We start from the raw sequence: 70359 nt of genomic DNA on the forward strand, positions 1-70359 counted from the left end.
AAAGTTGTGACAGCTCAGTATTTCCCCCAGACCCTGTGTTTAGAGTTGTGACAGTTCAGTATTTCCCCCAGGACCTGTGTTTACAGTTGTGACAGCTCAGTATTTCCCCCAGGACCTGTGTTTAACATTGTGACAGTTCAGTATTTCCCCCAGGACCTGTGGTTACAGTTGTGACAGCTCAGTATTTCCACCAGACCCTGTGTTTACAGTTGTGACAGCTCAGTATTTCCACCAGGAACTGTGTTTAAAGTTGTGACAGCTCAGTATTTCCCCCAGGACCTGTCTTTAAAGTTGTGACAGCTCACTATTTCCCCCAGGACCTGTCTTTAAAGTTGTGACAGTTCAGGATTTCCCCCAGGCCCTGACTTTAAAGTTGTGACAGCTCAGTATTTCCCCCCGGACCTGCGTTTAAAGTAGTGACAGCTCAGTATTTCCCCCAGGCCCTGTCTTTAAAGTTGTGACAGCTCAGTATTTCCCCCAGGATCTGTCGTTAAACTTGTGACAGTTCAGTATTTCCCCCAGGACCTGTCTTTAAAGTTGTGATAGTTCAGGATTTCCCCCAGGCCCTGTCTTTAAAGTTGTGACAGCTCAGTATTTCCCCCAGGACCTGTGTTTAAAGTTGTGACAGCTCAGTATTTCCCCCAGGACCTGTCTTTAAAGTTGTGACAGTTCAGGATTTCCCCCAGGCCCTGTCTTTAAAGTTGTGACAGTTCAGGATTTCCCCGAGGCCCTGTGTTTAAAGTTGTGACAGCTCAGTATTTCCCCCAGGACCTGTGTTTAAAGTTGTGACAGCTCAGTATTTCCCCCAGGCCCTGTCTTTGATGTTGTGACAGCTCAGTATGTCCCCAGGACCTGTCGTTAAACTTGTGACAGTTCAGTATTTCACCCAGGCCCTGTGTTTAAAGTTGTGGCAGCTCAGTATTTCCCCCAGGAACTGTGTTTAAAGTTGTGACAGCACAGCATTTCCCCCAGGACCTGTGTTTAAAGTTGTGACAGCTCAGTATTTCTCCCAGGACCTGTGTTTAAAGTTGTGACAGCTCAGTATTTCCCCCAGGACCTGTGTTTAAAGTTGTGACAGCTCAGTATTTCCCCCAGGACCTGTGTTTACAGTTGTGACAGCTCAGTATTTCCCCCAGGACCAGTCTTTAAAGTTGTGACAGCTCAGTATTTCCCCCAGGACCTGTGTTTAAAGTTGTGACAGCTCAGTATTTCCCCCAAGACCTGTCTTTAAAGTTGTGACAGTTCAGGATTTCCCCCAGGCCCTGTCTTTAAAGTTGTGACAGCTCAGTATTTCCCCCAGGACCTGTGTTTAAAGTTGTGACAGCTCAGTATTTCCCCCAGGCCCTGTCTTTAAAGTTGTGACAGCTCTGTATTTCCCACAGGACCTGTCTTTAAAGTTGTGACAGTTCAGGATTTCCCCGAGGCCCTGTGTTTAAAGTTGTGACAGCTCAGTATTTCCCACAGGACCTGTGTTTAAAGTTGTGACAGCTCAGTATTTCCCCCAGGCCCTGTCTTTGATGTTGTGACAGCTCAGTATTTCCCCCAGGACCTGTCGTTAAACTTGTGACAGTTCAGTATTTCACCCAGGCCCTGTGTTTAAAGTTGTGGCAGCTCAGTTTTTCAGCCAGGAACTGTGTTTAAAGTTGTGACAGCTCAGCATTTCCCCCAGGACCTGTGTTTAAAGTTGTGACAGCTCAGTATTTCTCCCAGGACCTGTGTTTAAAGTTGTGACAGCTCAGTATTTCCCCCAGGACCTGTGTTTACAGTTGTGACAGCTCAGTATTTCCCCCAGGACCTGTCTTTAAAGTTGTGACAGCTCAGTATTTTACCCAGGACCTGTGTTTAAAGTTGTGACAGCTCAGTCTTTCCCCCAGGACCTGTGTTTAAAGTTGTGACAGCTCAGTATTTTACCCGGGACCTGTGTTTAAAGTTGTGACAGCTCAGTATTTCCCACCGGAACTCTCTTTAAAGTTGTGACAGCTCAGTATTTCCCCCAGGACCTGTGTTTAAAGTTGTGACAGCTCAGTATTTCCTTCCAGGAATTGTGTTTAAAGTTGTGACAGCTCAGTATTTCCTTCCAGGACCTGTCTTTAAAGTTGTAACAGCTCAGTATTTCTCCCAGGAACTCTCTTTAAAGTTGTGACAGCTCAGTATATCCTTCCAGGACCTGTGTTTAAAGTTCAGACAGCTCAGTATTTCCCCCAGGAACTCTATTTAAAGTTGTGACAGCTCAGTATTTCCTTCCAGGACCTGTGTTTAAAGTTGTGATAACTCAGTATTTCCTTCCAGGACCTGTGTTTAAAGTTGTGACAGCTCTGTATTTCCCCCAGGACCTGTCTTTAAAGTTGTGACAGCTCAGTATTTTCTTCCAGGACCTGTGTTTAAAGTTGTGACAGCTCAGTATTTTCTTCCAGGACCTGTGTTTAAAGTTGTGACAGCTCAGTATTTCCTTCCAGGACCTGTGTTTAATGTTGTGACAGCTCAGTATATCCTTCCAGGACCTGTCTTTAAAGTTGTGACAGCTCAGTATTTCCCCCAGGACCTGTCTTTAAATTTGTGACAGTTCAGGATTTCCCCCTGGCCCTGACTTTAAAGTTGTGACAGCTCAGTATTTCCCCCCGGACCTGTGTTTAAAGTAGTGACAGCTCAGTATTTCCCCCAGGCCCAGTCTTTAAAGTTGTGACAGCTCAGTATTTCCCCCAGGACCTGTCTTTAAATTTGTGACAGTTCAGGATTTCCCCCAGGCCCTGACTTTAAAGTTGTGACAGCTCAGTATTTCCCCCCGGACCTGTGTTTAAAGTAGTGACAGCTCAGTATTTCCCCCAGGCCCAGTCTTTAAAGTTGTGACAGCTCAGAATTTCCCCCAGGATCTGTCGTTAAACTTGTGACAGTTCAGTATTTCCCCCAGGACCTGTCTTTAAAGTTGTGATAGTTCAGGATTTCCCCCAGGCCCTGTCTTTAAAGTTGTGACAGCTCAGTATTTCCCCCAGGACCTGTGTATAAAGTTGTGACAGCTCAGTAATACCCCCAGGCCCTGTCTTTAAAGTTGTGACTGCTCAGTATTTCCCCCAGGACCTGTCTTCAAAGTTGTGACAGTTCAGGATTTCCCCCAGGCCCTGTCTTTAAAGTTGTGACAGCTCAGTATTTCCCCCAGGACCTGTGTTTAAAGATGTGACTGCTCAGTATTTCCCCCAGGACCTGTCTTTAAAGTTGTGGCAGCTCAGTATTTCCCATAGGACCTGTCTTTAAAGTTGTGACAGTTCAGGATTTCCCCGAGGCCCTGTGTTTAAAGTTGTGACAGCTCAGTATTTCCCCCAGGACCTGTGTTTAAAGTTGTGGCAGCTCAGTATTTCCCCCAGGAACTGTGTTTAAAGTTGTGACAGCTCAGCATTTCCCCCAGGACCTGTGTTTAAAGTTGTGGCAGCTCAGTATTTCCCCCAGGAACTGTGTTTAAAGTTGTGACAGCTCAGCATTTCCCCCAGGACCTGTCGTTAAACTTGTGACAGCTCAGTATTTCACCCAGGCCCTGTGTTTAAAGTTGTGACAGCTCAGCATTTCCCCCAGGACCTGTGTTTAAAGTTGTGGCAGCTCAGTATTTCCCCCAGGAACTGTGTTTAAAGTTGTGACAGCTCAGCATTTCCCCCAGGACCTGTGTTTAAAGTTGTGACAGCTCAGTATTTCTCCCAGGACCTGTGTTTAAACTTGTGACAGCTCAGTATTTCCCCCAGGACCTGTGTTTACAGTTGGGACAGCTCAGTATTTCCCACAGGACCTGTCTTTAAAGTTGTGACAGCTCAGTATTTTACCCAGGACCTGTGTTTAAAGTTGTGACAGCTCAGTCTTTCCCCCAGGACCTGTGTTTAAAGTTGTGACAGCTCAGTATTTTACCCAGGACCTGTGTTTAAAGTTGTGACAGCTCAGTATTTCCCATGGGAACTCTCTTTAAAGTTGTGACAGCTCAGTTTTTCCCCCAGGACCTGTGTTTAAAGTTGTGACAGCTCAGTATTTCCTTCCAGGATCTATGTTTAAAGTTGTGACAGCTCAGTATTTCCTTCCAGGACCTGTCTTTAAAGTTGTAACAGCTCAGTATTTCTCCCAGGAAATCTCTTTAAAGCTGTGACAGCTCAGTATATCCTTCCAGGACCTGTGTTTAAAGTTCAGACAGCTCAGTATTTCCCCCAGGAACTCTATTTAAAGTTGTGACAGTTCAGTATTTCCTTCCAGGACCTGTGTTTAAAGTTGTGATAACTCAGTATATCCTTCCAGGACCTGTCTTTAAAGTTGTGACAGCTCAGTATTTCCCCCAGGACCTGTCTTTAAAGTTGTGACAGCTCAGTATTTCCCCCAGGACCTGTCTTTAAAGTTGTGACAGTTCAGGATTTCCCCCAGGCCCTGACTTTAAAGTTGTGACAGCTCAGTATTTCCCCCGGACCTGTGTTTAAAGTAGTGACAGCTCAGTATTTCCCCCAGGCCCTGTCTTTAAAGTTGTGACAGCTCAGTATTTCCCCCAGGATCTGTCGTTAAATTTGTGACAGTTCAGTATTTCCCCCAAGACCTGTCTTTAAAGTTGTGATAGTTCAGGATTTCCCCCAGGCCCTGTCTTTAAAGTTGTGACAGCTAAGTATTTCCCCCAGGACCTGTGTTTAAAGTTGTGACAGCTCAGTAATTCCCCCAGGCCCTGTCTTTAAAGTTGTGACAGCTCAGTATTTCCCCCAGGACCTGTCTTCAAAGTTGTGACAGTTCAGGATTTCCCCCAGGCCCTGTCTTTAAAGTTGTGACAGCTCAGTATTTCCCCCAGGACCTGTGTTTAAAGTTGTGACAGCTCAGTATTTCCCCCAGGCCCTGTCTTTAAAGTTGTGACAGCTCAGTATTTCCCATAGGACCTGTCTTTAAAGTTGTGACAGTTCAGGATTTCCCCGAGGCCCTGTGTTTAAAGTTGTGACAGCTCAGTATTTCCCCCAGGACCTGTGTTTAAAGTTGTGACAGCTCAGTATTTCACCCAGGCCCTGTCTTTGATGTTGTGACAGCTCAGTATTTCCCCCAGGACCTGTCGTTAAACTTGTGACAGCTCAGTATTTCACCCAGGCCCTGTGTTTAAAGTTGTGGCAGCTCAGTATTTCCCCCAGGAACTGTGTTTAAAGTTGTGACAGCTCAGCATTTCCCCCAGGACCTGTGTTTAAAGTTGTGACAGCTCAGTTTTTCTCCCAGGACCTGTGTTTAAAGTTGTGACAGCTCAGTATTTCCCCCAGGACCTGTGTTTACAGTTGTGACAGCTCAGTATTTCCCCCAGGACCTGTCTTTAAAGTTGTGACAGCTCAGTATTTTACCCAGGACCTGTGTTTAAAGTTGTGACAGCTCAGTCTTTCCCCCAGGACCTGTGTTTAAAGTTGTGACAGCTCAGTATTTTACCCAGGACCTGTGTTTAAAGTTGTGACAGCTCAGTATTTCCCACCGGAACTCTCTTTAAAGTTGTGACAGCTCAGTATTTCCCCCAGGACCTGTGTTTAAAGTTGTGACAGCTCAGTATTTCCTTCCAGGACCTGTGTTTAAAGTTGTGACAGCTCAGTATTTCCTTCCAGGACCTGTCTTTAAAGTTGTGACAGCTCGGTATTTCCTTCCAGGACCTGTGTTTAAAGTTGTGATAACTCAGTATTTCCTTCCAGGACCTGTGTTTAAAGTTGTGACAGCTCAGTATTTTACCCAGGACCTGTCTTTAAAGTTGTGACAGCTCAGTATTTTCTTCCAGGACCTGTGTTTAAAGTTGTGACAGCTCAGTATTTCCTTCCAGGACCTGTGTTTAATGTTGTGACAGCTCAGTATTTCCTTCCAGGACCTGTCTTTAAAGTTGTGACAGCTCAGTACTTCCGCCAGGAACTCTCTTTAACGTTGTGACTGTTCAGTATTTCCTCCCAGGACCTGTGTTTAAAGTTGTGACAGCTCAGTATTTCCCCCAGGAACTCTCTATAAAGTGGTGACAGTTCAGTATTTCCTTCCAGGACCGGTGTTTAAAATGTGACAACTCAGTATTTCCTTCCAGGACCTGTGTTTAAAGTTGTGACAGCTCAGTATTTTACCCTGGACCTGTCTTTAAAGTTGTGACAGCTCAGTATTTCCCCCAGGATCCGTCTTCAAAGTTGTGACAGATCAGTATTTCCTTCCAGGACCTGTGTTTAAAGATGTGACAGCTCAGTATTTCCTTCCTGGACCTGTGTTTAAAGTTGTGACAGCTCAGTATTTCCTTCCAGGACCTGTGTTTAAAGTTGTGACAGCTCAGTATTTCCCCCAGGATCCGTCTTTAACGTTGTGACAGATCAGTATTTCCTTCCAGGACCTGTGTTTAAAGTTGTGACAGCTCAGTATTTCCCCCAGGACCTGTATTTAAAGTAGTGACAGCTCAGTATTTCCTTCCAGGACCTGTGTTTAAAGTTGTAACAGCTCAGTATTTCCTTCCAGGACCTGTGTTTAAAGTTGTGACAGCTCAGTATTTCCTTCCAGGACCTGTGTTTAAAGTTGTGACAGCTCAGTATTTCCTTCCAGGACCTGTGTTTAAAGTTGTGACAGCTCAGTATTTCCACCAGGAGCTGTGTTTAAAGTTGTGACAGCTCAGTATTTTACCCAGGACCTGTCATAAAAGTTGTGACAGCTCAGTATTTCCTTCCAGGACCTGTGTATATCGTTGTGACAGCTCAGTATTTCCTTCCAGGACCTGTGTTTAAAGTAGTGACAGCTCAGTATTTTACCCAGGATCTGTCTTTAAAGTTGTGACAGCTCAGTATTTCCTTCCAGGACCTGTGTTTAAAGTTGTGACAGCTCAGTATTTTACCCAGGATCTGTCTTTAAAGTTGTGACAGCTCAGTATTTCCTTCCAGGACCTGTGTTTAAAGTTGTGACAGCTCAGTATTTCCTTCCAGGACCTGTGTTTAAAGTAGTGACAGCTCAGTATTTTACCCAGGATCTGTCTTTAAAGTTGTGACAGCTCAGTATTTCCTTCCAGGACCTGTGTTTAAAGTTGTGACAGCTCAGTATTTCCCCCAGGCCCTGTCTTTAAAGTTGTGACAGCTCAGTATTTCCCATAGGACCTGTCTTTGATGTTGTGACAGCTCAGTATTTCCCCCAGGACCTGTCGTGAAACTTGTGACAGTTCAATATTTCACCCAGGCCCTGTGTTTCAAGTTGTGGCAGGTCTGTATTTCCCCCAGGAACTGTGTTTAAAGTTGTGACAGCTCAGCATTTCCCCCAGGACCTGTGTTTAAAGTTGTGACAGCTCGGTATTTCTCCCAGGACCTGTGTTTAAAGTTGTGACAGCTCAGTATTTCCCCCAGGACCTGTGTTTAATGTTGTGACAGCTCAGTATTTCCCCCAGGACCTGTGTTTACAGTTGTGACAGCTCAGTATTTCCCCCAGGACCTGTCTTTAAAGTTGTGACAGCTCAGTATTTTACCCAGGACCTGTGTTTAAAGTTGTGACAGCTCAGTCTTTCCCCCAGGACCTGTGTTTAAAGTTGTGACAGCTCAGTATTTTACCCGGGACCTGTGTTTAAAGTTGTGACAGCTCAGTATTTCCCACCGGAACTCTCTTTAAAGTTGTGACAGCTCAGTATTTCCCTCAGGACCTGTGTTTAAAGTTGTGACAGCTCAGTATTTCCTTCCAGGATCTGTGTTTAAAGTTGTGACAGCTCAGTATTTCCTTCCAGGACCTGTCTTTAAAGTTGTGACAGCTCAGTATATCCTTCCAGGACCTGTGTTTAAAGTTCAGACAGCTCAGTATTTCCCCCAGGAACTCTATTTAAAGTTGTGACAGTTCGGTATTTCCTTCCAGGACCTGTGTTTAAAGTTGTGATAACTCAGTATTTCCTTCCAGGACCTGTGTTTAAAGTTGTGACAGCTCAGTATTTTACCCAGGACCTGTCTTTAAAGTTGTGACAGCTCAGTATTTTCTTCCAGGACCTGTGTTTAAAGTTGTGACAGCTCAGTATTTCCTTCCAGGACCTGTGTTTAATGTTGTGACAGCTCAGTATATCCTTCCAGGACCTGTCTTTAAAGTTGTGACAGCTCAGTATTTCCCCCCGGACCTGTGTTTAAAGTAGTGACAGCTCAGTATTTCCCCCAGGCCCTGTCTTTAAAGTTGTGACAGCTCAGTATTTCCCCCAGGATCTGTCGTTAAACTTGTGACAGTTCAGTATTTCCCCCAGGACCTGTCTTTAAAGTTGTGATAGTTCAGGATTTCCCCCAGGACCTGTGTTTAAAGTTGTGACAGCTCAGTATTTCCCCCAGGCCCTGTCTTTAAAGTTGTGACAGCTCAGTATTTCCCCCAGGACCTGTCTTCAAAGTTGTGACAGTTCAGGATTTCCCCCAGGCCCTGTCTTTAAAGTTGTGACAGCTCAGTATTTCCCCCAGGACCTGTGTTTAAAGTTGTGACAGCTCAGTAATTCCCCCAGGCCCTGTCTTTAAAGTTGTGACAGCTCAGTATTTCCCCCAGGACCTGTCTTCAAAGTTGTGACAGTTCAGGATTTCCCCCAGGCCCTGTCTTTAAAGTTGTGACAGCTCAGTATTTCCCCCAGGACCTGTGTTTAAAGTTGTGACAGCTCAGTATTTCCCCCAGGCCCTGTCTTTAAAGTTGTGACAGCTCAGTATTTCCCATAGGACCAGTCTTTAAAGTTGTGACAGCTCAGTATTTCCCCCAGGACCTGTGTTTAAAGTTGTGACAGCTCAGTAATTCCCCCAGGCCCTGTCTTAAAAGTTGTGACAGCTCAGTATTTCCCCCAGGACCTGTCTTCAAAGTTGTGACAGTTCAGGATTTCCCCCAGGCCCTGTCTTTAAAGTTGTGACAGCTCAGTATTTCCCCCAGGACCTGTGTTTAAAGTTGTGACAGCTCAGTATTTCCCCCAGGCCCTGTCTTTAAAGTTGTGACAGCTCAGTATTTCCCATAGGACCTGTCTTTAAAGTTGTGACAGTTCAGGATTTCCCCGAGGCCCTGTGTTTAAAGTTGTGACAGCTCAGTATTTCCCCCAGGACCTGTGTTTAAAGTTGTGACAGCTCAGTATTTCACCCAGGCCCTGTCTTTGATGTTGTGACAGCTCAGTATTTCCCCCAGGACCTGTCGTTAAACTTGTGACAGCTCAGTATTTCACCCAGGCCCTGTGTTTAAAGTTGTGGCAGCTCAGTATTTCCCCCAGGAACTGTGTTTAAAGTTGTGACAGCTCAGCATTTCCCCCAGGACCTGTGTTTAAAGTTGTGACAGCTCAGTATTTCTCCCAGGACCTGTGTTTAAAGTTGTGACAGCTCAGTATTTCCCCCAGGACCTGTGTTTACAGTTGTGACAGCTCAGTATTTCCCCCAGGACCTGTCTTTAAAGTTGTGACAGCTCAGTATTTTACCCAGGACCTGTGTTTAAAGTTGTGACAGCTCAGTCTTTCCCCCAGGACCTGTGTTTAATGTTGTGACAGCTCAGTATTTTACCCAGGACCTGTGTTTAAAGTTGTGACAGCTCAGTATTTCCCACCGGAACTCTCTTTAAAGTTGTGACAACTCAGTATTTCCCCCAGGACCTGTGTTTAAAGTTGTGACAGCTCAGTATTTCCTTCCAGGATCTGTGTTTAAAGTTCAGACAGCTCAGTATATCCCCCAGGAACTCTATTTAAAGTTGTGACAGTTCGGTATTTCCTTGCAGGACCTGTGTTTAAAGTTGTGATAACTCAGTATTTCCTTCCAGGACCTGTGTTTAAAGTTGTGACAGCTCAGTATTTTACCCAGGACCTGTCTTTAAAGTTGTGACAGCTCAGTATTTTCTTCCAGGACCTGTGTTTAAAGTTGTGACAGCTCAGTATTTCCTTCCAGGACCTGTGTTTAATGTTGTGACAGCTCAGTATATCCTTCCAGGACCTGTCTTTAAAGTTGTGACAGCTCAGTATTACCCCCAGGACCTGTCTTTAAAGTTGTGACAGCTCAGTATTTCCCCCAGGACCTGTCTTTAAAGTTGTGACAGTTCAGGATTTGCCCCAGGCCCTGACTTTAAAGTTGTGACAGCTCGGTATTTCCTTCCAGGACCTGTGTTTAAAGTTGTGATAACTCAGTATTTCCTTCCAGGACCTGTGTTTAAAGTTGTGACAGCTCAGTATTTTACCCAGGACCTGTCTTTAAAGTTGTGACAGCTCAGTATTTTCTTCCAGGACCTGTGTTTAAAGTTGTGACAGCTCAGTATTTCCTTCCAGGACCTGTGTTTAATGTTGTGACAGCTCAGTATTTCCTTCCAGGACCTGTCTTTAAAGTTGTGACAGCTCAGTACTTCCGCCAGGAACTCTCTTTAACGTTGTGACTGTTCAGTATTTCCTTCCAGGACCTGTGTTTAAAGTTGTGACAGCTCAGTATTTCCCCCAGGAACTCTCTATAAAGTTGTGACAGTTCAGTATTTCCTTTCAGGACCGGTGTTTAAAATGTGACAACTCAGTATTTCCTTCCAGGACCTGTGTTTAAAGTTGTGACAGCTCAGTATTTTACCCTGGACCTGTCTTTAAAGTTGTGACAGCTCAGTATTTCCCCCAGGATCCGTCTTCAAAGTTGTGACAGATCAGTATTTCCTTCCAGGACCTGTGTTTAAAGATGTGACAGCTCAGTATTTCCTTCCTGGACCTGTGTTTAAAGTTGTGACAGCTCAGTATTTCCTTCCAGGACCTGTGTTTAAAGTTGTGACAGCTCAGTATTTCCCCCAGGATCCGTCTTTAACGTTGTGACAGATCAGTATTTCCTTCCAGGACCTGTGTTTAAAGTTGTGACAGCTCAGTATTTCCCCCAGGACCTGTATTTAAAGTAGTGACAGCTCAGTATTTCCTTCCAGGACCTGTGTTTAAAGTTGTAACAGCTCAGTATTTCCTTCCAGGACCTGTGTTTAAAGTTGTGACAGCTCAGTATTTCCTTCCAGGACCTGTGTTTAAAGTTGTGACAGCTCAGTATTTCCTTCCAGGACCTGTGTTTAAAGTTGTGACAGCTCAGTATTTCCACCAGGAGCTGTGTTTAAAGTTGTGACAGCTCAGTATTTTACCCAGGACCTGTCATAAAAGTTGTGACAGCTCAGTATTTCCTTCCAGGACCTGTGTATATCGTTGTGACAGCTCAGTATTTCCTTCCAGGACCTGTGTTTAAAGTAGTGACAGCTCAGTATTTTACCCAGGATCTGTCTTTAAAGTTGTGACAGCTCAGTATTTCCTTCCAGGACCTGTGTTTAAAGTTGTGACAGCTCAGTATTTTACCCAGGATCTGTCTTTAAAGTTGTGACAGCTCAGTATTTCCTTCCAGGACCTGTGTTTAAAGTTGTGACAGCTCAGTATTTCCTTCCAGGACCTGTGTTTAAAGTAGTGACAGCTCAGTATTTTACCCAGGATCTGTCTTTAAAGTTGTGACAGCTCAGTATTTCCTTCCAGGACCTGTGTTTAAAGTTGTGACAGCTCAGTATTTCCCCCAGGCCCTGTCTTTAAAGTTGTGACAGCTCAGTATTTCCCATAGGACCTGTCTTTGATGTTGTGACAGCTCAGTATTTCCCCCAGGACCTGTCGTGAAACTTGTGACAGTTCAATATTTCACCCAGGCCCTGTGTTTCAAGTTGTGGCAGGTCTGTATTTCCCCCAGGAACTGTGTTTAAAGTTGTGACAGCTCAGCATTTCCCCCAGGACCTGTGTTTAAAGTTGTGACAGCTCGGTATTTCTCCCAGGACCTGTGTTTAAAGTTGTGACAGCTCAGTATTTCCCCCAGGACCTGTGTTTAATGTTGTGACAGCTCAGTATTTCCCCCAGGACCTGTGTTTACAGTTGTGACAGCTCAGTATTTCCCCCAGGACCTGTCTTTAAAGTTGTGACAGCTCAGTATTTTACCCAGGACCTGTGTTTAAAGTTGTGACAGCTCAGTCTTTCCCCCAGGACCTGTGTTTAAAGTTGTGACAGCTCAGTATTTTACCCGGGACCTGTGTTTAAAGTTGTGACAGCTCAGTATTTCCCACCGGAACTCTCTTTAAAGTTGTGACAGCTCAGTATTTCCCTCAGGACCTGTGTTTAAAGTTGTGACAGCTCAGTATTTCCTTCCAGGATCTGTGTTTAAAGTTGTGACAGCTCAGTATTTCCTTCCAGGACCTGTCTTTAAAGTTGTGACAGCTCAGTATATCCTTCCAGGACCTGTGTTTAAAGTTCAGACAGCTCAGTATTTCCCCCAGGAACTCTATTTAAAGTTGTGACAGTTCGGTATTTCCTTCCAGGACCTGTGTTTAAAGTTGTGATAACTCAGTATTTCCTTCCAGGACCTGTGTTTAAAGTTGTGACAGCTCAGTATTTTACCCAGGACCTGTCTTTAAAGTTGTGACAGCTCAGTATTTTCTTCCAGGACCTGTGTTTAAAGTTGTGACAGCTCAGTATTTCCTTCCAGGACCTGTGTTTAATGTTGTGACAGCTCAGTATATCCTTCCAGGACCTGTCTTTAAAGTTGTGACAGCTCAGTATTTCCCCCCGGACCTGTGTTTAAAGTAGTGACAGCTCAGTATTTCCCCCAGGCCCTGTCTTTAAAGTTGTGACAGCTCAGTATTTCCCCCAGGATCTGTCGTTAAACTTGTGACAGTTCAGTATTTCCCCCAGGACCTGTCTTTAAAGTTGTGATAGTTCAGGATTTCCCCCAGGACCTGTGTTTAAAGTTGTGACAGCTCAGTATTTCCCCCAGGCCCTGTCTTTAAAGTTGTGACAGCTCAGTATTTCCCCCAGGACCTGTCTTCAAAGTTGTGACAGTTCAGGATTTCCCCCAGGCCCTGTCTTTAAAGTTGTGACAGCTCAGTATTTCCCCCAGGACCTGTGTTTAAAGTTGTGACAGCTCAGTAATTCCCCCAGGCCCTGTCTTTAATGTTGTGACAGCTCAGTATTTCCCCCAGGAGCTGTCTTCAAAGTTGTGACAGTTCAGGATTTCCCCCAGGCCCTGTCTTTAAAGTTGTGACAGCTCAGTATTTCCCCCAGGACCTGTGTTTAAAGTTGTGACAGCTCAGTATTTCCCCCAGGCCCTGTCTTTAAAGTTGTGACAGCTCAGTATTTCCCATAGGACCAGTCTTTAAAGTTGTGACAGCTCAGTATTTCCCCCAGGACCTGTGTTTAAAGTTGTGACAGCTCAGTAATTCCCCCAGGCCCTGTCTTAAAAGTTGTGACAGCTCAGTATTTCCCCCAGGACCTGTCTTCAAAGTTGTGACAGTTCAGGATTTCCCCCAGGCCCTGTCTTTAAAGTTGTGACAGCTCAGTATTTCCCCCAGGACCTGTGTTTAAAGTTGTGACAGCTCAGTATTTCCCCCAGGCCCTGTCTTTAAAGTTGTGACAGCTCAGTATTTCCCATAGGACCTGTCTTTAAAGTTGTGACAGTTCAGGATTTCCCCGAGGCCCTGTGTTTAAAGTTGTGACAGCTCAGTATTTCCCCCAGGACCTGTGTTTAAAGTTGTGACAGCTCAGTATTTCACCCAGGCCCTGTCTTTGATGTTGTGACAGCTCAGTATTTCCCCCAGGACCTGTCGTTAAACTTGTGACAGCTCAGTATTTCACCCAGGCCCTGTGTTTAAAGTTGTGGCAGCTCAGTATTTCCCCCAGGAACTGTGTTTAAAGTTGTGACAGCTCAGCATTTCCCCCAGGACCTGTGTTTAAAGTTGTGACAGCTCAGTATTTCTCCCAGGACCTGTGTTTAAAGTTGTGACAGCTCAGTATTTCCCCCAGGACCTGTGTTTACAGTTGTGACAGCTCAGTATTTCCCCCAGGACCTGTCTTTAAAGTTGTGACAGCTCAGTATTTTACCCAGGACCTGTGTTTAAAGTTGTGACAGCTCAGTCTTTCCCCCAGGACCTGTGTTTAATGTTGTGACAGCTCAGTATTTTACCCAGGACCTGTGTTTAAAGTTGTGACAGCTCAGTATTTCCCACCGGAACTCTCTTTAAAGTTGTGACAACTCAGTATTTCCCCCAGGACCTGTGTTTAAAGTTGTGACAGCTCAGTATTTCCTTCCAGGATCTGTGTTTAAAGTTCAGACAGCTCAGTATATCCCCCAGGAACTCTATTTAAAGTTGTGACAGTTCGGTATTTCCTTGCAGGACCTGTGTTTAAAGTTGTGATAACTCAGTATTTCCTTCCAGGACCTGTGTTTAAAGTTGTGACAGCTCAGTATTTTACCCAGGACCTGTCTTTAAAGTTGTGACAGCTCAGTATTTTCTTCCAGGACCTGTGTTTAAAGTTGTGACAGCTCAGTATTTCCTTCCAGGACCTGTGTTTAATGTTGTGACAGCTCAGTATATCCTTCCAGGACCTGTCTTTAAAGTTGTGACAGCTCAGTATTACCCCCAGGACCTGTCTTTAAAGTTGTGACAGCTCAGTATTTCCCCCAGGACCTGTCTTTAAAGTTGTGACAGTTCAGGATTTGCCCCAGGCCCTGACTTTAAAGTTGTGACAGCGCAGTATTTCCCCCCGGACCTGTGTTTAAAGTTGTGACAGCTCAGTATTTCCCCCAGGATCTGTCGTTAAACTTGTGACAGTTCAGTATTTCCCCCAGGACCTGTCTTTAAAGTTGTGATAGTTTAGGATTTCCCCCAGGCCCTGTCTTTAAAGTTGTGACAGCTCAGTATTTCCCCCAGGACCTGTGTTTAAAGTTGTGACAGCTTAGTAATTCCCCCAGGCCCTGTCTTTAAAGTTGTGACAGCTCAGTATTTCCCCCAGGACCTGTCTTCAAAGTTGTGACAGTTCAGGATTTCCCCCAGGCCCTGTCTTTAAAGTTGTGACAGCTCAGTATTTCCCCCAGGACCTGTGTTTAAAGTTGTGACAGCTCAGTATTTCCCCCAGGCCCTGTCTTTAAAGTTGTGACAGCTCAGTATTTCCCATAGGACCTGTCTTTAAAGTTGTGACAGTTCAGGATTTCCCCGAGGCCCTGTGTTTAAAGTTGTGACAGCTCAGTGTTTCCCCCAGGACCTGTGTTTAAAGTTGTGACAGCTCAGTATTTCACCCAGGCCCTGTCTTTGATGTTGTGACAGCTCAGTATTTCCCCCAGGACCTGTCGTTAAACTTGTGACAGCTCAGTATTTCACCCAGGCCCTGTGTTTAAAGTTGTGGCAGCTCAGTATTTCCCCCAGGAACTGTGTTTAAAGTTGTGACAGCTCAGCATTTCCCCCAGGACCTGTGTTTAAAGTTGTGACAGCTCAGTATTTCTCCCAGGACCTGTGTTTAAAGTTGTGACAGCTCAGTATTTCCCCCAGGACCTGTGTTTACAGATGTGACAGCTCAGTATTTCCCCCAGGACCTGTCTTTAAAGTTGTGACAGCTCAGTATTTTACCCAGGACCTGTGTTTAAAGTTGTGACAGCTCAGTCTTTCCCCCAGGACCTGTGTTTAAAGTTGTGACAGCTCAGTATTTTACCCAGGACCTGTGTTTAAAGTTGTGACAGCTCAGTATTTCCCACCGGAACTCTCTTTAAAGTTGTGACAGCTCAGTATTTCCCCCAGGACCTGTGTTTAAAGTTGTGACAGCTCAGTATTTCCTTCCAGGATCTGTGTTTAAAGTTGTGACAGCTCAGTATTTCCTTCCAGGACCTGTCTTTAAAGTTGTAACAGCTCAGTATTTCTCCCAGGAACTCTCTTTAAAGTTGTGACAGCTCAGTATTTCCCCCAGGACCTGTGTTTAAAGTTGTGACAGCTCAGTATTTCCCCCAGGAACTCTATTTAAAGTTGTGACAGTTCAGTATTTCCTTCCAGGACCTGTGTTTAAAGTTGTGATAACTCAGTATTTCCTTCCAGGACCTGTGTTTAAAGTTGTGACAGCACTGTATTTTACCCAGGACCTGTCTTTAAGGTTGTGACAGCTCAGTATTTCCCCCAGGACCTGTCTTTAAAGTTGTGACAGTTCAGGATTTCCCCCAGGCCCTGACTTTAAAGTTGTGACAGTTCAGGATTTCCCCCAGGCCCTGACTTTAAAGTTGTGACAGCTCAGTATTTCCCCCAGGACCTGTCGTTAAACTTGTGACAGCTCAGTATTTCACCCAGGCCCTGTGTTTAAAGTTGTGGCAGCTCAGTATTTCCCCCAGGAACTGTGTTTAAAGTTGTGACAGCTCAGCATTTCCCCCAGGACCTGTGTTTAAAGTTGTGACAGCTCAGTATTTCTCCCAGGACCTGTGTTTAAAGTTGTGACAGCTCAGTATTTCCCCCAGGACCTGTCTTTAAAGTTGTAACAGCTCAGTATTTCTCCCAGGAACTCTCTTTAAAGTTGTGACAGCTCAGTATATCCTTCCAGGACCTGTGTTTAAAGTTTAGACAGCTCAGTATTTTACCCAGGACCTGTGTTTAAAGTTGTGACAGCTCAGTCTTTCCCCCAGGACCTGTGTTTAAAGTTGTGACAGCTCAGTATTTCCCCCAGGACCTGTGTTTAAAGTTGTGACAGCTCAGTATTTCCTTCCAGGACCTGTGTTTAAAGTTGTGACAGCTCAGTATTTCCTTCCAGGACCTGTCTTTAAAGTTGTAACAGCTCAGTATTTCTCCCAGGAACTCTCTTTAAAGTTGTGACAGCTCAGTATATCCTTCCAGGACCTGTGTTTAAAGTTGAGACAGCTCAGTATTTCCACCAGGAACTCTATTTAAAGTTGTGACAGCTCAGTATTTCCTTCCAGGACCTGTGTTTAAAGTTGTGATAACTCAGTATTTCCTTCCAGGACCTGTGTTTAAAGTTGTGACAGCTCAGTATTTCCTTCCAGGACCTGTGTTTAATGTTGTGACAGCTCAGTATTTCCTTCCAGGACCTGTCTTTAAAGTTGTGACAGCTCAGTACTTCCGCCAGGAACTCTCTTTAACGTTGTGACTGTTCAGTATTTCCTTCCAGGACCTGTGTTTAAAGTTGTGACAGCTCAGTATTTCCCCCAGGAACTCTCTATAAATTTGTGACAGTTCAGTATTTCCTTCCAGGACCTGTGTTTAAAGTTGTGACAACTCAGTATTTCCTTCCAGGACCTGTGTTTAAAGTTGTGACAGCTCAGTATTTTACCCAGGAGCTGTCTTTAAAGTTGTGACAGCTCAGTATTTCCCCCAGGATCCGTCTTCAAAGTTGTGACAGATCAGTATTTCCTTCCAGGACCAGTGTTTAAAGATGTGACAGCTCAGTATTTCCTTCCTGGACCTGTGTTTAAAGTTGTGACAGCTCAGTATTTCCTTCCAGGACCTGTGTTTAAAGTTGTGACAGCTCAGTATTTCCCCCAGGACCTGTATTTAAAGTAGTGACAGCTCAGTATTTCCTTCCAGGACCTGTGTTTCAAGTTGTGACAGCTCAGTATTTCCTTCCAGGACCTGTGTTTAAAGTTGTGACAGCTCAGTATTTCCTTCCAGGACCTGTGTTTAAAGTTGTGACAGCTCAGTATTTCCTTCCAGGACCTGTGTTTAAAGTTGTGACAGCTCAGTATTTCCACCAAGAGCTGTGTTTAAAGTTGTGACAGCTCAGGATTTTTCCCAGGACCTGTCATAAAAGTTGTGACAGCTCAGTATTTCCTTCCAGGATCTGTGTTTATCGTTGTGACAGCACAGTATTTCCTTCCAGGACCTGTGTTTAAAGAAGTGACAGCGCAGTATTTTACCAGGGACCTGTCTTTAAATTTGTGACAGCTCAGTATTTCTTTCCAGGACCTGTGTTTAAAGTTGTGGCAGCTCAGTATTTTACCCAGGATCTGTCTTTAAAGTTGTGACAGCTCAGTATTTCCTTCCAGGACCTGTGTTTAAAGTTGTGACAGTTCAGTATTTTACCCAGGACCTGTCTTTAATGTTGTGACAGCTCAGTATTTCCTTCCAGGACCTGTGTTTATCGTTGTGACAGCTCAGTATTTCCTTCCAGGACCTGTGTTTAAAGTTGTGACAGCGCAGTATTTTACAAGGGACCTGTCTTTAAAGTTGTGACAGCTCAGTATTTCTTTCCAGGACCTGTGTTTAAAGTTGTGACAGCTCAGTATTTTACCCAGGATCTGTCTTTAATGTTGTGACAGCTCAGTATTTGCTTCGAGGACCTGTGTTTAAAGTTGTGACAGCTCAGTATTTCCTTCCAGGACCTGTCTTTAAAGTTGTGACAGCTCAGTATTTCCTTCCCGGACCTGTGTTTAAAGTTGTGACAGTTCAGTATTTTACCCAGGACCTGTCTTTAATGTTGTGACAGCTCAGTATTTGCTTCGAGGACCTGTGTTTAAAGTTGTGACAGCTCAGTATTTCCTTCCAGGACCTGTCTTTAAAGTTGTGACAGCTCAGTATTTCTCCCAGGACCTGTCGTTAAACTTGTGACAGTTCAGTATTTCACCCAGGACCTGTCGTTAAACTTGTGACAGTTCAGTATTTCACCCAGACCCTTTGTTTAAAGTTGTGGCAGCTCAGTATTTCCCCCAGGAACTGTGTTTAAGGTTGTGACAGCTCAGTAATTCCCCCAGGACCTGTGTTTAAAGTTGTGGCAGCTCTGTATTTCCCCCAGGAACTGTGTTTAAAGTTGTGACAGCTCAGTATTTCCCCCAGGACCTGTCTTTGAAGTTGTGACAGCTCAGTATTTCACCCAGGACCTGTCGTTAAACTTGTGACAGTTCAGTATTTCACCCAGACCCTGTGTTTAAAGTTGTGGCAGCTCAGTATTTCCCCCAGGAACTGTGTTTAAAGTTGTGACAGCTCAGCATTTCCCCCAGGACCTGTGTTTAAAGTTGTGACAGCTCAGTATTTCTCCCAGGACCTGTGTTTAAAGTTGTGACAGCTCAGTATTTCCCCCAGGACCTGTGTTTAAAGTTGTGACAGCTCAGTATTTCCCCCAGGACCTGTGTTTACAGTTGTGACAGCTCAGTATTTCCCCCAGGACCTGTGTTTAAAGTTGTGACAGCTCAGTATTTACCCCAGGACCTGTCTTTAAAGTTGTGACAGCTCAGTATTTACCCCAGGACCTGTCTTTAAAGTTGTGACAGCTCAGTATTTCCCCCAGGACCTGTGTTTACAGTTGTGAAAGCTCAGTATTTCCCCCAGGACCTGTGTTTAAAGTTGTGACAGATCAGTATTTACCCCAGGACCTGTCTTTAAAGTTGTGACTGCTCAGTATTTTACCCAGGACCTGTGTTTAAAGTTGTCACAGCTCAGTCTTTCCCCCAGGACCTGTGTTTAAAGTTGTGACAGCTCAGTATTTCCCACCGGAACTCTCTTTAAAGTTGTGACAGCTCAGTATTTCCACCAGGACCTGTGTTTAAAGTTGTGACAGCTCAGTAATTCCTTCCAGGACCTGTCTTTAAAGTTGTAACAGCTCAGTATTTCTCCCAGGAACTCTCTTTAAAGTTGTGACAGCTCAGTATTTCCTTCCAGGACCTGTGTTTAAAGTTGAGACAGCTCAGTATTTCCCCCAGTAACTCTATTTAAAGTTGTGACAGTTCAGTATTTCCTTCCAGGACCTGTGTTTAAAGTTGTGATAACTCAGTATTTCCTTCCAGGACCTGTGTTTAAAGTTGTGATAACTCAGTATTTCCTTCCAGGACATTTGTTTAAAGTTGTGACAGCTCAGTATTTCCTTCCAGGACCTGTGTTTAATGTTGTGACAGCTCAGTATTTCCTTCCAGGGCCTGTCTTTAAAGTTGTGACAGCTCAGTATTTCCCCCAGGAACCTTCTTTAAAGTTGTGACAGCTCTGTATTTCCTTCCAGGACCTGTGTTTAAAGTTGTGACAGCTCAGTATTTCCTTCCAGGACCTGTGTTTAAAGTTGTGACAGCTCAGTATTTCCTCCCAGGACCTGTCTTTAAAGTTGTGACAGCTCAGTATTTCCCACAGGACCGGTCTTTAAAGTTGTGACAGTTCAGGATTTCCCCGAGGCCATGTCTTTAAATTGTGACAGTTCAGGATTTCCCCCAGGACATGTGTTTAAAGTTGTGACAGCTCAGTATTTCCCCCAGGCCCTGTCTTTGAAGTTGTGACAGCTCAGTATTTCCCCCAGGTCCTGTCGTTAAACTTGTGACAGATCAGTATTTCACCCAGACCCTGTGTTTAAAGTTGTGGCAGCTCAGTATTTCCCCCAGGAACTGTGTTTAAAGTTGTGACAGCTCAGCATTTCCCCCAGGACCTGTGTTTAAAGTTGTGACAGCTCAGTATTTCTCCCAGGACCTGTGTTTAAAGTTGTGACAGCTCAGTATTTCCCCCAGGAACTGTGTTTAAAGTTGTGACAGCTCAGCATTTCCCCCAGGACCTGTGTTTAAAGTTGTGACAGCTCAGTATTTCCCCCAGGACCTGTGTTTAAAGTTGTGACAGCTCAGTATTTCCTTCCAGGACCTGTGTTTAAAGTTGTGACAGCTCAGTATTTCATTCCAGGACCTGTCTTTAAAGTTGTAACAGCTCAGTATTTCCCCCAGGAACTCTCTTTAAAGTTGTGACAGCTCAGTATATCCTTCCAGGACCTGTGTTTAAAGTTGAGACAGCTCAGTATTTCCACCAGGAACTCTATTTAAAGTTGTGACAGCTCAGTATTTCCTTCCAGGACCTGTGTTTAAAGTTGTGATAACTCAGTATTTCCTTCCAGGACCTGTGTTTAAAGTTGTGACAGCTCAGTATTTCCTTCCAGGACCTGTGTTTAATGTTGTGACAGCTCAGTATTTCCTTCCAGGACCTGTCTTTAAAGTTGTGACAGCTCAGTACTTCCGCCAGGAACTCTCTTTAACGTTGTGACTGTTCAGTATTTCCTTCCAGGACCTGTGTTTAAAGTTGTGACAGCTCAGTATTTCCCCCAGGAACTCTCTATAAAGTTGTGACAGTTCAGTATTTCCTTCCAGGACCTGTGTTTAAAGTTGTGACAACTCAGTATTTCCTTCCAGGACCTGTGTTTAAAGTTGTGACAGCTCAGTATTTTACCCAGGAGCTGTCTTTAAAGTTGTGACAGCTCAGTATTTCCCCCAGGATCCGTCTTCAAAGTTGTGACAGATCAGTATTTCCTTCCAGGACCAGTGTTTAAAGATGTGACAGCTCAGTATTTCCTTCCTGGACCTGTGTTTAAAGTTGTGACAGCTCAGTATTTCCTTCCAGGACCTGTGTTTAAAGTTGTGACAGCTCAGTATTTCCCCCAGGACCTGTATTTAAAGTAGTGACAGCTCAGTATTTCCTTCCAGGACCTGTGTTTCAAGTTGTGACAGCTCAGTATTTCCTTCCAGGACCTGTGTTTAAAGTTGTGACAGATCAGTATTTCCTTCCAGGACCTGTGTTTAATGTTGTGACAGCTCAGTATTTCCTTCCAGGACCTGTGTTTAAAGTTGTGACAGCTCAGTATTTCCACCAAGAGCTGTGTTTAAAGTTGTGACAGCTCAGGATTTTTCCCAGGACCTGTCATAAAAGTTGTGACAGCTCAGTATTTCCTTCCAGGATCTGTGTTTATCGTTGTGACAGCACAGTATTTCCTTCCAGGACCTGTGTTTAAAGAAGTGACAGCGCAGTATTTTACCAGGGACCTGTCTTTAAATTTGTGACAGCTCAGTATTTCTTTCCAGGACCTGTGTTTAAAGTTGTGGCAGCTCAGTATTTTACCCAGGATCTGTCTTTAAAGTTGTGACAGCTCAGTATTTCCTTCCAGGACCTGTGTTTAAAGTTGTGACAGTTCAGTATTTTACCCAGGACCTGTCTTTAATGTTGTGACAGCTCAGTATTTCCTTCCAGGACCTGTGTTTAAAGTTGTGACAGCTCAGTATTTCCTTCCAGGACCTGTCTTTAAAGTTGTGACAGTTCAGTATTTCCTTCCAGGACCTGTGTTTATCGTTGTGACAGCTCAGTATTTCCTTCCAGGACCTGTGTTTAAAGTTGTGACAGCGCAGTATTTTACAAGGGACCTGTCTTTAAAGTTGTGACAGCTCAGTATTTCTTTCCAGGACCTGTGTTTAAAGTTGTGACAGCTCAGTATTTTACCCAGGATCTGTCTTTAATGTTGTGACAGCTCAGTATTTCCTTCCAGGACCTGTGTTTAAAGTTGTGACAGCTCAGTATTTCCTTCCAGGACCTGTCTTTAAAGTTGTAACAGCTCAGTATTTCCCCCAGGAACTCTCTTTAAAGTTGTGACAGCTCAGTATATCCTTCCAGGACCTGTGTTTAAAGTTGAGACAGCTCAGTATTTCCACCAGGAACTCTATTTAAAGTTGTGACAGCTCAGTATTTCCTTCCAGGACCTGTGTTTAAAGTTGTGATAACTCAGTATTTCCTTCCAGGACCTGTGTTTAAAGTTGTGACAGCTCAGTATTTCCTTCCAGGACCTGTGTTTAATGTTGTGACAGCTCAGTATTTCCTTCCAGGACCTGTCTTTAAAGTTGTGACAGCTCAGTACTTCCGCCAGGAACTCTCTTTAACGTTGTGACTGTTCAGTATTTCCTTCCAGGACCTGTGTTTAAAGTTGTGACAGCTCAGTATTTCCCCCAGGAACTCTCTATAAAGTTGTGACAGTTCAGTATTTCCTTCCAGGACCTGTGTTTAAAGTTGTGACAACTCAGTATTTCCTTCCATGACCTGTGTTTAAAGTTGTGACAGCTCAGTATTTTACCCAGGAGCTGTCTTTAAAGTTGTGACAGCTCAGTATTTCCCCCAGGATCCGTCTTCAAAGTTGTGACAGATCAGTATTTCCTTCCAGGACCAGTGTTTAAAGATGTGACAGCTCAGTATTTCCTTCCTGGACCTGTGTTTAAAGTTGTGACAGCTCAGTATTTCCTTCCAGGACCTGTGTTTAAAGTTGTGACAGCTCAGTATTTCCCCCAGGACCTGTATTTAAAGTAGTGACAGCTCAGTATTTCCTTCCAGGACCTGTGTTTCAAGTTGTGACAGCTCAGTATTTCCTTCCAGGACCTGTGTTTAAAGTTGTGACAGCTCAGTATTTCCTTCCAGGACCTGTGTTTAATGTTGTGACAGCTCAGTATTTCCTTCCAGGACCTGTGTTTAAAGTTGTGACAGCTCAGTATTTCCACCAAGAGCTGTGTTTAAAGTTGTGACAGCTCAGGATTTTTCCCAGGACCTGTCATAAAAGTTGTGACAGCTCAGTATTTCCTTCCAGGATCTGTGTTTATCGTTGTGACAGCACAGTATTTCCTTCCAGGACCTGTGTTTAAAGAAGTGACAGCGCAGTATTTTACCAGGGACCTGTCTTTAAATTTGTGACAGCTCAGTATTTCTTTCCAGGACCTGTGTTTAAAGTTGTGGCAGCTCAGTATTTTACCCAGGATCTGTCTTTAAAGTTGTGACAGCTCAGTATTTCCTTCCAGGACCTGTGTTTAAAGTTGTGACAGTTCAGTATTTTACCCAGGACCTGTCTTTAATGTTGTGACAGCTCAGTATTTCCTTCCAGGACCTGTGTTTAAAGTTGTGACAGCTCAGTATTTCCTTCCAGGACCTGTCTTTAAAGTTGTGACAGTTCAGTATTTCCTTCCAGGACCTGTGTTTATCGTTGTGACAGCTCAGTATTTCCTTCCAGGACCTGTGTTTAAAGTTGTGACAGCGCAGTATTTTACAAGGGACCTGTCTTTAAAGTTGTGACAGCTCAGTATTTCTTTCCAGGACCTGTGTTTAAAGTTGTGACAGCTCAGTATTTTACCCAGGATCTGTCTTTAATGTTGTGACAGCTCAGTATTTGCTTCGAGGACCTGTGTTTAAAGTTGTGACAGCTCAGTATTTCCTTCCAGGACCTGTCTTTAAAGTTGTGACAGCTCAGTATTTTCTTCCATGACCTGTGTTTAAAGTTGTGACAGTTCAGTATTTTACCCAGGACCTGTCTTTAATGTTGTGACAGCTCAGTATTTGCTTCGAGGACCTGTGTTTAAAGTTGTGACAGCTCAGTATTTCCTTCCAGGACCTGTCTTTAAAGTTGTGACAGCTCAGTATTTCTCCCAGGACCTGTCGTTAAACTTGTGACAGTTCAGTATTTCACCCAGGACCTGTCGTTAAACTTGTGACAGTTCAGTATTTCACCCAGACCCTTTGTTTAAAGTTGTGGCAGCTCAGTATTTCCCCCAGGAACTGTGTTTAAAGTTGGGACAGCTCAGTATTTCCCCCAGGACCTGTGTTTAAAGTTGTGGCAGCTCAGTATTTCCCCCAGGAACTGTGTTTAAAGTTGTGACAGCTCAGTATTTCCCCCAGGACCTGTCTTTGAAGTTGTGACAGCTCAGTATTTCACCCAGGACCTGTCGTTAAACTTGTGACAGTTCAGTATTTCACCCAGACCCTGTGTTTAAAGTTGTGGCAGCTCAGTATTTCCCCCAGGAACTGTGTTTAAAGTTGTGACAGCTCAGCATTTCCCCCAGGACCTGTGTTTAAAGTTGTGACAGCTCAGTATTTCCTTCCAGGATCTGTGTTTATCGTTGTGACAGCACAGTATTTCCTTCCAGGACCTGTGTTTAAAGAAGTGACAGCGCAGTATTTTACCAGGGACCTGTCTTTAAATTTGTGACAGCTCAGTATTTCTTTCCAGGACCTGTGTTTAAAGTTGTGGCAGCTCAGTATTTTACCCAGGATCTGTCTTTAAAGTTGTGACAGCTCAGTATTTCCTTCCAGGACCTGTGTTTAAAGTTGTGACAGTTCAGTATTTTACCCAGGACCTGTCTTTAATGTTGTGACAGCTCAGTATTTCCTTCCAGGACCTGTGTTTAAAGTTGTGACAGCTCAGTATTTCCTTCCAGGACCTGTCTTTAAAGTTGTGACAGTTCAGTATTTCCTTCCAGGACCTGTGTTTATCGTTGTGACAGCTCAGTATTTCCTTCCAGGACCTGTGTTTAAAGTTGTGACAGCGCAGTATTTTACAAGGGACCTGTCTTTAAAGTTGTGACAGCTCAGTATTTCTTTCCAGGACCTGTGTTTAAAGTTGTGACAGCTCAGTATTTTACCCAGGATCTGTCTTTAATGTTGTGACAGCTCAGTATTTGCTTCGAGGACCTGTGTTTAAAGTTGTGACAGCTCAGTATTTCCTTCCAGGACCTGTCTTTAAAGTTGTGACAGCTCAGTATTTCCTTCCAGGACCTGTGTTTAAAGTTGTGACAGTTCAGTATTTTACCCAGGACCTGTCTTTAATGTTGTGACAGCTCAGTATTTGCTTCGAGGACCTGTGTTTAAAGTTGTGACAGCTCAGTATTTCCTTCCAGGACCTGTCTTTAAAGTTGTGACAGCTCAGTATTTCTCCCAGGACCTGTCGTTAAACTTGTGACAGTTCAGTATTTCACCCAGGACCTGTCGTTAAACTTGTGACAGTTCAGTATTTCACCCAGACCCTTTGTTTAAAGTTGTGGCAGCTCAGTATTTCCCCCAGGAACTGTGTTTAAAGTTGTGACAGCTCAGTATTTCCCCCAGGACCTGTGTTTAAAGTTGTGGCAGCTCAGTATTTCCCCCAGGAACTGTGTTTAAAGTTGTGACAGCTCAGTATTTCCCCCAGGACCTGTCTTTGAAGTTGTGACAGCTCAGTATTTCACCCAGGACCTGTCGTTAAACTTGTGACAGTTCAGTATTTCACCCAGACCCTGTGTTTAAAGTTGTGGCAGCTCAGTATTTCCCCCAGGAACTGTGTTTAAAGTTGTGACAGCTCAGCATTTCCCCCAGGACCTGTGTTTAAAGTTGTGACAGCTCAGTATTTCTCCCAGGACCTGTGTTTAAAGTTGTGACAGCTCAGTATTTCCCCCAGGACCTGTGTTTAAAGTTGTGACAGCTCAGTATTTCCCCCAGGACCTGTGTTTACAGTTGTGACAGCTCAGTATTTCCCCCAGGACCTGTGTTTAAAGTTGTGACAGCTCAGTATTTACCCCAGGACCTGTCTTTAAAGTTGTGACAGCTCAGTATTTACCCCAGGACCTGTCTTTAAAGTTGTGACAGCTCAGTATTTCCCCCAGGACCTGTGTTTACAGTTGTGAAAGCTCAGTATTTCCCCCAGGACCTGTGTTTAAAGTTGTGACAGATCAGTATTTACCCCAGGACCTGTCTTTAAAGTTGTGACTGCTCAGTATTTTACCCAGGACCTGTGTTTAAAGTTGTGACAGCTCAGTCTTTCCCCCAGGACCTGTGTTTAAAGTTGTGACAGCTCAGTATTTTACCCGGGACCTGTGTTTAAAGTTGTGACAGCTCAGTATTTCCCACCGGAACTCTCTTTAAAGTTGTGACAGCTCAGTATTTCCACCAGGACCTGTGTTTAAAGTTGTGACAGCTCAGTAATTCCTTCCAGGACCTGTCTTTAAAGTTGTAACAGCTCAGTATTTCTCCCAGGAACTCTCTTTAAAGTTGTGACAGCTCAGTATTTCCTTCCAGGACCTGTGTTTAAAGTTGAGACAGCTCAGTATTTCCCCCAGGAACTCTATTTAAAGTTGTGACAGTTCAGTATTTCCTTCCAGGACCTGTGTTTAAAGTTGTGATAACTCAGTATTTCCTTCCAGGACCTGTGTTTAAAGTTGTGATAACTCAGTATTTCCTTCCAGGACATGTGTTTAAAGTTGTGACAGCTCAGTATTTCCTTCCAGGACCTGTGTTTAATGTTGTGACAGCTCAGTATTTCCTTCCAGGACCTGTCTTTAAAGTTGTGACAGCTCAGTATTTCCCCCAGGATCCTTCTTTAAAGTTGTGACAGCTCTGTATTTCCTTCCAGGACCTGTGTTTAAAGTTGTGACAGCTCAGTATTTCCTTCCAGGACCTGTGTTTAAAGTTGTGACAGCTCAGTATTTCCTCCCAGGACCTGTCTTTAAAGTTGTGACAGCTCAGTATTTCCCACAGGACCGGTCTTTAAAGTTGTGACAGTTCAGGATTTCCCCGAGGCCCTGTCTTTAAATTGTGACAGTTCAGTATTTCCCCCAGGACCTGTGTTTAAAGTTGTGACAGCTCAGTATTTCCCCCAGGCCCTGTCTTTGAAGTTGTGACAGCTCAGTATTTCCCCCAGGTCCTGTCGTTAAACTTGTGACAGATCAGTATTTCACCCAGACCCTGTGTTTAAAGTTGTGGCAGCTCAGTATTTCCCCCAGGAACTGTGTTTAAAGTTGTGACAGCTCAGCATTTCCCCCAGGACCTGTGTTTAAAGTTGTGACAGCTCAGTATTTCTCCCAGGACCTGTGTTTAAAGTTGTGACAGCTCAGTATTTCCCCCAGGAACTGTGTTTAAAGTTGTGACAGCTCAGCATTTCCCCCAGGACCTGTGTTTAAAGTTGTGACAGCTCAGTATTTCCCCCAGGACCTGTGTTTAAAGTTGTGACAGCTCAGTATTTCCTCCAGGACCTGTGTTTACAGTTGTGACAGCTCAGTATTTCCCCGAGGCCCTGTCTTTAAATTGTGACAGTTCAGGATTTCCCCCAGGACCTGTGTTTAAAGTTGTGACAGCTCAGTATTTCCCCCAGGCCCTGTCTTTGAAGTTGTGACAGCTCAGTATTTCCCCCAGGTCCTGTCGTTAAACTTGTGACAGATCAGTATTTCACCCAGACACTGTGTTTAAAGTTGTGGCAGCTCAGTATTTCCCCCAGGAACTGTGTTTAAAGTTGTGACAGCTCAGCATTTCCCCCAGGACCTGTGTTTACAGTTGTGACAGCTCAGTATTTCCCCCAGGACCTGTGTTTAAAGTTGTGACAGCTCAGTCTTTCCCCCAGGACCTGTGTTTAAAGTTGTGACAGCTCAGTATTTTACCCGGGACCTGTGTTTAAAGTTGTGACAGCTCAGTATTTCCCACCGGAACTCTCTTTAAAGTTGTGACAGCTCAGTATTTCCACCAGGACCTGTGTTTAAAGTTGTGACAGCTCAGTAATTCCTTCCAGGACCTGTCTTTAAAGTTGTAACAGCTCAGTATTTCTCCCAGGAACTCTCTTTAAAGTTGTGACAGCTCAGTATTTCCTTCCAGGACCTGTGTTTAAAGTTGAGACAGCTCAGTATTTCCCCCAGGAACTCTATTTAAAGTTGTGACAGTTCAGTATTTCCTTCCAGGACCTGTGTTTAAAGTTGTGATAACTCAGTATTTCCTTCCAGGACCTGTGTTTAAAGTTGTGATAACTCAGTATTTCCTTCCAGGACATGTGTTTAAAGTTGTGACAGCTCAGTATTTCCTTCCAGGACCTGTGTTTAATGTTGTGACAGCTCAGTATTTCCTTCCAGGACCTGTCTTTAAAGTTGTGACAGCTCAGTATTTCCCCCAGGATCCTTCTTTAAAGTTGTGACAGCTCTGTATTTCCTTCCAGGACCTGTGTTTAAAGTTGTGACAGCTCAGTATTTCCTTCCAGGACCTGTGTTTAAAGTTGTGGCAGCTCAGTATTTCCCCCAGGAACTGTGTTTAAAGTTGTGACAGCTCAGCATTTCCCCCAGGACCTGTGTTTAAAGTTGTGACAGCTCAGTATTTCTCCCAGGAACTGTGTTTAAAGTTGTGACAGCTCAGTATTTCCCCCAGGAACTGTGTTTAAAGTTGTGACAGCTCAGCATTTCCCCCAGGACCTGTGTTTAAAGTTGTGACAGCTCGGTATTTCTCCCAGGACCTGTGTTTAAAGTTGTGACAGCTCAGTATTTCCACCAGGACCTGTGTTTAAAGTTGTGACAGCTCAGTAATTCCTTCCAGGACCTGTCTTTAAAGTTGTAACAGCTCAGTATTTCTCCCAGGAACTCTCTTTAAAGTTGTGACAGCTCAGTATTTCCTTCCAGGACCTGTGTTTAAAGTTGAGACAGCTCAGTATTTACCCCAGGACCTGTCTTTAAAGTTGTGACAGCTCAGTCTTTCCCCCAGGACCTGTGTTTAAAGTTGTGACAGCTCAGTATTTTAACCGGGACCTGTGTTTAAAGTTGTGACAGCTCAGTATTTCCCACCGGAACTCTCTTTAAAGTTGTGACAGCTCAGTATTTCCCCCAGGACCTGTGTTTAAAGTTGAGACAGCTCAGTATTTCCCCCAGGAACTATATTTAAAGTTGTGACAGTTCAGTATTTCCTTCCAGGACCTGTGTTTAAAGTTGTGACAGCTCAGTATTTCTCCCAGGACCTGTGTTTAAAGTTGTGACAGCTCAGTATTTCCCCCAGGACCTGTGTTTAAAGTTGTGACAGCTCAGTATTTCCTCCAGGACCTGTGTTTACAGTTGTGACAGCTCAGTATTTCCCCCAGGACCTGTGTTTAAAGTTGTGACAGCTCAGTATTTACCCCAGGACCTGTCTTTAAAGTTGTGACAGCTCAGTCTTTCCCCCAGGACCTGTGTTTAAAGTTGTGACAGCTCAGTATTTTAACCGGGACCTGTGTTTAAAGTTGTGACAGCTCAGTATTTCCCACCGGAACTCTCTTTAAAGTTGTGACAGCTCAGTATTTCCCCCAGGACCTGTGTTTAAAGTTGAGACAGCTCAGTATTTCCCCCAGGAACTCTATTTAAAGTTGTGACAGTTCAGTCTTTCCCCCAGGACCTGTGTTTAAAGTTGTGACAGCTCTGTATTTTAACGGGGACCTTTGTTTAAAGTTGTGACAGCTCAGTATTTCCCACCGGAACTCTCTTTAAAGTTGTGACAGCTCAGTGTTTCCTTCCAGGACCTGTGTTTAAAGTTGAGACAGCTCAGTATTTCCCCCAGGAACTCTATTTAAAGTTGTGACAGTTCAGTATTTCCTTCCAGGACCTGTGTTTAAAGTTGTGATAACTCAGTATTTCCTTCCAGGACCTGTGTTTAAAGTTGTGACAGCTCAGTATTTTACCCAGGACCTGTCTTTAAAGTTGTGACAGCTCAGTATTTTCTTCCAGGACATGTGTTTAAAGTTGTGACAGCTCAGTATTTCCTTCCAGGACCTGTGTTTAATGTTGTGACAGCTCAGTATTTCCTTCCAGGACCTGTCTTTAAAGTTGTCACAGCTCAGTATTTCCCCCAGGATCCGTCTTTAAAGTATTGACAGCTCTGTATTTCCTTCCAGGACCTGTGTTTAAAGTTGTGACAGCTCAGTATTTCCTTCCAGGACCTGTGTTTAAGGTTGTGACAGTTCAGTATTTCCTTCCAGGACCTGTCTTTAAAGTTGTGACAGCTCAGTACTTCCGCCAGGAACTCTCTTTAACGTTGTGACAGTTCAGTATTTCCTTCCAGGACCTGTGTTTAAAGTTGTGACAGCTCAGTATTTCCCCCAGGAACTCTCTATAAAGTTGTGACAGTTCAGTATTTCCTTCCAGGACATGTGTTTAAAGTTGTGACAACTCAGTATTTCCTTCCAGGACCTGTGTTTAAAGTTGTGACAGCTCAGTATTTTACCCAGGACCTGTCTTTAAAGTTGTGACAGCTCAGTATTTCCCCCAGGATCCGTCTTCAAAGTTGTGACAGATCAGTATTTCCTTCCAGGACCTGTGTTTAAAGATGTGACAGCTCAGTATTTCCTTCCAGGACCTGTGTTTAAAGTTGTGACATCTCAGTGTTTCCTTCCAGGACCTGTGTTTAAAGTTGTGACAGCTCAGTATTTCCCCCAGGATCCGTCTTTAAAGTTGTGACAGATCAGTATTTCCTTCCAGGACCTGTGTTTAAAGTTGTGACAGATCAGTATTTCCTTCCAGGACCTGTATTTTAAGTTGTGACAGCTCAGTATTTCCTTCCAGGACCTGTGTTTAAAGTTGTGACAGCTCAGTATTTCCTTCCAGGACCTGTGTTTAAAGTTGTGACAGCTCAGTATTTCCTTCCAGGACCTGTGTTTAAAGTTGTGACAGATCAGTATTTCCTTCCAGGACCTGTATTTTAAGTTGTGACAGCTCAGTATTTCCTTCCAGGACCTGTGTTTAAAGTTGTGACAGCTCAGTATTTCCTTCCAGGACCTGTCTTTAAAGTTGTGACAGCTCAGTATTTCCCCCAGGATCCGTCTTCAAAGTTGTGACAGATCAGTATTTCCTTCCAGGACCTGTGTTTAAAGATGTGACAGCTCAGTATTTCCTTCCAGGACCTGTGTTTAAAGTTGTGCCAGCTCAGTATTTCCTTCCAGGACCCGTGTTTAAAGTTGTGACAGCTCAGTATTTCCCCCAGGATCCGTCTTTAAAGTTGTGACAGATCAGTATTTCCTTCCAGGACCTGTGTTTAAAGTTGTGACAGATCAGTATTTCCTTCCAGGACCTGTATTTTAAGTTGTGACAGCTCAGTATTTCCTTCCAGGAACTGTGTTTAAAGTTGTGACAGCTCAGTATTTCCTTCCAGGACCTGTGTTTAAAGTTGTGACAGCTCAGTATTTCCAACAGGAGCTGTGATTAAAGTTGTGACAGATCAGTATTTTACCCAGGACCTGTCATAAAAGTTGTGACAGTTCAGTATTTCCTTCCAGGAGCTGTGTTTATCGTAGTGACATCTCAGTATTTCCTTCCAGGACCTGTGTTTAAAGTTGTGACAGCTCAGTATTTTACTCAGGATCTGTCTTTAAAGTTGTGACAGCTCAGTATTTCCTTCCAGGACCTGTGTTTAAAGTTGTGACAGTTCAGTATTTTACCCAGGACCTGTGTTTAATGTTGTGACAGCTCAGTATTTCCTTCCAGGACCTGTGTTTAAAGTTGTGACAGCTCAGTATTTGCTTCCAGGACCTGTCTTTAAAGTTGTGACAGCTCAGTATTTCTTTCCAGGACCTGTGTTCAAAGTTGTGACAGCTCAGTATTTCCTTCCAGGACCTGTCTTTAAAGTTGTGACAGCTCAGTATTTTACCCAGGATCCGTCTTTAAAGTTGTGACAGCTCAGTTTTTCACCAAGGACCTGTGTTTACAGTTGTGACAGTTCAGTATTTCACCCAGGACCTGTGTTTAAAGTTGTGACAGCTCAGTATTTCCCCCAGGACCTGTGTTTAAAGTTGTGACAGCTCAGTATTTTACCCAGGACCTGTCTTTAAAGTTGTGACAGCTCAATATTTCCTCCAGGCCCTCTGTTTACAGTTGGGACAGCTCAGTATTTCCCCCAGGCCCTGTGTTTAAAGTAGTGACAGTTCAGTATTTCCTCCAGGACATGTGTTTAAAGTTGTGACAGCTCAGTATTTCCCCCAGGACCTGTCTTTAAAGTTGTGACAGCTCAGTATTTTACCCGGGACCTGTGTTTAAAGTTGTGACAGCTCCGTATTTCCTTCCAGGACCTGTGTTTAATGTTGTGACAGCTCAGTATTTCCTTCCAGGACCTGTGTTTAAAGTTGTGACAGCTCAGTATTTCCTTCTAGGACCTGTCTGAATGTTGTGACAGCTCAGTATTTCCTTCCAGGACCTGTGTTTGAAGTTGTGACAACTCAGTATTTCCTTCCAGGACCTGTGTTTAAAGTTGTGACAGCTCAGTATTTTACCCAGGACCTGTCTTTAAAGTTGTGACAGCTCAGTATTTACTTCCAGGACCTGTGTTTAAAGTTGTGACAGCTCAGTATTTCCTTCCAGGACCTGTGTTTAAAGTTGTGACAGCTCAGTATTTCCTTCCAGGACCTGTCTTTAAGGTTGTGACAGCTCAGTATTTCCACCAGGATCCGTCTTCAAAGTTGTGACAGATCAGTATTTCCTTCCAGGACCTGTGTTTAAAGATGCGACAGCTCAGTATTTCCTTCCAGGACCTGTGTTTAAAGTTGTGACAGCTCAGTATTTCCTTCCAGGACCTGTGTTTAAAGTTGTGACAGCTCAGTATTTCCCCCAGGATCCGTCTTTAAAGTTGTGACAGCTCAGTATTTCCTTCCAGGACCTGTTTTTAAGGTTGTGACAGCTCAGTATTTCCCCCAGGATCCGTCTTCAAAGTTGTGACAGATCAGTATTTCCTTCCAGGACCTGTGTTTAAAGATGTGACAGCTCAGTATTTCCTTCCAGGACCTGTGTTTAAAGTTGTGACAGCTCAGTATTTCCTTCCAGGACCTGTCTTTAAGGTTGTGACAGCACAGTATTTCCTTCCAGGATCCGTCTTCAAAGTTGTGACAGATCAGTATTTCCTTCCAGGACCTGTGTTTAAAGATGTGACAGCTCAGTATTTCCTTCCAGGACCTGTGTTTAATGTTGTGACAGCTCAGTATTTCCACCAGGAGCTGTGTTTAAAGTTGTGACAGCTCAGTATTTTCTTCCAGGACCTGTCTTTAAAGTTGTGACAGCTCAGTATTTCCACCAGGAGCTGTGTTTAAAGTTGTGGCAGCTCAGTATTTCCCCCAGGAACTGTGTTTAAAGTTGTGACAGCTCAGCATTTCCCCCAGGACCTGTGTTTAAAGTTGTGACAGCTCAGTATTTCTCCCAGGACCTGTGTTTAAAGTTGTGACAGCTCAGTATTTCCCCCAGGACCTGTGTTTAAAGTTGTGACAGCTCAGTATTTCCTCCAGGACCTGTGTTTACAGTTGTGACAGCTCAGTATTTCCCCCAGGACCTGTGTTTAAAGTTGTGACAGCTCAGTATTTACCCCAGGATCTGTCTTTAAAGTTGTGACAGCTCAGTATTTTACCCAGGAACTGTGTTTAAAGCTGTGACAGCTCAGTCGTTCCCCCAGGACCTGTGTTTAAAGTTGTGACAGCTCAGTATTTTAACCGGGACCTGTGTTTAAAGTTGTGACAGCTCAGTATTTCCCACCGGAACTCTCCTTAAAGTTGTGACAGCTCAGTATTTCCCCCAGGACCTGTGTTTAAAGTTGTGACAGCTCAGTATTTCCTTCCAGGACCTGTGTTTAAAGTTGAGACAGCTCAGTATTTCCCCCAGGAACTCTATTTAAAGTTGTGACAGTTCAGTATTTCCTTCCAGGACCTGTGTTTAAAGTTGTGATAACTCAGTATTTCCTTCCAGGACCTGTGTTTAAAGTTGTGACAGCTCAGTATTTTACCCAGGACCTGTCTTTAAAGTTGTGACAGCTCAGTATTTTCTTCCTGGACCTGTGTTTAAAGTTGTGACAGCTCAGTATTTCCTTCCAGGACCTGTGTTTAATGTTGTGACAGCTCAGTATTTCCTTCCAGGACCTGTCTTTAAAGTTGTGACAGCTCAGTATTTCCCCCAGGATCCGTCTTTAAAGTAGTGACAGCTCTGTATTTCCTTCCAGGACCTGTGTTTAAAGTTGTGACAGCTCAGTATTTCCCCCAGGAACTCTCTATAAAGTTGTGACAGTTCAGTATTTCCTTCCAGGACATGTGTTTAAAGTTGTGACAACTCAGTATTTCCTTCCAGGACCTGTGTTTAAAGTTGTGACAGCTCAGTATTTTACCCAGGACCTGTCTTTAAAGTTGTGACAGCTCAGTATTTCCCCCAGGATCCGTCTTCAAAGTTGTGACAGATCAGTATTTCCTTCCAGGACCTGTGTTTAAAGATGTGACAGCTCAGTATTTCCTTCCAGGACCTGTGTTTAAAGTTGTGACAGCTCAGTATTTCCTTCCAGGACCTGTGTTTAAAGTTGTGACAGCTCAGTATTTCCCCCAGGATCCGTCTTTAAAGTTGTGACAGATCAGTATTTCCTTCCAGGACCTGTGTTTAAAGTTGTGACAGATCAGTATTTCCTTCTAGGACCTGTATTTTAAGTTGTGACAGCTCAGTATTTCCTTCCAGGACCTGTGTTTAAAGTTGTGACAGCTCAGTATTTCCTTCCAGGACCTGTGTTTAAAGTTGTGACAGCTCAGTATTTCCTTCCAGGACCTGTGTTTAAAGTTGTGACAGATCAGTATTTCCTTCCAGGACCTGTATTTTAAGTTGTGACAGCTCAGTATTTCCTTCCAGGACCTGTGTTTAAAGTTGTGACAGCTCAGTATTTCCTTCCAGGACCTGTCTTTAAAGTTGTGACAGCTCAGTATTTCCCCCAGGATCCGTCTTCAAAGTTGTGACAGATCAGTATTTCCTTCCAGGACCTGTGTTTAAAGATGTGACAGCTCAGTATTTCCTTCCAGGACCTGTGTTTAAAGTTGTGACAGCTCAGTATTTCCTTCCAGGACCTGTGTTTAAAGTTGTGACAGCTCAGTATTTCCCCCAGGATCCGTCTTTAAAGTTGTGACAGATCAGTATTTCCTTCCAGGACCTGTGTTTAAAGTTGTGACAGATCAGTATTTCCTTCCAGGACCTGTATTTTAAGTTGTGACAGCTCAGTATTTCCTTCCAGGATCCGTCTTTAAAGTTGTGACAGCTCAGTATTTCCTTCCAGGACCTGTTTTTAAGGTTGTGACAGCTCAGTATTTCCCCCAGGATCCGTCTTCAAAGTTGTGACAGATCAGTATTTCCTTCCAGGACCTGTGTTTAAAGATGTGACCGCTCAGTATTTCCTTCCAGGACCTGTGTTTAAAGTTGTGACAGCTCAGTATTTCCTTCCAGGACCTTTCTTTAAGGTTGTGACAGCACAGTATTTCCTTCCAGGATCCGTCTTCAAAGTTGTGACAGATCAGTATTTCCTTCCAGGACCTGTGTTTAAAGATGTGACAGCTCAGTATTTCCTTCCAGGACCTGTGTTTAATGTTGTGACAGCTCAGTATGTCCACCAGGAGCTGTGTTTAAAGTTGTGACAGCTCAGTATTTTCTTCCAGGACCTGTCTTTAAAGTTGTGACAGCTCAGTATTTCCACCAGGAGCTGTGTTTAAAGTTGTGGCAGCTCAGTATTTCCCCCAGGAACTGTGTTTAAAGTTGTGACAGCTCAGCATTTCCCCCAGGACCTGTGTTTAAAGTTGTGACAGCTCAGTATTTCTCCCAGGACCTGTGTTTAAAGTTGTGACAGCTCAGTATTTCCCCCAGGACCTGTGTTTAAAGTTGTGACAGCTCAGTATTTCCTCCAGGACCTGTGTTTACAGTTGTGACAGCTCAGTATTTCCCCCAGGACCTGTGTTTAAAGTTGTGACAGCTCAGTATTTACCCCAGGACCTGTCTTTAAAGTTGTGACAGCTCAGTATTTTACCCAGGAACTGTGTTTAAAGCTGTGACAGCTCAGTCTTTCCCCCAGGACCTGTGTTTAAAGTTGTGACAGCTCAGTATTTTAACCGGGACCTGTGTTTAAAGTTGTGACAGCTCAGTATTTCCCACCGGAACTCTCTTTAAAGTTGTGACAGCTCAGTATTTCCCCCAGGACCTGTGTTTAAAGTTGTGACAGCTCAGTATTTCCTTCCAGGACCTGTGTTTAAAGTTGAGACAGCTCAGTATTTCCCCCAGGAACTCTATTTAAAGTTGTGACAGTTCAGTATTTCCTTCCAGGACCTGTGCTTAAAGTTGTGATAACTCAGTATTTCCTTCCAGGACCTGTGTTTAAAGTTGTGACAGCTCAGTATTTTACCCAGGACCTGTCTTTAAAGTTGTGACAGCTCAGTATTTTCTTCCAGGACCTGTGTTTAAAGTTGTGACAGCTCAGTATTTCCTTCCAGGACCTGTGTTTAATGTTGTGACAGCTCAGTATTTCCTTCCAGGACCTGTCTTTAAAGTTGTGACAGCTCAGTATTTCCCCCAGGATCCGTCTTTAAAGTAGTGACAGCTCTGTATTTCCTTCCAGGACCTGTGTTTAAAGTTGTGACAGCTCAGTATTTCCCCCAGGAACTCTCTATAAAGTTGTGACAGTTCAGTATTTCCTTCCAGGACATGTGTTTAAAGTTGTGACAACTCAGTATTTCCTTCCAGGACCTGTGTTTAAAGTTGTGACAGCTCAGTATTTTACCCAGGACCTGTCTTTAAAGTTGTGACAGCTCAGTATTTCCCCCAGGATCCGTCTTCAAAGTTGTGACAGATCAGTATTTCCTTCCAGGACCTGTGTTTAAAGTTGTGACAGCTCAGTATTTCCTTCCAGGACCTGTGTTTAAAGTTGTGACAGCTCAGTATTTCCCCCAGGATCCGTCTTTAAAGTTGTGACAGATCAGTATTTCCTTCCAGGACCTGTGTTTAACGTTGTGACAGATCAGTATTTCCTTCTAGGACCTGTATTTTAAGTTGTGACAGCTCAGTATTTCCTTCCAGGACCTGTGTTTAAAGTTGTGACAGCTCAGTATTTCCTTCCAGGACCTGTGTTTAAAGTTGTGACAGCTCAGTATTTCCTTCCAGGACCTGTGTTTAAAGTTGTGACAGATCAGTATTTCCTTCCAGGACCTGTATTTTAAGTTGTGACAGCTCAGTATTTCCTTCCAGGACCTGTGTTTAAAGTTGTGACAGCTCAGTATTTCCTTCCAGGACCTGTCTTTAAAGTTGTGACAGCTCAGTATTTCCCCCAGGATCCGTCTTCAAAGTTGTGACAGATCAGTATTTCCTTCCTGGACCTGTGTTTAAAGATGTGACAGCTCAGTATTTCCTTCCAGGACCTGTGTTTAAAGTTGTGACAGCACAGTATTTCCTTCCAGGACCTGTGTTTAAAGTTGTGACAGCACAGTATTTCCCCCAGGATCCGTCTTTAAAGTTGTGACAGATCAGTATTTCCTTCCAGGACCTGTGTTTAAAGTTGTGACAGATCAGTATTTCCTTCCAGGACCTGTGTTTAAAGATGTGACAGCTCAGTATTTCCTTCCAGGACCTGTGTTTAAAGTTGTGACAGCTCAGTATTTCCTTCCAGGACCTGTGTTTAAAGTTGTGACAGCTCAGTATTTCCCCCAGGATCCGTCTTTAAAGTTGTGACAGATCAGTATTTCCTTCCAGGACCTGTGTTTAAAGTTGTGACAGATCAGTATTTCCTTCCAGGACCTGTATTTTAAGTTGTGACAGCTCAGTATTTCCTTCCAGGATCCGTCTTTAAAGTTGTGACAGCTCAGTATTTCCTTCCAGGACCTGTTTTTAAGGTTGTGACAGCTCAGTATTTCCCCCAGGATCCGTCTTCAAAGTTGTGACAGATCAGTATTTCCTTCCAGGACCTGTGTTTAAAGATGTGACCGCTCAGTATTTCCTTCCAGGACCTGTGTTTAAAGTTGTGACAGCTCAGTATTTCCTTCCAGGACCTTTCTTTAAGGTTGTGACAGCACAGTATTTCCTTCCAGGATCCGTCTTCAAAGTTGTGACAGATCAGTATTTCCTTCCAGGACCTGTGTTTAAAGATGTGACAGCTCAGTATTTCCTTCCAGGACCTGTGTTTAATGTTGTGACAGCTCAGTATGTCCACCAGGAGCTGTGTTTAAAGTTGTGACAGCTCAGTATTTTCTTCCAGGACCTGTCTTTAAAGTTGTGACAGCTCAGTATTTCCACCAGGAGCTGTGTTTAAAGTTGTGGCAGCTCAGTATTTCCCCCAGGAACTGTGTTTAAAGTTGTGACAGCTCAGCATTTCCCCCAGGACCTGTGTTTAAAGTTGTGACAGCTCAGTATTTCTCCCAGGACCTGTGTTTAAAGTTGTGACAGCTCAGTATTTCCCCCAGGACCTGTGTTTAAAGTTGTGACAGCTCAGTATTTCCTCCAGGACCTGTGTTTACAGTTGTGACAGCTCAGTATTTCCCCCAGGACCTGTGTTTAAAGTTGTGACAGCTCAGTATTTACCCCAGGACCTGTCTTTAAAGTTGTGACAGCTCAGTATTTTACCCAGGAACTGTGTTTAAAGCTGTGACAGCTCAGTCTTTCCCCCAGGACCTGTGTTTAAAGTTGTGACAGCTCAGTATTTTAACCGGGACCTGTGTTTAAAGTTGTGACAGCTCAGTATTTCCCACCGGAACTCTCTTTAAAGTTGTGACAGCTCAGTATTTCCCCCAGGACCTGTGTTTAAAGTTGTGACAGCTCAGTATTTCCTTCCAGGACCTGTGTTTAAAGTTGAGACAGCTCAGTATTTCCCCCAGGAACTCTATTTAAAGTTGTGACAGTTCAGTATTTCCTTCCAGGACCTGTGCTTAAAGTTGTGATAACTCAGTATTTCCTTCCAGGACCTGTGTTTAAAGTTGTGACAGCTCAGTATTTTACCCAGGACCTGTCTTTAAAGTTGTGACAGCTCAGTATTTTCTTCCAGGACCTGTGTTTAAAGTTGTGACAGCTCAGTATTTCCTTCCAGGACCTGTGTTTAATGTTGTGACAGCTCAGTATTTCCTTCCAGGACCTGTCTTTAAAGTTGTGACAGCTCAGTATTTCCCCCAGGATCCGTCTTTAAAGTAGTGACAGCTCTGTATTTCCTTCCAGGACCTGTGTTTAAAGTTGTGACAGCTCAGTATTTCCCCCAGGAACTCTCTATAAAGTTGTGACAGTTCAGTATTTCCTTCCAGGACATGTGTTTAAAGTTGTGACAACTCAGTATTTCCTTCCAGGACCTGTGTTTAAAGTTGTGACAGCTCAGTATTTTACCCAGGACCTGTCTTTAAAGTTGTGACAGCTCAGTATTTCCCCCAGGATCCGTCTTCAAAGTTGTGACAGATCAGTATTTCCTTCCAGGACCTGTGTTTAAAGTTGTGACAGCTCAGTATTTCCTTCCAGGACCTGTGTTTAAAGTTGTGACAGCTCAGTATTTCCCCCAGGATCCGTCTTTAAAGTTGTGACAGATCAGTATTTCCTTCCAGGACCTGTGTTTAACGTTGTGACAGATCAGTATTTCCTTCTAGGACCTGTATTTTAAGTTGTGACAGCTCAGTATTTCCTTCCAGGACCTGTGTTTAAAGTTGTGACAGCTCAGTATTTCCTTCCAGGACCTGTGTTTAAAGTTGTGACAGCTCAGTATTTCCTTCCAGGACCTGTGTTTAAAGTTGTGACAGATCAGTATTTCCTTCCAGGACCTGTATTTTAAGTTGTGACAGCTCAGTATTTCCTTCCAGGACCTGTGTTTAAAGTTGTGACAGCTCAGTATTTCCTTCCAGGACCTGTCTTTAAAGTTGTGACAGCTCAGTATTTCCCCCAGGATCCGTCTTCAAAGTTGTGACAGATCAGTATTTCCTTCCTGGACCTGTGTTTAAAGATGTGACAGCTCAGTATTTCCTTCCAGGACCTGTGTTTAAAGTTGTGACAGCACAGTATTTCCTTCCAGGACCTGTGTTTAAAGTTGTGACAGCACAGTATTTCCCCCAGGATCCGTCTTTAAAGTTGTGACAGATCAGTATTTCCTTCCAGGACCTGTGTTTAAAGTTGTGACAGATCAGTATTTCCTTCCAGGACCTGTATTTTAAGTTGTGACAGCTCAGTATTTCCTTCCAGGACCTGTGTTTAAAGTTGTGACAGCTCAGTATTTCCTTCCAGGACCTGTGTTTAAAGTTGTGACAGCTCAGTTATTCCAACAGGAGCTGTGATTAAAGTTGTGACAGATCAGTATTTTACCCAGGACCTGTCATAAAAGTTGTGACAGTTCAGTATTTCCTTCCAGGAGCTGTGTTTATCGTTGTGACATCTCAGTATTTCCTTCCAGGACCTGTGTTTAAAGTTGTGACAGCTCAGTATTTTACCCAGGATCTGTCTTTAAAGTTGTGACAGCTCAGTATTTCCTTCCAGGACCTGTGTTTAAAGTTGTGACAGTTCAGTATTTTACCCAGGACCTGTCTTTAATGTTGTGACAGCTCAGTATTTCCTTCCAGGACCTGTGTTTAAAGTTGTGACAGCTCAGTATTTCCTTCCAGGACCTGTCTTTAAAGTTGTGACAGCTCAGTATTTCTTTCCAGGACCTGTGTTCAAAGTTGTGACAGCTCAGTATTTCCTTCCAGGACCTGTCTTTAAAGTTGTGACAGCTCAGTATTTTACCCAGGATCCGTCTTTAAAGTTGTGACAGCTCAGTTTTTCACCCAGGACCTGTGTTTACAGTTGTGACAGTTCAGTATTTCACCCAGGACCTGTGTTTAAAGTTGTGACAGCTCAGTATTTCCCCCAGGACCTGTGTTTAAAGTTGTGACAGCTCAGTATTTTACCCAGGACCTGTCTTTAAAGTTGTGACAGCTCAATATTTCCTCCAGGCCCTCTGTTTACAGTTGGGACAGCTCAGTATTTCCCCCAGGCCATGTGTTTAAAGTAGTGACAGTTCAGTATTTCCTCCAGGACCTGTGTTTAAAGTTGTGACAGCTCAGTATTTCCCCCAGGACCTGTCTTTAAAGTTGTGACAGCTCAGTATTTTACCCGGGACCTGTGTTTAAAGTTGTGACAGCTCAGTATTTCCCCCAGCAACTCTCTTTAAAGTTGTGACAGCTCAGTATTTCCTTCCAGGACCTGTGTTTAATGTTGTGACAGCTCAGTATTTCCTTCCAGGACCTGTGTTTAAAGTTGTGACAGCTCAGTATTTCCTTCTAGGACCTGTCTGAATGTTGTGACAGCTCAGTATTTCCTTCCAGGACCTGTGTTTGAAGTTGTGACAACTCAGTATTTCCTTCCAGGACCTGTGTTTAAAGTTGTGACAGCTCAGTATTTACTTCCAGGACCTGTGTTTAAAGTTGTGACAGCTCAGTATTTCCTTCCAGGACCTCTGTTTAAAGTTGTGGCAGCTCAGTATTTCCTTCCAGGACCTGTCTTTAAGGTTGTGACAGCTCAGTATTTCCACCAGGATCCGTCTTCAAAGTTGTGACAGATCAGTATTTCCTTCCAGGACCTGTGTTTAAAGATGCGACAGCTCAGTATTTCCTTCCAGGACCTGTGTTTAAAGTTGTGACAGCTCAGTATTTCCTTCCAGGACCTGTGTTTAAAGTTGTGACAGCTCGGTATTTCCCCCAGGATCCGTCTTTAAAGTTGTGACAGATCAGTATTTCCTTCCAGGACCTGTTTTTATGGTTGTGACAGCTCAGTATTTCCCCCAGGAACTCTATTTAAAGTTGTGACAGTTCAGTATTTCATTCCAGGACCTGTGCTTAAAGTTGTGATAACTCAGTATTTCCTTCCAGGACCTGTGTTTAAAGTTGTGACAGCTCAGTATTTTACCCAGGACCTGTCTTTAAAGTTGTGACAGCTCAGTATTTTCTTCCAGGACCTGTGTTTAAAGTTGTGACAGCTCAGTATTTCCTTCCAGGACCTGTGTTTAATGTTGTGACAGCTCAGTATTTCCTTCCAGGACCTGTCTTTAAAGTTGTGACAGCTCAGTATTTCCCCCAGGATCCGTCTTTAAAGTAGTGACAGCTCTGTATTTCCTTCCAGGACCTGTGTTTAAAGTTGTGACAGCTCAGTATTTCCCCCAGGAACTCTCTATAAAGTTGTGACAGTTCAGTATTTCCTTCCAGGACATGTGTTTAAAGTTGTGACAACTCAGTATTTCCTTCCAGGACCTGTGTTTAAAGTTGTGACAGCTCAGTATTTTACCCAGGACCTGTCTTTAAAGTTGTGACAGCTCAGTATTTCCCCCAGGATCCGTCTTCAAAGTTGTGACAGATCAGTATTTCCTTCCAGGACCTGTGTTTAAAGTTGTGACAGCTCAGTATTTCCTTCCAGGACCTGTGTTTAAAGTTGTGACAGCTCAGTATTTCCTTCCAGGACCTGTGTTTAAAGTTGTGACAGATCAGTATTTCCTTCCAGGACCTGTATTTTAAGTTGTGACAGCTCAGTATTTCCTTCCAGGACCTGTGTTTAAAGTTGTGACAGCTCAGTATTTCCTTCCAGGACCTGTCTTTAAAGTTGTGACAGCTCAGTATTTCCCCCAGGATCCGTCTTCAAAGTTGTGACAGATCAGTATTTCCTTCCTGGACCTGTGTTTAAAGATGTGACAGCTCAGTATTTCCTTCCAGGACCTGTGTTTAAAGTTGTGACAGCACAGTATTTCCTTCCAGGACCTGTGTTTAAAGTTGTGACAGCACAGTATTTCCCCCAGGATCCGTCTTTAAAGTTGTGACAGATCAGTATTTCCTTCCAGGACCTGTGTTTAAAGTTGTGACAGATCAGTATTTCCTTCCAGGACCTGTATTTTAAGTTGTGACAGCTCAGTATTTCCTTCCAGGACCTGTGTTTAAAGTTGTGACAGCTCAGTATTTCCTTCCAGGACCTGTGTTTAAAGTTGTGACAGCTCAGTTATTCCAACAGGAGCTGTGATTAAAGTTGTGACAGATCAGTATTTTACCCAGGACCTGTCATAAAAGTTGTGACAGTTCAGTATTTCCTTCCAGGAGCTGTGTTTATCGTTGTGACATCTCAGTATTTCCTTCCAGGACCTGTGTTTAAAGTTGTGACAGCTCAGTATTTTACCCAGGATCTGTCTTTAAAGTTGTGACAGCTCAGTATTTCCTTCCAGGACCTGTGTTTAAAGTTGTGACAGTTCAGTATTTTACCCAGGACCTGTCTTTAATGTTGTGACAGCTCAGTATTTCCTTCCAGGACCTGTGTTTAAAGTTGTGACAGCTCAGTATTTCCTTCCAGGACCTGTCTTTAAAGTTGTGACAGCTCAGTATTTCTTTCCAGGACCTGTGTTCAAAGTTGTGACAGCTCAGTATTTCCTTCCAGGACCTGTCTTTAAAGTTGTGACAGCTCAGTATTTTACCCAGGATCCGTCTTTAAAGTTGTGACAGCTCAGTCTTTCACCCAGGACCTGTGTTTACAGTTGTGACAGTTCAGTATTTCACCCAGGACCTGTGTTTAAAGTTGTGACAGCTCAGTATTTCCCCCAGGACCTGTGTTTAAAGTTGTGACAGCTCAGTATTTTACCCAGGACCTGTCTTTAAAGTTGTGACAGCTCAATATTTCCTCCAGGCCCTCTGTTTACAGTTGGGACAGCTCAGTATTTCCCCCAGGCCCTGTGTGTAAAGTAGTGACAGTTCAGTATTTCCTCCAGGACCTGTGTTTAAAGTTGTGACAGCTCAGTATTTCCCCCAGGACCTGTCTTTAAAGTTGTGACGGCTCAGTATTTTACCCGGGACCTGTGTTTAAAGTTGTGACAGCTCAGTATTTCCCCCAGCAACTCTCTTTAAAGTTGTGACAGCTCAGTATTTCCTTCCAGGACCTGTGTTTAATGTTGTGACAGCTCAGTATTTCCTTCCAGGACCTGTGTTTAAAGTTGTGACAGCTCAGTATTTCCTTCTAGGACCTGTCTGAATGTTGTGACAGCTCAGTATTTCCTTCCAGGACCTGTGTTTGAAGTTGTGACAACTCAGTATTTCCTTCCAGGACCTGTGTTTAAAGTTGTGACAGCTCAGTATTTACTTCCAGGACCTGTGTTTAAAGTTGTGACAGCTCAGTATTTCCTTCCAGGACCTCTGTTTAAAGTTGTGACAGCTCAGTATTTCCTTCCAGGACCTGTCTTTAAGGTTGTGACAGCTCAGTATTTCCACCAGGATCCGTCTTCAAAGTTGTGACAGATCAGTATTTCCTTCCAGGACCTTTGTTTAAAGATGCGACAGCTCAGTATTTCCTTCCAGGACCTGTGTTTAAAGTTGTGACAGCTCAGTATTTCCCCCAGGATCCGTCTTTAAAGTTGTGACAGCTCAGTATTTCCTTCCAGGACCTGTTTTTAAGGTTGTGACAGCTCAGTATTTCCCCCAGGATCCGTCTTCAAAGTTGTGACAGATCAGTATTTCCTTCCAGGACCTGTGTTTAAAGATGTGACAGCTCAGTATTTCCTTCCAGGACCTGTGTTTAAAGTTGTGACAGCTCAGTATTTCCTTCCAGGACCTGTCTTTAAGGATGTGACAGCACAGTATTTCCTTCCAGGATCCGTCTTCAAAGTTGTGACAGATCAGTATTTCCTTCCAGGACCTGTGTTTAAAGATGTGACAGCTCAGTATTTCCTTCCAGGACCTGTGTTTAATGTTGTGACAGCTCAGTATTTCCACCAGGAGCTGTGTTTAAAGTTGTGACAGCTCAGTATTTCCTTCCAGGACCTGTGTTTAAAGTTGTGACAGCTCAGTATTTCCTTCCAGGACCTGTGTTTAAAGTTGTGACAGCTCAGTATTTCCCCCAGGATCCGTCTTTAAAGTTGTGACAGCTCAGTATTTCCTTCCAGGACCTGTCTTTAAAGTTGTGACAGCACAGTATTTCCTTCCAGGATCCGTCTTCAAAGTTGTGACAGATCAGTATTTCCTTCCAGGACCTGTGTTTAAAGATGTGACAGCTCAGTATTTCCTTCCAGGACCTGTCTTTAAAGTTGTGACAGCTCAGTATTTTCTTCCAGGACCTGTCTTTAAAGATGTGACAGCTCAGTATTTCCACCAGGAGCTGTGTTTAAAGTTGTGGCAGCTCAGTATTTCCCCCAGGAACTGTGTTTAAAGTTGTGACAGCTCAGCATTTCCCCCAGGACCTGTGTTTAAAGTTGTGACAGCTCAGTATTTCTCCCAGGACCTGTGTTTAAAGTTGTGACAGCTCAGTATTTCCCCCAGGACCTGTGTTTAAAGTTGTGACAGCTCAGTATTTCCTCCAGGACCTGTGTTTACAGTTGTGACAGCTCAGTATTTCCCCCAGGACCTGTGTTTAAAGTTGTGACAGCTCAGTCTTTCCCCCAGGACCTGTGTTTAAAGTTGTGACAGCTCAGTCTTCTAACCGGGACCTGTGTTTAAAGTTGTGACAGCTCAGTATTTCCCACCGGAACTCTCTTTAAAGTTGTGACAGCTCAGTATTTCCCCCAGGACCTGTGTTTAAAGTTGTGACAGCTCAGTATTTCCTTCCAGGACCTGTGTTTAAAGTTGAGACAGCTCAGTATTTCCCCCAGGAACTCTATTTAAAGTTGTGACAGTTCAGTATTTCCTTCCAGGACCTGTGTTTAAAGTTGTGATAACTCAGTATTTCCTTCCAGGACCTGTGTTTAAAGTTGTGACAGCTCAGTATTTTACCCAGGACCTGTCTTTAAAGTTGTGACAGCTCAGTATTTTCTTCCAGGACCTGTGTTTAAAGTTGTGACAGCTCAGTATTTCCTTCCAGGACCTGTGTTTAATGTTGTGACAGCTCAGTATTTCCTTCCAGGACCTGTCTTTAAAGTTGTGACAGCTCAGTATTTCCACCAGGATCCGTCTTTAAAGTAGTGACAGCTCTGTATTTCCTTCCAGGACCTGTGTTTAAAGTTGTGACAGCTCAGTATTTCCTTCCAGGACCTGTGTTTAAGGTTGTGACAGTTCAGTATTTCCTTCCAGGACCTGTCTTTAAAGTTGTGACAGCTCAGTACTTCCGCCAGGAACTCTCTTTAACGTTGTGACAGTTCAGTATTTCCTTCCAGGACCTGTGTTTAAAGTTGTGACAGCTCAGTATTTCCCCCAGGAACTCTCTATAAAGTTGTGACAGTTCAGTATTTCCTTCCAGGACATGTGTTTAAAGCTGTGACAACTCAGTATTTCCTTCCAGGACCTGTGTTTAAAGTTGTGACAGCTCAGTATTTTACCCAGGACCTGTCTTTAAAGTTGTGACAGCTCAGTATTTCCCCCAGGATCCGTCTTCAAAGTTGTGACAGATCAGTATTTCCTTCCAGGACCTGTGTTTAAAGATGTGACAGCTCAGTATTTCCTTCCAGGACCTGTGTTTAAAGTTGTGACAGCTCAGTATTTCCTTCCAGGACCTGTGTTTAAAGTTGTGACAGCTCAGTATTTCCCCCAGGATCCGTCTTTAAAGTTGTGACAGATCAGTATTTCCTTCCAGGACCTGTGTTTAAAGTTGTGACAGATCAGTATTTCCTTCCAGGACCTGTATTTTAAGTTGTGACAGCTCAGTATTTCCTTCCAGGACCTGTGTTTAAAGTTGTGACAGCTCAGTATTTCCTTCCAGGACCTGTGTTTAAAGTTGTGACAGCTCAGTATTTCCCCCAGGATCCGTCTTTAAAGTTGTGACAGATCAGTATTTCCTTCCAGGACCTGTGTTTAAAGTTGTGACAGATCAGTATTTCCTTCCAGGACCTGTATTTTAAGTTGTGACAGCTCAGTATTTCCTTCCAGGACCTGTGTTTAAAGTTGTGACAGCTCAGTATTTCCTTCCAGGACCTGTGTTTAAAGTTGTGACAGATCAGTATTTCCTTCCAGGACCTGTGTTTAAAGTTGTGACAGATCAGTATTTCCTTCCAGGACCTGTATTTTAAGTTGTGACAGCTCAGTATTTCCTTCCAGGACCTGTGTTTAAAGTTGTGACAGCTCAGTATTTCCCCCAGGATCCGTCTTCAAAGTTGTGACAGATCAGTATTTCCTTCCAGGACCTGTGTTTAAAGATGTGACAGCTCAGTATTTCCTTCCAGGACCTGTGTTTAAAGTTGTGACAGCTCAGTATTTCCTTCCAGGACCTGTGTTTAAAGTTGTGACAGCTCAGTATTTCCCCCAGGATCCGTCATTAAAGTTGTGACAGATCAGTATTTCCTTCCAGGACCTGTGTTTAAAGTTGTGACAGATCAGTATTTCCTTCCAGGACCTGTATTTTAAGTTGTGACAGCTCAGTATTTCCTTCCAGGACCTGTGTTTAAAGTTGTGACAGCTCAGTATTTCCTTCCAGGCCTTGTGTTTAAAGTTGTGACAGCTCAGTATTTCCAACAGGAGCTGTGATTAAAGTTGTGACAGATCAGTATTTTACCCAGGACCTGTCATAAAAGTTGTGACAGTTCAGTATTTCCTTCCAGGACCTGTGTTTATCGTTGTGACATCTCAGTATTTCCTTCCAGGACCTGTGTTTAAAGTTGTGACAGCTCAGTATTTTACCCAGGATCTGTCTTTAAAGTTGTGACAGCTCAGTATTTCCTTCCAGGACCTGTGTTTAAAGTTGTGACAGTTCAGTATTTTACCCAGGACCTGTCTTTAATGTTGTGACAGCTCAGTATTTCCTTCCAGGACCTGTGTTTAAAGTTGTGACAGCTCAGTCTTCTAACCGGGACCTGTGTTTAAAGTTGTGACAGCTCAGTATTTCCCACCGGAACTCTCTTTAAAGTTGTGACAGCTCAGTATTTCCCCCAGGACCTGTGTTTAAAGTTGTGACAGCTCAGTATTTCCTTCCAGGACCTGTGTTTAAAGTTGAGACAGCTCAGTATTTCCCCCAGGAACTCAATTTAAAGTTGTGACAGTTCAGTATTTCCTTCCAGGACCTGTGTTTAAAGATGTGATAACTCAGTATTTCCTTCCAGGACCTGTGTTTAAAGTTGTGACAGCTCAGTATTTTACCCAGGACCTGTCTTTAAAGTTGTGACAGCTCAGTATTTTCTTCCAGGACCTGTGTTTAAAGTTGTGACAGCTCAGTATTTCCTTCCAGGACCTGTGTTTAAAGTTGTGACAGCTCAGTATTTCCTTCCAGGACCTGTGTTTAAAGTTGTGACAGATCAGTATTTCCTTCCAGGACCTGTGTTTAAAGTTGTGACAGCTCAGTATTTCCTTCCAGGACCTGTATTTTAAGTTGTGACAGCTCAGTATTTCCTTCCAGGACCTGTGTTTAAAGTTGTGACAGCTCAGTATTTCCCCCAGGATCCGTCTTCAAAGTTGTGACAGATCAGTATTTCCTTCCAGGACCTGTGTTTAAAGATGTGACAGCTCAGTATTTCCTTCCAGGACCTGTGTTTAAAGTTGTGACAGCTCAGTATTTCCTTCCAGGACCTGTGTTTAAAGTTGTGACAGCTCAGTATTTCCCCCAGGATCCGTCTTTAAAGTTGTGACAGCTCAGTATTTCCTTCCAGGACCTGTGTTTAAAGTTGTGACAGCTCAGTATTTCCTTCCAGGCCTTGTGTTTAAAGTTGTGACAGCTCAGTATTTCCAACAGGAGCTGTGATTAAAGTTGTGACAGATCAGTATTTCCTTCCAGGACCTGTGTTTATCGTTGTGACATCTCAGTATTTCCTTCCAGGACCTGTGTTTAAAGTTGTGACAGCTCAGTATTTTACCCAGGATCTGTCTTTAAAGTTGTGACAGCTCAGTATTTCCTTCCAGGACCTGTCATAAAAGTTGTGACAGTTCAGTATTTCCTTCCAGGACCTGTGTTTATCGTTGTGACATCTCAGTATTTCCTTCCAGGACCTGTGTTTAAAGTTGTGACAGCTCAGTATTTTACCCAGGATCTGTCTTTAAAGTTGTGACAGCTCAGTATTTCCTTCCAGGACCTGTGTTTAAAGTTGTGACAGTTCAGTATTTTACCCAGGACCTGTCTTTAATGTTGTGACAGCTCAGTATTTCCTTCCAGCACCTGTGTTTAAAGTTGTGACAGCTCAGTATTTCGTTCCAGGACCTGTCTTTAAAGTTGTGACAGCTCAGTATTTCCTTCCAGGACCTGTGTTCAAAGTTGTGACAGCTCAGTATTTCCTTCCAGGACCTGTCTTTAAAGTTGTGACAGCTCAGTATTTTACCCAGGATCCGTCTTTAAAGTTGTGACAGCTCAGTTTTTCACCCAGGACCTGTGTTTACAGTTGTGACAGTTCAGTATTTCACCCAGGACCTGTGTTTAAAGTTGTGACAGCTCAGTATTTCCCCCAGGACCTCTGTTTAAAGTTGTGACAGCTCAGTATTTTACCCAGGACCTGTCTTTAAAGTTGTGACAGCTCAATATTTCCTCCAGGCCCTCTGTTTACAGTTGGGACAGCTCAGTATTTCCCCCAGGCCCTGTGTTTAAAGTAGTGACAGTTCAGTATTTCCTCCAGGACCTGTGTTTAAAGTTGTGACAGCTCAGTATTTCCCCCAGGACCTGTCTTTAAAGTTGTGACAGCTCAGTATTTTACCCGGGACCTGTGTTTAAAGTTGTGACAGCTCAGTATTTCCCCCAGCAACTCTCTTTAAAGTTGTGACAGCTCAGTATTTCCTTCCAGGACCTGTGTTTAATGTTGTGACAGCTCAGTATTTCCTTCCAGGACCTGTGTTTAAAGTTGTGACAACTCAGTATTTCCTTCTAGGACCTGTCTGAATGTTGTGACAGCTCAGTATTTCCTTCCCGGACCTGTGTTTACAGTTGTGACAACTCAGTATTTCCCCCAGGACCTGTGTTTAAAGTTGTGACAGCTCAGTATTTACCCCAGGACCTGTCTTTAAAGTTGTGACAGATCAGTATTTCCCCCAGGAACTGTGTTTAAAGCTGTGACAGCTCAGTCTTTCCCCCAGGACCTGTGTTTAAAGTTGTGACAGCTCAGTATTTTAACCGGGACCTGTGTTTAAAGTTGTGACAGCTCAGTATTTCCCACCGGAACTCTCTTTAAAGTTGTGACAGCTCAGTATTTCCCCCAGGACCTGTGTTTAAAGTTGTGACAGGTCAGTATTTCCTTCCAGGACCTGTGTTTAAAGTTGAGACAGCTCAGTATTTCCCCCAGGAACTCTATTTAAAGTTGTGACAGTTCAGTATTTCCTTCCAGGACCTGTGTTTAAAGTTGTGATAACTCAGTATTTCCTTCCAGGACCTCTGTTTAAAGTTGTGACAGCTCAGTATTTTACCCAGGACCTGTCTTTAAAGTTGTGACAGCTCAGTATTTTCTTCCAGGACCTGTGTTTAAAGTTGTGACAGCTCAGTATTTCCTTCCAGGACCTGTGTTTAATGTTGTGACAGCTCAGTATTTCCTTCCAGGACCTGTCTTTAAAGTTGTGACAGCTCAGTATTTCCCCCAGGATCCGTCTTTAAAGTAGTGACAGCTCTGTATTTCCTTCCAGGACCTGTGTTTAAAGTTGTGACAGCTCAGTATTTCCCCCAGGAACTCTCTATAAAGTTGTGACAGTTCAGTATTTCCTTCCAGGACATGTGTTTAAAGTTGTGACAACTCAGTATTTCCTTCCAGGACCTGTGTTTAAAGTTGTGACAGCTCAGTATTTTACCCAGGACCTGTCTTTAAAGTTGTGACAGCTCAGTATTTCCCCCAGGATCCGTCTTCAAAGTTGTGACAGATCAGTATTTCCTTCCAGGACCTGTGTTTAAAGATGTGACAGCTCAGTATTTCCTTCCAGGACCTGTGTTTAAAGTTGTGACAGCTCAGTATTTCCTTCCAGGACCTGTGTTTAAAGTTGTGACAGCTCAGTATTTCCCCCAGGATCCGTCTTTAAAGTTGTGACAGATCAGTGTTTCCTTCCAGGACCTGTGTTTAAAGTTGTGACAGATCAGTATTTCCTTCTAGGACCTGTATTTTAAGTTGTGACAGCTCAGTATTTCCTTCCAGGACCTGTGTTTAAAGTTGTGACAGCTCAGTATTTCCTTCCAGGACCTGTGTTTAAAGTTGTGACAGCTCAGTATTTCCTTCCAGGACCTGTGTTTAAAGTTGTGACAGATCAGTATTTCCTTCCAGGACCTGTATTTTAAGTTGTGACAGCTCAGTATTTCCTTCCAGGACCTGTGTTTAAAGTTGTGACAGCTCAGTATTTCCTTCCAGGACCTGTCTTTAAAGTTGTGACAGCTCAGTATTTCCCCCAGGATCTGTCTTCAAAGTTGTGACAGATCAGTATTTCCTTCCAGGACCTGTGTTTAAAGATGTGACAGCTCAGTATTTCCTTCCAGGACCTGTGTTTAAAGTTGTGACAGCTCAGTATTTCCTTCCAGGACCTGTGTTTAAAGTTGTGACAGCTCAGTATTTCCCCCAGGATCCGTCTTTAAAGTTGTGACAGATCAGTATTTCCTTCCAGGACCTGTGTTTAAAGTTGTGACAGATCAGTATTTCCTTCCAGGACCTGTATTTTAAGTTGTGACAGCTCAGTATTTCCTTCCAGGATCCGTCTTTAAAGTTGTGACAGCTCAGTATTTCCTTCCAGGACCTGTTTTTAAGGTTGTGACAGCTCAGTATTTCCCCCAGGATCCGTCTTCAAAGTTGTGACAGATCAGTATTTCCTTCCAGGACCTGTGTTTAAAGATGTGACCGCTCAGTATTTCCTTCCAGGACCTGTGTTTAAAGTTGTGACAGCTCAGTATTTCCTTCCAGGACCAGTCTTTAAGGTTGTGACAGCACAGTATTTCCTTCCAGGATCCGTCTTCAAAGTTGTGACAGATCAGTATTTCCTTCCAGGACCTGTGTTTAAAGATGTGACAGCTCAGTATTTCCTTCCAGGACCTGTGTTTAATGTTGTGACAGCTCAGTATTTCCACCAGGAGCTGTGTTTAAAGTTGTGACAGCTCAGTATTTTCTTCCAGGACCTGTCTTTAAAGTTGTGACAGCTCAGTATTTCCACCAGGAGCTGTGTTTAAAGTTGTGGCAGCTCAGTATTTCCCCCAGGAACTGTGTTTAAAGTTGTGACAGCTCAGCATTTCCCCCAGGACCTGTGTTTAAAGTTGTGACAGCTCAGTATTTCTCCCAGGACCTGTGTTTAAAGTTGTGACAGCTCAGTATTTCCCCCAGGACCTGTGTTTAAAGTTGTGACAGCTCAGTATTTCCTCCAGGACCTGTGTTTACAGTTGTGACAGCTCAGTATTTCCCCCAGGACCTGTGTTTAAAGTTGTGACAGCTCAGTATTTACCCCAGGACCTGTCTTTAAAGTTGTGACAGCTCAGTATTTTACCCAGGAACTGTGTTTAAAGCTGTGACAGCTCAGTCTTTCCCCCAGGACCTGTGTTTAAAGTTGTGACAGCTCAGTATTTTAACCGGGACCTGTGTTTAAAGTTGTGACAGCTCAGTATTTCCCACCGGAACTCTCTTTAAAGTTGTGACAGCTCAGTATTTCCCCCAGGACCTGTGTTTAAAGTTGTGACAGCTCAGTATTTCCTTCCAGGACCTGTGTTTAAAGTTGAGACAGCTCAGTATTTCCCCCAGGAACTCTATTTAAAGTTGTGACAGTTCAGTATTTCATTCCAGGACCTGTGCTTAAAGTTGTGATAACTCAGTATTTCCTTCCAGGACCTGTGTTTAAAGTTGTGACAGCTCAGTATTTTACCCAGGACCTGTCTTTAAAGTTGTGACAGCTCAGTATTTTCTTCCAGGACCTGTGTTTAAAGTTGTGACAGCTCAGTATTTCCTTCCAGGACCTGTGTTTAATGTTGTGACAGCTCAGTATTTCCTTCCAGGACCTGTCTTTAAAGTTGTGACAGCTCACTATTTCCCCCAGGATCCGTCTTTAAAGTAGTGACAGCTCTGTATTTCCTTCCAGGACCTGTGTTTAAAGTTGTGACAGCTCAGTATTTCCCCCAGGAACTCTCTATAAAGTTGTGACAGTTCAGTATTTCCTTCCAGGACATGTGTTTAAAGTTGTGACAACTCAGTATTTCCTTCCAGGACCTGTGTTTAAAGTTGTGACAGCTCAGTATTTTACCCAGGACCTGTCTTTAAAGTTGTGACAGCTCAGTATTTCCCCCAGGATCCGTCTTCAAAGTTGTGACAGATCAGTATTTCCTTCCAGGACCTGTGTTTAAAGTTGTGACAGCTCAGTATTTCCTTCCAGGACCTGTGTTTAAAGTTGTGACAGCTCAGTATTTCCCCCAGGATCCGTCTTTAAAGTTGTGACAGATCAGTATTTCCTTCCAGGACCTGTGTTTAAAGTTGTGACAGATCAGTATTTCCTTCTAGGACCTGTATTTTAAGTTGTGACAGATCAGTATTTCCTTCCAGGACCTGTGTTTAAAGTTGTGACAGCTCAGTATTTCCTTCCAGGACCTGTGTTTAAAGTTGTGACAGCTCAGTATTTCCTTCCAGGACCTGTGTTAAAAGTTGTGACAGATCAGTATTTCCTTCCAGGACCTGTATTTTAAGTTGTGACAGCTCAGTATTTCCTTCCAGGACCTGTGTTTAAAGTTGTGACAGCTCAGTATTTCCTTCCAGGACCTGTGTTTAAAGTTGTGACAGCTCAGTATTTCCCCCAGGATCCGTCTTCAAAGTTGTGACAGATCAGTATTTCCTTCCAGGACCTGTGTTTAAAGATGTGACAGCTCAGTATTTCCTTCCAGGACCTGTGTTTGAAGTTGTGACAGCTCAGTATTTCCTTCCAGGACCTGTGTTTAAAGTTGTGACAGCTCAGTATTTCCCCCAGGATCCGTCTTTAAAGTTGTGACAGATCAGTATTTCCTTCCAGGACCTGTGTTTAAAGTTGTGACAGATCAGTATTTCCTTCCAGGACCTGTATTTTAAGTTGTGACAGCTCAGTATTTCCTTCCAGGACCTGTGTTTAAAGTTGTGACAGCTCAGTATTTCCTTCCAGGACCTGTGTTTAAAGTTGTGACAGCTCAGTTATTCCAACAGGAGCTGTGATTAAAGTTGTGACAGATCAGTATTTTACCCAGGACCTGTCATAAAAGTTGTGACAGTTCAGTATTTCCTTCCAGGAGCTGTGTTTATCGTTGTGACATCTCAGTATTTCCTTCCAGGACCTGTGTTTAAAGTTGTGACAGCTCAGTATTTTACCCAGGATCTGTCTTTAAAGTTGTGACAGCTCAGTATTTCCTTCCAGGACCTGTGTTTAAAGTTGTGACAGTTCAGTATTTTACCCAGGACCTGTCTTTAATGTTGTGACAGCTCAGTATTTCCTTCCAGGACCTGTGTTTAAAGTTGTGACAGCTCAGTATTTCCTTCCAGGACCTGTGTTTAAAGTTGTGACAGCTCAGTATTTCTTTCCAGGACCTGTGTTCAAAGTTGTGACAGCTCAGTATTTCCTTCCAGGACCTGTCTTTAAAGTTGTGACAGCTCAGTATTTTACCCAGGATCCGTCTTTAAAGTTGTGACAGCTCAGTTTTTCACCCAGGACCTGTGTTTACTGTTGTGACAGTTCAGTATTTCACCCAGGACCTGTGTTTAAAGTTGTGACAGCTCAGTATTTCCCCCAGGACCTGTGTTTAAAGTTGTGACAGCTCAGTATTTTACCCAGGACCTGTCTTTAAAGTTGTGACAGCTCAATATTTCCTCCAGGCCCTCTGTTTACAGTTGGGACAGATCAGTATTTCCCCCAGGCCCTGTGTTTAAAGTAGTGACAGTTCAGTATTTCCTCCAGGACCTGTGTTTAAAGTTGTGACAGCTCAGTATTTCCCCCAGGACCTGTCTTTAAAGTTGTGACAGCTCAGTATTTTACCCGGGACCTGTGTTTAAAGTTGTGACAGCTCAGTATTTCCCCCCGCAACTCTCTTTAAAGTTGTGACAGCTCAGTATTTCCTTCCAGGACCTGTGTTTAATGTTGTGACAGCTCAGTAATTCCTTCCAGGACCTGTGTTTAAAGTTGTGACAGCTCAGTATTTCCTTCTAGGACCTGTCTGAATGTTGTGACAGCTCAGTATTTCCTTCCAGGACCTGTGTTTGAAGTTGTGACAACTCAGTATTTCCTTCCAGGACCTGTGTTTAAAGTTGTGACAGCTCAGTATTTACTTCCAGGACCTGTGTTTAAAGTTGTGACAGCTCAGTATTTCCTTCCAGGACCTCTGTTTAAAGTTGTGACAGCTCAGTATTTCCTTCCAGGACCTGTCTTTAAGGTTGTGACAGCTAAGTATTTCCACCAGGATCCGTCTTCAAAGTTGTGACAGATCAGTATTTCCTTCCAGGACCTGTGTTTAAAGATGCGACAGCTCAGTATTTCCTTCCAGGACCTGTGTTTAAAGTTGTGACAGCTCAGTATTTCCTTCCAGGACCTGTGTTTAAAGTTGTGACAGCTCAGTATTTCCCCCAGGATCCGTCTTTAAAGTTGTGACAGCTCAGTATTTCCTTCCAGGACCTGTTTTTAAGGTTGTGACAGCTCAGTATTTCCCCCAGGATCCGTCTTCAAAGTTGTGACAGATCAGTATTTCCTTCCAGGACCTGTGTTTAAAGATGTGACAGCTCAGTATTTCCTTCCAGGACCTGTGTTTAAAGTTGTGACAGCTCAGTATTTCCTTCCAGGACCTGTCTTTAAGGATGTGACAGCACAGTATTTCCTTCCAGGATCCTTCTTCAAAGTTGTGACAGATCAGTATTTCCTTCCAGGACCTGTGTTTAAAGATGTGACAGCTCAGTATTTCCTTCCAGGACCTGTGTTTAATGTTGTGACAGCTCAGTATTTCCACCAGGAGCTGTGTTTAAAGTTGTGACAGCTCAGTATTTCCTTCCAGGACCTGTGTTTAAAGTTGTGACAGCTCAGAATTTCCTTCCAGGACCTGTGTTTAAAGTTGTGACAGCTCAGTATTTCCCCCAGGATCCGTCTTTAAAGTTGTGACAGCTCAGTATTTCCTTCCAGGACCTGTCTTTAAGGTTGTGACAGCACAGTATTTCCTTCCAGGATCCGTCTTCAAAGTTGTGACAGATCAGTATTTCCTTCCAGGAGCTGTCTTTAAAGATGTGACAGCTCAGTATTTCCTTCCAGGACCTGTCTTTAAAGTTGTGACAGCTCAGTATTTTCTTCCAGGACCTGTCTTTAAAGTTGTGACAGCTCAGTATTTCCACCAGGAGCTGTGTTTAAAGTTGTGGCAGCTCAGTATTTCCCCCAGGAACTGTGTTTAAAGTTGTGACAGCTCAGCATTTCCCCCAGGACCTGTGTTTAAAGTTGTGACAGCTCAGTATTTCTCCCAGGACCTGTGTTTAAAGTTGTGACAGCTCAGTATTTCCCCCAGGACCTGTGTTTAAAGTTGTGACAGCTCAGTATTTCCTCCAGGACCTGTGTTTACAGTTGTGACAGCTCAGTATTTCCCCCAGGACCTGTGTTTAAAGTTGTGACAGCTCAGTATTTACCCCAGGACCTGTCTTTAAAGTTGTGACAGCTCAGTATTTTACCCAGGAACTGTGTTTAAAGTTGTGACAGCTCAGTCTTTCCCCCAGGACCTGTGTTTAAAGTTGTGACAGCTCAGTATTCTAACCGGGACCTGTGTTTAAAGTTGTGACAGCTCAGTATTTCCCACCGGAACTCTCTTTAAAGTAGTGACAGCTCAGTATTTCCCCCAGGACCTGTGTTTAAAGTTGTGACAGCTCAGTATTTCCTTCCAGGACCTGTGTTTAAAGTTGAGACAGCTCAGTATTTCCCCCAGGAACTCTATTTAAAGTTGTGACAGTTCAGTATTTCCTTCCAGGACCTGTGTTTAAAGTTGTGATAACTCAGTATTTCCTTCCAGGACCTGTGTTTAAAGTTGTGACAGCTCAGTATTTTACCCAGGACCTGTCTTTAAAGTTGTGACAGCTCAGTATTTTCTTCCAGGACCTGTGTTTAAAGTTGTGACAGCTCAGTATTTCCTTCCAGGACCTGTGTTTAATGTTGTGACAGCTCAGTATTTCCTTCCAGGACCTGTCTTTAAAGTTGTGACAGCTCAGTATTTCCACCAGGATCCGTCTTTAAAGTAGTGACAGCTCTGTATTTCCTTCCAGGACCTGTGTTTAAAGTTGTGACAGCTCAGTATTTCCTTCCAGGACCTGTGTTTAAGGTTGTGACAGTTCAGTATTTCCTTCCAGGACCTGTCTTTAAAGTTGTGACAGCTCAGTACTTCCGCCAGGAACTCTCTTTAACGTTGTGACAGTTCAGTATTTCCTTCCAGGACCTGTGTTTAAAGTTGTGACAGCTCAGTATTTCCCCCAGGAACTCTCTATAAAGTTGTGACAGCTCAGTATTTCCCCCAGGACCTGTGTTTAAAGTTGTGACAGCTCAGTATTTCCTCCAGGACCTGTGTTTACAGTTGTGACAGCTCAGTATTTCCCCCAGGACCTGTGTTTAAAGTTGTGACAGCTCAGTATTTACCCCAGGACCTGTCTTTAAAGTTGTGACAGCTCAGTATTTTACCCAGGAACTGTGTTTAAAGTTGTGACAGCTCAGTCTTTCCCCCAGGACCTGTGTTTAAAGTTGTGACAGCTCAGTATTCTAACCGGGACCTGTGTTTAAAGTTGTGACAGCTCAGTATTTCCCACCGGAACTCTCTTTAAAGTTGTGACAGCTCAGTATTTCCCCCAGGACCTGTGTTTAAAGTTGTGACAGCTCAGTATTTCCTTCCAGGACCTGTGTTTAAAGTTGAGACAGCTCAGTATTTCCCCCAGGAACTCTATTTAAAGTTGTGACAGTTCAGTATTTCCTTCCAGGACCTGTGTTTAAAGTTGTGATAACTCAGTATTTCCTTCCAGGACCTGTGTTTAAAGTTGTGACAGCTCAGTATTTTACCCAGGACCTGTCTTTAAAGTTGTGACAGCTCAGTATTTTCTTCCAAGACCTGTGTTTAAAGTTGTGACAGCTCAGTATTTCCTTCCAGGACCTGTGTTTAATGTTGTGACAGCTCAGTATTTCCTTCCAGGACCTGTCTTTAAAGTTGTGACAGCTCAGTATTTCCACCAGGATCCGTCTTTAAAGTAGTGACAGCTCTGTATTTCCTTCCAGGACCTGTGTTTAAAGTTGTGACAGCTCAGTATTTCCTTCCAGGACCTGTGTTTAAGGTTGTGACAGTTCAGTATTTCCTTCCAGGACCTGTCTTTAAAGTTGTGACAGCTCAGTACTTCCGCCAGGAACTCCCTTTAACGTTGTGACAGTTCAGTATTTCCTTCCAGGACCTGTGTTTAAAGTTGTGACAGCTCAGTATTTCCCCCAGGAACTCTCTATAAAGTTGTGACAGTTCAGTATTTCCTTCCAGGACATGTGTTTAAAGCTGTGACAACTCAGTATTTCCTTCCAGGACCTGTGTTTAAAGTTGTGACAGCTCAGTATTTTACCCAGGACCTGTCTTTAAAGTTGTGACAGCTCAGTATTTCCCCCAGGATCCGTCTTCAAAGTTGTGACAGATCAGTATTTCCTTCCAGGACCTGTGTTTAAAGTTGTGACAGCTCAGTATTTCCTTCCAGGACCTGTGTTTAAAGTTGTGACAGCTCAGTATTTCCCCCAGGATCCGTCTTTAAAGTTGTGACAGATCAGTATTTCCTTCCAGGACCTGTGTTTAAAGTTGTGACAGATCAGTATTTCCTTCCAGGACCTGTATTTTAAGTTGTGACAGCTCAGTATTTCCTTCCAGGACCTGTGTTTAAAGTTGTGACAGCTCAGTATTTCCTTCCAGGACCTGTGTTTAAAGTTGTGACAGATCAGTATTTCCTTCCAGGACCTGTGTTTAAAGTTGTGACAGATCAGTATTTCCTTCCAGGACCTGTATTTTAAGTTGTGACAGCTCAGTATTTCCTTCCAGGACCTGTGTTTAAAGTTGTGACAGCTCAGTATTTCCCCCAGGATCCGTCTTCAAAGTTGTGACAGATCAGTATTTCCTTCCAGGACCTGTGTTTAAAGATGTGACAGCTCAGTATTTCCTTCCAGGACCGGGGTTTAAAGTTGTGACAGCTCAGTATTTCCTTCCAGGACCTGTGTTTAAAGTTGTGACAGCTCAGTATTTCCCCCAGGATCCGTCTTTAATGTTGTGACAGATCAGTATTTCCTTCCAGGACCTGTGTTTAAAGTTGTGACAGATCAGTATTTCCTTCCAGGACCTGTATTTTAAGTTGTGACAGCTCAGTATTTCCTTCCAGGACCTGTGTTTAAAGTTGTGACAGCTCAGTATTTCCTTCCAGGACCTGTGTTTAAAGATGTGACAGCTCAGTATTTCCTTCCAGGACCTGTGTTTAAAGTTGTGACAGCTCAGTATTTCCTTCCAGGACCTGTGTTTAAAGTTGTGACAGCTCAGTATTTCCCCCAGGATCCGTCTTTAAAGTTGTGACAGATCAGTATTTCCTTCCAGGACCTGTGTTTAAAGTTGTGACAGATCAGTATTTCCTTCCAGGACCTGTATTTTAAGTTGTGACAGCTCAGTATTTCCTTCCAGGACCTGTGTTTAAAGTTGTGACAGCTCGGTATTTCCCCCAGGATCCGTCTTTAAAGTTGTGACAGATCAGTATTTCCTTCCAGGACCTGTGTTTAAAGTTGTGACAGATCAGTATTTCCTTCCAGGACCTGTATTTTAAGTTGTGACAGCTCAGTATTTCCTTCCAGGACCTGTGTTTAAAGTTGTGACAGCTCAGTATTTCCTTCCAGGACCTGTGTTTAAAGTTGTGACAGATCAGTATTTCCTTCCAGGACCTGTGTTTAAAGTTGTGACAGATCAGTATTTCCTTCCAGGACCTGTATTTTAAGTTGTGACAGCTCAGTATTTCCTTCCAGGACCTGTGTTTAAAGTTGTGACAGCTCCGTATTTCCCCCAGGATCCGTCTTCAAAGTTGTGACAGATCAGTATTTCCTTCCAGGACCTGTGTTTAAAGATGTGACAGCTCAGTATTTCCTTCCAGGACCTGTGTTTAAAGTTGTGACAGCTCAGTATTTCCTTCCAGGACCTGTGTTTAAAGTTGTGACAGCTCAGTATTTCCCCCAGGATCCGTCTTTAATGTTGTGACAGATCAGTATTTCCTTCCAGGACCTGTGTTTAAAGTTGTGACAGATCAGTATTTCCTTCCAGGACCTGTATTTTAAGTTGTGACAGCTCAGTATTTCCTTCCAGGACCTGTGTTTAAAGTTGTGACAGCTCAGTATTTCCTTCCAGGCCTTGTGTTTAAAGTTGTGACAGCTCAGTATTTCCAACAGGAGCTGTGATTAAAGTTGTGACAGATCAGTATTTTACCCAGGACCTGTCATAAAAGTTGTGACAGTTCAGTATTTCCTTCCAGGACCTGTGTTTATCGTTGTGACATCTCAGTATTTCCTTCCAGGACCTGTGTTTAAAGTTGTGACAGCTCAGTATTTTACCCAGGATCTGTCTTTAAAGTTGTGACAGCTCAGTATTTCCTTCCAGGACCTGTGTTTAAAGTTGTGACAGTTCAGTATTTTACCCAGGACCTGTCTTTAATGTTGTGACAGCTCAGTATTTCCTTCCAGGACCTGTGTTTAAAGTTGTGACAGCTCAGTATTTCGTTCCAGGACCTGTCTTTAAAGTTGTGACAGCTCAGTATTTCCTTCCAGGACCTGTGTTCAAAGTTGTGACAGCTCAGTATTTCCTTCCAGGACCTGTCTTTAAAGTTGTGACAGCTCAGTATTTTACCCAGGATCCGTCTTTAAAGTTGTGACAGCTCAGTTTTTCACCCAGGACCTGTGTTTACAGTTGTGACAGTTCAGTATTTCACCCAGGACCTGTGTTTAAAGTTGTGACAGCTCAGTATTTCCCCCAGGACCTCTGTTTAAAGTTGTGACAGCTCAGTATTTTACCCAGGACCTGTCTTTAAAGTTGTGACAGCTCAATATTTCCTCCAGGCCCTCTGTTTACAGTTGGGACAGCTCAGTATTTCCCCCAGGCCCTGTGTTTAAAGTAGTGACAGTTCAGTATTTCCTCCAGGACCTGTGTTTAAAGTTGTGACAGCTCAGTATTTCCCCCAGGACCTGTCTTTAAAGTTGTGACAGCTCAGTATTTTACCCGGGACCTGTGTTTAAAGTTGTGACAGCTCAGTATTTCCCCCAGCAACTCTCTTTAAAGTTGTGACAGCTCAGTATTTCCTTCCAGGACCTGTGTTTAATGTTGTGACAGCTCAGTATTTCCTTCCAGGACCTGTGTTTAAAGTTGTGACAGCTCAGTATTTCCTTCTAGGACCTGTCTGAATGTTGTGACAGCTCAGTATTTCCTTCCCGGACCTGTGTTTGAAGTTGTGACAACTCAGTATTTCCTTCCAGGACCTGTGTTTAAAGTTGTGACAGCTCAGTATTTTACCCAGGACCTGTCTTTAAAGTTGTGACAGCTCAGTATTTACTTCCAGGACCTGTGTTTAAAGTTGTGACAGCTCAGTATTTCCCCCAGGACCTGTGTTTAAAGTTGTGAAAGCTCAGTATTTACCCCAGGACCTGTCTTTAAAGTTGTGACAGCTCAGTATTTTACCCAGGAACTGTGTTTAAAGTTGTGACAGCTCAGTCTTTCCCCCAGGACCTGTGTTTAAAGTTGTGACAGATCAGTATTTCCTTCCAGGACCTGTATTTTAAGTTGTGACAGCTCAGTATTTCCTTCCAGGACCGGGGTTTAAAGTTGTGACAGTTCAGTATTTCCTTCCAGGACCTGTGTTTATCGTTGTGACATCTCAGTATTTCCTTCCAGGACCTGTGTTTAAAGTTGTGACAGCTCAGTATTTTACCCAGGACCTGTCTTTAAAGTTGTGACAGCTCAGTATTTTCTTCCAGGACCTGTGTTTAAAGTTGTGACAGCTCAGTATTTTACCCGGGACCTGTGTTTAAAGTTGAGACAGCTCAGTATTTCCCCCAGGAACTCTATTTAAAGTTGTGACAGTTCAGTATTTCCTTCCAGGACCTGTGTTTAAAGTTGTGATAACTCAGTATTTCCTTCCAGGACCAGTGTTTAAAGTTGTGACAGCTCAGTATTTTACCCAGGACCTGTCTTTAAAGTTGTGACAGCTCAGTATTTTCTTCCAGGACCTGTGTTTAAAGTTGTGACAGCTCAGTATTTCCTTCCAGGACCTGTGTTTAATGTTGTGACAGCTCAGTATTTCCTTCCAGGACCTGTCTTTAAAGTTGTGACAGCTCAGTATTTCCCCCAGGATCCGTCTTTAAAGTAGTGACAGCTCAGTATTTCCTTCCAGGACCTGTGTTTAAAGTTGTGACAGCTCAGTATTTCCTTCCAGGACCTGTGTTTAAGGTTGTGACAGTTCAGTATTTCCTTCCAGGACCTGTCTTTAAAGTTGTGACAGCTCAGTACTTCCGCCAGGAACTCTCTTTAACGTTGTGACAGTTCAGTATTTCCTTCCAGGACCTGTGTTTAAAGTTGTGAAAGCTCAGTATTTCCCCCAGGAACTCTCTATAAAGTTGTGACAGTTCAGTATTTCCTTCCAGGACATGTGTTTAAAGTTGTGACAACTCAGTATTTCCTTCCAGGACCTGTGTTTAAAGTTGTGACAGCTCAGTATTTTACCCAGGACCTGTCTTTAAAGTTGTGACAGCTCAGTATTTCCCCCAGGATCCGTCTTCAAAGTTGTGACAGATCAGTATTTCCTTCCAGGACCTGTGTTTAAAGATGTGACAGCTCAGTATTTCCTTCCAGGACCTGTGTTTAAAGTTGTGACAGCTCAGTATTTCCTTCCAGGACCTGTGTTTAAAGTTGTGACAGCTCAGTATTTCCCCCAGGATCCGTCTTTAAAGTTGTGAAATATCAGTATTTCCTTCCAGGACCTGTGTTTAAAGTTGTGACAGATCAGTATTTCCTTCCAGGACCTGTATTTTAAGTTGTGACAGCTCAGTATTTCCTTCCAGGACCTGTGTTTAAAGTTGTGACAGCTCAGTATTTCCTTCCAGGACCTGTGTTTAAAGTTGTGACAGCTCAGTATTTCCTTCCAGGACCTGTGTTTAAAGTTGTGACAGCTCAGTATTTCCTTCCAGGACCTGTGTTTAAAGTTGTGACAGCTCAGTATTTCCCCCAGGATCCGTCTTCAAAGTTGTGACAGATCAGTATTTCCTTCCAGGACCTGTGTTTAAAGATGTGACAGCTCAGTATTTCCTTCCAGGACCTGTGTTTAAAGTTGTGACAGCTCAGTATTTCCTTCCAGGACCTGTGTTTAAAGTTGTGACAGCTCAGTATTACCCCCAGGATCCGTCTTTAAAGTTGTGACAGATCAGTATTTCCTTCCAGGACCTGTGTTTAAAGTTGTGACAGATCAGTATTTCCTTCCAGGACCTGTATTTTAAGTTGTGACAGCTCAGTATTTCCTTCCAGGACCTGTGTTTAAAGTTGTGACAGCTCAGTATTTCCTTCCAGGACCTGTGTTTAAAGTTGTGACAGCTCAGTATTTCCAACAGGAGCTGTGATTAAAGTTGTGACAGATCAGTATTTTACCCAGGACCTGTCATAAAAGTTGTGACAGTTCAGTATTTCCTTCCAGGACCTGTGTTTATCGTTGTGACATCTCAGTATTTCCTTCCAGGACCTGTGTTTAAAGTTGTGACAGCTCAGTATTTTACCCAGGATCTGTCTTTAAAGTTGTGACAGCTCAGTATTTCCTTCCAGGACCTGTCTTTAAAGTTGTGACAGTTCAGTATTTTACCCAGGACCTGTCTTTAATGTTGTGACAGCTCAGTATTTCCTTCCAGGACCTGTGTTTAAAGTTGTGACAGCTCAGTATTTCCTTCCAGGACCTGTGTTTAAAGTTGTGACAGCTCAATATTTCCTCCAGGCCCTCTGTTTACAGTTGGGACAGCTCAGTATTTCCCCCAGGCCCTGTGTTTAAAGTAGTGACAGTTCAGTATTTCCTCCAGGACCTGTGTTTAAAGTTGTGACAGCTCAGTATTTCCCCCAGGACCTGTCTTTAAAGTTGTGACAGCTCAGTATTTTACCCGGGACCTGTGTTTAAAGTTGTGACAGCTCAGTATTTACCCCAGCAACTCTCTTTAAAGTTGTGACAGCTCAGTATTTCCTTCCAGGACCTGTGTTTAAAGTTGTGACAGCTCAGTATTTCCTTCTAGGACCTGTCTGAATGTTGTGACAGCTCAGTATTTCCTTCCAGGACCTGTGTTTGAAGTTGTGACAACTCAGTATTTCCTTCCAGGACCTGTGTTTAAAGTTGTGACAGCTCAGTATTTTACCCAGGACCTGTCTTTAAAGTTGTGACAGCTCAGTATTTACTTCCAGGACCTGTGTTTAAAGTTGTGACAGCTCAGTATTTCCCCCAGGACCTGTGTTTAAAGTTGTGACAGCTCAGTATTTACCCCAGGACCTGTCTTTAAAGTTGTGACAGCTCAGTATTTTACCCAGGAACTGTGTTTAAAGTTGTGACAGCTCAGTCTTTCCCCCAGGACCTGTGTTTAAAGTTGTGACAGCTCAGTATTCTAACCGGGACCTGTGTTTAAAGTTGTGACAGCTCAGTATTTCCTTCCAGGACCTGTGTTTAAAGTTGTGATAACTCAGTATTTCCTTCCAGGACCAGTGTTTAAAGTTGTGACAGCTCAGTATTTTACCCAGGACCTGTCTTTAAAGTTGTGACAGCTCAGTATTTTCTTCCAGGACCTGTGTTTAAAGTTGTGACAGCTCAGTATTTCCTTCCAGGACCTGTGTTTAATGTTGTGACAGCTCAGTATTTCCTTCCAGGACCTGTCTTTAAAGTTGTGACAGCTCAGTATTTCCCCCAGGATCCGTCTTTAAAGTAGTGACAGCTCAGTATTTCCTTCCAGGACCTGTGTTTAAAGTTGTGACAGCTCAGTATTTCCTTCCAGGACCTGTGTTTAAGGTTGTGACAGTTCAGTATTTCCTTCCAGGACCTGTCTTTAAAGTTGTGACAGCTCAGTACTTCCGCCAGGAACTCTCTTTAACGTTGTGACAGTTCAGTATTTCCTTCCAGGACCTGTGTTTAAAGTTGTGAAAGCTCAGTATTTCCCCCAGGAACTCTCTATAAAGTTGTGACAGTTCAGTATTTCCTTCCAGGACATGTGTTTAAAGTTGTGACAACTCAGTATTTCCTTCCAGGACCTGTGTTTAAAGTTGTGACAGCTCAGTATTTTACCCAGGACCTGTCTTTAAAGTTGTGACAGCTCAGTATTTCCCCCAGGATCCGTCTTCAAAGTTGTGACAGATCAGTATTTCCTTCCAGGACCTGTGTTTAAAGATGTGACAGCTCAGTATTTCCTTCCAGGACCTGTGTTTAAAGTTGTGACAGCTCAGTATTTCCTTCCAAGACCTGTGTTTAAAGTTGTGACAGCTCAGTATTTCCCCCAGGATCCGTCTTTAAAGTTTTGAAATATCAGTATTTCCTTCCAGGACCTGTGTTTAAAGTTGTGACAGATCAGTATTTCCTTCCAGGACCTGTATTTTAAGTTGTGACAGCTCAGTATTTCCTTCCAGGACCTGTGTTTAAAGTTGTGACAGCTCAGTATTTCCTTCCAGGACCTGTGTTTAAAGTTGTGACAGCTCAGTATTTCCTTCCAGGACCTGTGTTTAAAGTTGTGATAGCTCAGTATTTCCTTCCAGGACCTGTGTTTAAAGTTGTGACAGCTCAGTATTTCCTTCCAGGACCTGTGTTTAAAGTTGTGACAGCTCAGTATTTCCTTCCAGGACCTGTGTTTAAAGTTGTGACAGCTCAGTATTACCCCCAGGATCCGTCTTTAAAGTTGTGACAGATCAGTATTTCCTTCCAGGACCTGTGTTTAAAGTTGTGACAGATCAGTATTTCCTTCCAGGACCTGTATTTTAAGTTGTGACAGCTCAGTATTTCCTTCCAGGACCTGTGTTTAAAGTTGTGACAGCTCAGTATTTCCTTCCAGGACCTGTGTTTAAAGTTGTGACAGCTCAGTATTTCCAACAGGAGCTGTGATTAAAGTTGTGACAGATCAGTATTTTACCCAGGACCTGTCATAAAAGTTGTGACAGTTCAGTATTTCCTTCCAGGACCTGTGTTTATCGTTGTGACATCTCAGTATTTCCTTCCAGGACCTGTGTTTAAAGTTGTGACAGCTCAGTATTTTACCCAGGATCTGTCTTTAAAGTTGTGACAGCTCAGTATTTCCTTCCAGGACCTGTGTTTAAAGTTGTGACAGTTCAGTATTTTACCCAGGACCTGTCTTTAATGTTGTGACAGCTCAGTATTTCCTTCCAGGACCTGTGTTTAAAGTTGTGACAGCTCAGTATTTCCTTCCAGGACCTGTCTTTAAAGTTGTGACAGCTCAGTATTTCCTTCCAGGACCTGTGTTCAAAGTTGTGACAGCTCAGTATTTCCTTCCAGGACCTGTCTTTAAAGTTGTGACAGCTCAGTTTTTCACCCAGGACCTGTGTTTACAGTTGTGACAGTTCAGTATTTCACCCAGGACCTGTGTTTAAAGTTGTGACAGCTCAGTATTTCCCCCAGGACCTGTGTTTAAAGTTGTGACAGCTCAGTATTTTACCCAGGACCTGTCTTTAAAGTTGTGACAGCTCAATATTTCCTCCAGGCCCTCTGTTTACAGTTGGGACAGCTCAGTATTTCCCCCAGGCCCTGTGTTTAAAGTAGTGACAGTTCAGTATTTCCTCCAGGACCTGTGTTTAAAGTTGTGACAGCTCAGTATTTCCCCCAGGACCTGTCTTTAAAGTTGTGACAGCTCAGTATTTTACCCGGGACCTGTGTTTAAAGTTGTGACAGCTCAGTATTTCCCCCAGCAACTCTCTTTAAAGTTGTGACAGCTCAGTATTTCCTTCCAGGACCTGTGTTTAATGTTGTGACAGCTCAGTATTTCCTTCCAGGACCTGTGTTTAAAGTTGTGACAGCTCAGTATTTCCTTCTAGGACCTGTCTGAATGTTGTGACAGCTCAGTATTTCCTTCCCGGACCTGTGTTTAAAGTTGTGACAGCTCAGTATTTCCTTCCAGGACCTGTGTTTAAAGTTGTGACAGCTCAGTATTTTACCCAGGACCTGTCTTTAAAGTTGTGACAGCTCAGTATTTACTTCCAGGACCTGTGTTTAAAGTTGTGACAGCTCAGTATTTCCCCCAGGACCTGTGTTTAAAGTTGTGACAGCTCAGTATTTACCCCAGGACCTGTCTTTAAAGTTGTGACAGCTCAGTATTTTACCCAGGAACTGTGTTTAAAGTTGTGACAGCTCAGTCTTTCCCCCAGGACCTGTGTTTAAAGTTGTGACAGATCAGTATTTCCTTCCAGGACCTGTATTTTAAGTTGTGACAGCTCAGTATTTCCTTCCAGGACCTGTGTTTAAAGTTGTGACAGCTCAGTATTTCCTTCCAGGACCTGTGTTTAAAGTTGTGACAGCTCAGTATTTCCAACAGGAGCTGTGATTAAAGTTGTGACAGATCAGTATTTTACCCAGGACCTGTCATAAAAGTTGTGACAGTTCAGTATTTCCTTCCAGGACCTGTGTTTATCGTTGTGACATCTCAGTATTTCCTTCCAGGACCTGTGTTTAAAGTTGTGACAGCTCAGTATTTCCTTCCAGGACCTGTGTTTAAAGTTGTGACAGTTCAGTATTTTACCCAGGACCTGTCTTTAATGTTGTGACAGCTCAGTATTTCCTTCCAGGACCGGTGTTTAAAGTTGTGACAGCTCAGTATTTCCTTCCAGGACCTGTCTTTAAAGTTGTGACAGCTCAGTATTTCCTTACAGGACCTGTGTTCAAAGTTGTGACAGCTCAGTATTTCCTTCCAGGACCTGTCTTTAAAGTTGTGACAGCTCAGTATTTTACCCAGGATCCGTCTTTAAAGTTGCGACAGCTCAGTTTTTCACCCAGGACCTGTGTTTACAGTTGTGACAGTTCAGTATTTCACCCAGGACCTGTGTTTAAAGTTGTGGCAGCTCAGTATTTCCCCCAGGACCTGTGTTTAAAGTTGTGACAGCTCAGTATTTTACCCAGGACCTGTCTTTAAAGTTGTGACAGCTCAATATTTCCTCCAGGCCCTCTGTTTACAGTTGGGACAGCTCAGTATTTCCCCCAGGCCCTGTGTTTAAAGTAGTGACAGTTCAGTATTTCCTCCAGGACCTGTGTTTAAAGTTGTGACAGCTCAGTATTTCCCCCAGGACCTGTCTTTAAAGTTGTGACAGCTCAGTATTTTACCCGGGACCTGTGTTTAAAGTTGTGACAGCTCAGTATTTACCCCAGCAACTCTCTTTAAAGTTGTGACAGCTCAGTATTTCCTTCCAGGACCTGTGTTTAAAGTTGTGACAGCTCAGTATTTCCTTCTAGGACCTGTCTGAATGTTGTGACAGCTCAGTATTTCCTTCCAGGACCTGTGTTTGAAGTTGTGACAACTCAGTATTTCCTTCCAGGACCTGTGTTTAAAGTTGTGACAGCTCAGTATTTTACCCAGGACCTGTCTTTAAAGTTGTGACAGCTCAGTATTTACTTCCAGGACCTGTGTTTAAAGTTGTGACAGCTCAGTATTTCCCCCAGGACCTGTGTTTAAAGTTGTGACAGCTCAGTATTTACCCCAGGACCTGTCTTTAAAGTTGTGACAGCTCAGTATTTTACCCAGGAACTGTGTTTAAAGTTGTGACAGCTCAGTCTTTCCCCCAGGACCTGTGTTTAAAGTTGTGACAGCTCAGTATTCTAACCGGCACCTGTGTTTAAAGTTGTGACAGCTCAGTATTTCCCACCGGAACTCTCTTTAAAGTTGTGACAGCTCAGTATTTCCCCCAGGACCTGTGTTTAAAGTTGTGACAGCTCAGTATTTCCTTCCAGGACCTGTGTTTAAAGTTGAGACAGCTCAGTATTTCCCCCAGGAACTCTATTTAAAGTTGTGACAGTTCAGTATTTCCTTCCAGGACCTGTGTTTAAAGTTGTGATAACTCAGTATTTCCTTCCAGGACCTGTGTTTAAAGTTGTGACAGCTCAGTATTTTACCCAGGACCTGTCTTTAAAGTTGTGACAGCTCAGTATTTTCTTCCAGGACCTGTGTTTAAAGTTGTGACAGCTCAGTATTTCCTTCCAGGACCTGTGTTTAATGTTGTGACAGCTCAGTATTTCCTTCCAGGACCTGTCTTTAAAGTTGTGACAGCTCAGTATTTCCCCCAGGATCCGTCTTTAAAGTAGTGACAGCTCTGTATTTCCTTCCAGGACCTGTGTTTAAAGTTGTGACAGCTCAGTATTTCCTTCCAGGACCTGTGTTTAAGGTTGTGACAGTTCAGTATTTCCTTCCAGGACCTGTCTTTAAAGTTGTGACAGCTCAGTACTTCCGCCAGGAACTCTCTTTAACGTTGTGACAGTTCAGTATTTCCTTCCAGGACCTGTGTTTAAAGTTGTGACAGCTCAGTATTTCCCCCAGGAACTCTCTATAAAGTTGTGACAGTTCAGTATTTCCTTCCAGGACATCTGTTTAAAGTTGTGACAAATCAGTATTTCCTTCCAGGACCTGTGTTTAAAGTTGTGACAGCTCAGTATTTTACCCAGGACCTGTCTTTAAAGTTGTGACAGCTCAGTATTTCCCCCAGGATCCGTCTTCAAAGTTGTGACAGATCAGTATTTCCTTCCAGGACCTGTGTTTAAAGATGTGACAGCTCAGTATTTCCTTCCAGGACCTGTGTTTAAAGTTGTGACAGCTCAGTATTTCCTTCCAGGACCTGTGTTTAAAGTTGTGACAGCTCAGTATTTCCCCCAGGATCCGTCTTTAAGGTTGTGACAGATCAGTATTTCCTTCCAGGACCTGTGTTTAAAGTTGTGACAGATCAGTATTTCCTTCCAGGACCTGTATTTTAAGTTGTGACAGCTCAGTATTTCCTTCCAGGACCTGTGTTTAAAGTTGTGACAGCTCAGTATTTCCTTCCAGGACCTGTGTTTAAAGTTGTGACAGCTCAGTATTTCCTTCCAGGACCTGTGTTTAAAGTTGTGACAGATCAGTATTTCCTTCCAGGACCTGTATTTTAAGTTGTGACAGCTCAGTATTTCCTTCCAGGACCTGTGTTTAAAGTTGTGACAGCTCAGTATTTCCCCCAGGATCCGTCTTCAAAGTTGTGACAGATCAGTATTTCCTTCCAGGACCTGTGTTTAAAGATGTGACAGCTCAGTATTTCCTTCCAGGACCTGTGTTTAAAGTTGTGACAGCTCAGTATTTCCTTCTAGGACCTGTCTGAATGTTGTGACAGCTCAGTATTTCCTTCCAGGACCTGTGTTTGAAGTTGTGACAACTCAGTATTTCCTTCCAGGACCTGTGTTTAAAGTTGTGACAGCTCAGTATTTTACCCAGGACCTGTCTTTAAAGTTGTGACAGCTCAGTATTTACTTCCAGGACCTGTGTTTAAAGTTGTGACAGCTCAGTATTTCCTTCCAGGACCTCTGTTTAAAGTTGTGACATCTCAGTATTTCCTTCCAGGACCTGTCTTTAAGGTTGTGACAGCTCAGTATTTCCACCAGGATCCGTCTTCAAAGTTGTGACAGATCAGTATTTCCTTCCAGGACCTGTGTTTAAAATGCGACAGCTCAGTATTTCCTTCCAGGACCTGTGTTTAATGTTGTGACAGCTCAGTATTTCCTTCCAGGACCTGTGTTTAAAGTTGTGACAGCTCAGTATTTCCCCCAGGATCCGTCTTTAAAGTTGTGACAGCTCAGTATTTCCTTCCAGGACCT

Source organism: Heterodontus francisci, chromosome 22 (assembly GCF_036365525.1).
Source record: "Heterodontus francisci isolate sHetFra1 chromosome 22, sHetFra1.hap1, whole genome shotgun sequence".
NCBI lineage: Eukaryota > Metazoa > Chordata > Chondrichthyes > Heterodontiformes > Heterodontidae > Heterodontus > Heterodontus francisci.